This window comes from Homalodisca vitripennis, chromosome 5 (genome assembly GCF_021130785.1).
Source record: "Homalodisca vitripennis isolate AUS2020 chromosome 5, UT_GWSS_2.1, whole genome shotgun sequence".
NCBI lineage: Eukaryota > Metazoa > Arthropoda > Insecta > Hemiptera > Cicadellidae > Homalodisca > Homalodisca vitripennis.
This window is the reverse complement of record NC_060211.1, coordinates 56013230-56085318: the sequence shown is the minus strand read 5'-3', so window position 1 is coordinate 56085318 and position 72089 is coordinate 56013230. Positions and strand designations below refer to the sequence as shown.

The 72089-nt window shown below is 34.2% G+C and overlaps 1 protein-coding gene across 6 annotated transcripts; it reads right to left on the bottom strand.

Annotated features, from left to right (window-relative positions):
* Positions 1 to 31173: 31173 nt before the first annotated feature.
* On the bottom strand, positions 31174 to 39243 carry LOC124362233 (cytochrome P450 6a2-like). 6 transcript variants are annotated; one of them, XM_046816566.1, is made up of 7 exons: positions 39122 to 39243; positions 36964 to 37000; positions 34691 to 35652; positions 33857 to 34075; positions 32518 to 32624; positions 32178 to 32316; positions 31174 to 31650 (listed from the first exon to the last, which is right to left on the bottom strand). In XM_046816566.1, exons 3-7 carry the CDS (start codon positions 35640 to 35642, stop codon positions 31475 to 31477), a joined length of 1593 nt encoding a protein of 530 aa, XP_046672522.1. In that variant the 5' UTR covers positions 35643 to 35652; positions 36964 to 37000; positions 39122 to 39243; the 3' UTR covers positions 31174 to 31474. The 6 variants fall into 6 exon arrangements, with proteins under 6 accessions (XP_046672522.1, XP_046672521.1, XP_046672518.1 ...); XM_046816565.1 differs by lacking the exon at positions 32518 to 32624 and adding an exon at positions 36177 to 36339 and having other exon boundaries at positions 32178 to 32423; positions 39122 to 39218; XM_046816562.1 differs by lacking the exon at positions 32518 to 32624 and having other exon boundaries at positions 32178 to 32423.
* Between the last annotated feature and the right edge of the window lie 32846 nt (positions 39244 to 72089).

Below are 72089 nucleotides of genomic sequence, written 5' to 3'. Positions count from 1 at the left end.
TTTGTTACTGTTATTATTATCTATTCACCAATCGTAATTTGTGCTTCCAAATGAATTATTACGATCATATCAAAATCAAAATATCCATCTCACAACAACATATCATCAAGCGCTCTTGTTTGGCACTGAATAAGTGTAGCATAAACGCGAAACGTACGTGAATTAGACGACAACCTGTAAGTAATTGGATGGTTTTCATTTTGAAAAAGAAGCCAGTTCTTAAGTAAACCAAAACAAGTTAGTCTTTTTAACTTTAACGTTGGTGTAAAGGATAAAGAAATAGGTGTATGGATTTCAAATCCTCAAATCTAAACGTCTCGAAACCATTTCTTTCCTGAAACTTGCTAAGACTGTACTTGAAATTTCTATAGAAAACTTACCGTTATATATGCTGTTACGTATTTTTAAAGAATTTATGTTTGCTAAGCACAGAACAAGAATGTGCTTCATTGCTTTTTTCGACAATCTTCTCTTAAAAATTCTTTTACTTAAAGGGTAAAGAGTAATGTTTTTTTGAGGTCCGGTACGCCAGACGATATGTACCGTAGCCTTTCAGCCGTTGGTTCTCACAATAGCCTTTATTTGTATGTGGGTAAAAGAATTTACTGTGTAGTCAATGAACATTTTCTGGTTTTGTGAACCAAATTTGCTCAGCCTCCTCATGCAAACCTTTGAAAAACATTATATCGAACATTGATCGGACAGCGATAATTCATACTACAATCAAAGGCTTCCGAGTTACACCACGTGGCTAACATTGCTCACACAACTAACTTTATTAATCAACACCAATCAGTCTAATAGACAGTATTCCAGCTTTCCATATAAACAATTCTCTGTTTAGGTCACGTGCTTTGAAAAGACGTACAGAGCCATTGTAATGGAATTTAATGATGACTAATGACAGATAATTAACAGTCATCATCATTTGGTATGTAAAACAGTTTAATAAGTCATTAAAATCTCCAAATTTGCTTGTGCCTTGTCAGAAACCACGTACATGACTACACTAAAGTTGACATTCAGATTGTATGTAGTGGAGAAACAAGAGTGATCCAAAATCTTATAGGATACGCTAAATGAATCTTAACAGCGTCTTTTATAGACAATCTAGTTCACAATATTTCATTATATTCCACTTTCGGAATATGCAAAACCGTAATATACTTATACATATAACATATACCTAATATGTTATTAAGGTGACTCGTATAAATTCACGAAATTCTAAGTGAAAATAGTACTTAAATATAGTGATTAATGGATTAAATTTCTAACCATAATGATTTATTAGTGTGTATAATACCGAAATGGCTACCACACAGCTCTTTTATATCATATTCTCACGTATTTAACCCAAAAGCAGAATTAAAACTTAAAAATTGAATGTTATTAGTCTTTTATACTTAAAGATTACGTGGCTCAGAACATAACCCCCTTTCACAGTACACAAATATATTTGTATTTATATTCATTATGGAAGAATTTACGAGAAAATATCTCCGTTGTTGCGCAATACACGATATGCCACAAGCAGTCTCAGTACAACCTTATAACTTATATACAGGGTGATTCATAAAAGGTGTGCAATATTTCAGGAATTGATACAGGTCATCAAAACAAGGAAAAAACTCCATTGCACATGGGTCCGGAAACGTACCGTTTACTGTCTGTCTGTCTGTTTGTGTTTTTTGGGAAAAAAATTACTACTCAAAAACAACTTAAGATAGAATTCAAACTTAACAGTTATGTTAACCTAGTGTTGTTCCCTTTTCAGTGAAAAAAATAAAACAAATATCTCATTGCATTTCAAAATGGCGGCCGTTCAAAATTTTCAAATTGTATTAGCTTTGAAACAGTTACGTTGACAACAAATTTACCAGAATACCTTTTTTTAGCGTAATTTTATTACCAATTCAAAAATTTTTGTTTCAAAAAGATTAAATAACAAATAAATGAGTTACAGCACCAAACGTAAAAACAGGTTAAATCCATGCATTGCAAGTACATACAACAATGTAGTGGATTTTTACGAATAAACTTTTTAAGGTTCTTTATTAAAATAGTGAACAATATTATAACCTGAAATTTAATATTTATTTTTTAAATTTGTTTTAAGATAAATTTTAAAAAAGTTCTTAACCGATTGTGAATCCTGGTTTTTAAATCTTAAAAAACAAATGTTAATAGGGCTACGTTATGGTTGGGTATAGGGTTTTCTTACATGGCAATTGTGTGAAACAGCGTAATTAATTCAATGTGTTTGAAAAATTTTATTGAACATGATATTTTTTATTAAGAAATCAATACAGTACATGTTACTGTAAAACTTTCATAATCGTTGCTCAAAGTGGCGTCCTTGTAACTCGTTGCAGATTCTGAAGCGTCGTAAGCACGATTCTCTCACCCCTTCAAAAGGATTACTGTCTTGAATAACTGCAGCAGCCTCAACAACTCTAGCTACTAGATCCATTTCATTCTGTATGGGAGTGGTATACACTAATTGCTTCATGTGTCCCCACAAGTAAAAATCAATGGGTGTGAGGTCAGGTGACCGTGGAGGCCAAGGGACGGGACCTCCACGTCCAATCCAACGATCTCCATACACTTCATTCAAATGTTGTCTAGCAATCAGGGAAAAGTGGGCCGGTGCTCCATCGTGTTGGAACCACATTCTTTGTCTAGTTTCAATAGGAACATGTTCCAACAGCTCAGGTAAGATTTCCCTCAAAAAAACTTCATAAGTAGGTCCGTTCAGTCTGTTTGGTATAATGTGTGGCCCAATCAAATATCCGTCTACTATTCCAGCCCAGATATTGACAGAAAATTTGTACTGAAACTTACGTTGCACAATTTCATGAGGGTTCTCTTCAGCCCATAAATGGCTGTTTCGGCTATTAAATATGCCATCTCGAGTAAATGACGCTTGGTCAGTAAAGAGAACATACCTTAAAAAATCGGGTTCATCGACTAATTTGTGAAGGAACCAACGAGAGCAGTCTACCCTGAGAGGAGAATCTGCAGGTTCTAAGGCTTGTACTTTCTGATGTCTGTAAGGGCACAAACGTTCTTCATTTAACACTTTCCACACAGAACTTTTGCATACATCCAAATTATGAGCAATAGCGCGAACGCTAGTGGAGGGGTTTTCTTCTACGAATAATAAAACTTCGTCTTCAAAATCAACAGTCCGTACGGATTTTACCCGTTCTACAACATTATTTTTCAAATGTCCAGTTTCCCTAAGACGAATATGAACGGCACTGAAGACGCTATGAACTGGGTGCAGCCTTTCTGGAAAGCGCTCTCTGTACAATCTGCTAGCTAATCTGGCATTGCCTCCAGCAAGTCCGTGCACAAAGTGAATATCAGCATACTCTTCAAAAGTAAAACGGTTCATATCGTACAAGAAACAAAGTAATGAAAGAAATTTAAATTAACAGGAAAAAATAACAGGAATTACAAAGAAGAACAGAACATTCAAACAGTGACAATCACGTTCAAAACATAGACTTGCTCAACAATGTCTTGATAGTTTGTTTATTAGTTTTTCTTCATTTAAAAACACCTGATTTGGTTGCTGATTGTTGGTCAGCTGTTTTCATGTAATATTATGCTATTGTTTTTTTAAGAGCATTGTGAATAGTTTGTTTCTTTTTTATTTGTGTGTGTGTAACACATTGATTACTGTAAATGGAACAAAAATGATAGTAATAATTTTTTTAGGTTATAATAATTGTTCAGTATTTTAATAAAGAACCTTAAAAAGTTTATTCGTAAAAATCCACTACATTGTTGTATGTACTTGCAATGCATGGATTTAACCTGTTTTTACGTTTGGTGCTGTAACTCAGTTATTTGTCATTTAATCTTTTTGAAAAAAAAATTGTTGAATTGGTAATAAAATATGCTAAAAAAAGTTATCCTAGTGAATTTGTTGTCAAAGTAGCTGTTTCAAAGCTAATACAGTTTGAAAATTTTGAACGGCCGCCATTTTAAAATGCAATGAGATATTTGTTTTATTTTTTTCACTGAAAAGGACCAACACTAGGTTAACATAACTGTTAAGTTTGAATTCTGCATCTTAAGTGGTTTTTGAGTAGTAATTTTTTTCCCAAAAAACACAAACAGACAGACAGACAGTAAACGGTACGTTTCCGGACCCATGTGCAATGGAGTTTTTTCCTTGTTTTGATGACCTGTATCAAGTCCTGAAATATTGCACACCTTTTATAAATCACCCTGTATAGTGAGGCAAACGCAAATAAATATACGGTGACGGATTCACAAAGTTATAAGAATTTGACAAGGAAAGAGCTGCGTTTCAAAACAATTTAAACATTTACATGTGATTCTTAATTATCTGAAGAATTACACCTCATGATACGTCAAAATACAAGGACTCTACACAGATCAAACAATACACACCACAGGTGGCATAAGTTGTAAAAAAACACAACGCATGAAATACATCCGAAACAAAAGATCTAATGACAAAAGTCGGGAGAGGGGGGTTCCCTTCCTTTTTTTCTTGGTCTCAAAGTCATAGTGAGTGTCAAGCATATTGACTGACGTTTCTTAATCTATTTGGATTTCATAGTAAACTCCTTTTCTTATTTGTAACCAAAGTGGCTTAACTTTAACGGAAGGTTGATTTAGTGATGACTATACTTCACTATGCTTGTTTTTAGTTTTATGTACGTAGCGTGAATTATTTTATTACTTGGGATTTAAGACACTTGCATTAGAGTGCTTTGAGTTTTTAAACATGGTTTTAATGTTGTATATTATTTTGGTTCTTCTAGTTTTCTCCGATAATCCAGTCACATAAGGGATTGAAATGTACACACGAACAGCTAGATTAGTTGCAGTTATTTATGTACTGCGCTTCTTGGCTGAGCGTCAGCCACATTTATCATTAATGTGGTTGGAATAAATTTAATGGTGTCTGTTAGTCAACACGATATCTAAAAAACGAACTGACATGTATACTTGAAACTATGCACGAAGCTTCATTTCTATATGAGGAACACTTAGTTTACTTATGGTGCATGTCACTCCATGGGATTTGGCTGGGCGTAGAAAATATTTTTACATTGGCGTTATTGGTAACTACAATGGCAACGAGAAAAAAGTAGAATAAATAAATTTTCATGCAAACCCATTATACAGAGAGATTTTGTCCTGTGACATATTAAAAAATGGCCCCTAATTATCGAAACACATTCAGCATCATTTTAAGTCATTTTACGGTGACTAAGTGTATAGACATTTATTATGTAAATCATTTGACATGAAAATCAATTTAATTAATTATGATATGAAAGTACATGTGGCAAGATATGTCAAGTAACATTTACTCTATAGAGTTTCCTGTTACTTTATATCAACATAGACAATAATTAGTAGTCCAGCCAATTGCAAATACAATCATGGAATTTGTCTGTGTGTCGTTGAAGTCTATCACTCAGTAAGCTGACACATATTCTGTTTTTTCTGTCGACAAAATATAAAATGTCTTTGTCTTATAACTGTCCGTCGTTCCATCTGTCAATAATGAAAAGAGCCATGGATTTGAAATTTTGAATTGAGCCTCATCGAAGACGGTACGCTCACATGTTACGTACTCCTACGTTGTATTTGAATTCCATTCATGTATTGTATTTACATTCATTATGGAAGAATTTGAGAAAGAATTATCTTCGTTGTTGCACAATACACTATATATCACAAGCAGTCCCAATACAACCTTATAACTTATATCTAAGCAACATGACGCGTACACAACTACGCTTCGGTTACTACGCAGAGTAGAAACAGTGGTAACGCAATATGATTGATGGTCTTAGTATCTACGCCCAATGATTGATCTGGGTTCAAGACACGATAATGGATTACTCTCCGCCTTTACACGGTTTATCATGGATCTGGCCACAAAAGACACTCGTAGAAACAGTTTGTGACGTAATGTATAGTCGTCATGTGGGTGTCATCTCTAGACTATAAAGGCTTCCCATTTGTTGACTCGATCATTATCCAACTCTTTGTGATTCCTCGATGCTCAACTTAATTTCAGATACTATTCATCGATCTGTATTGGCACCATAAGGAAGTTTTAGGAGAATAAAACTTTATTTAAATTAGTTTTTTTGAGAAAAACGAAGCTAAATATTAAACTTTCTGGTAATAAAGTCCTCATTCCTGGTACATTGCTGTAGCTGGATTTCAATATGAATAGCTAATATATTTATAAATGTTTCCTCAAATGAAAAGTTCAAAGCTTTATCACAATATAACTGAGTCAGTCAATCAAGGAGGTGTTTGCTCCCATGTAAGTGGTTCATCTTTCCGGACATTGGTGGTTGATTGCAATAATTTGCTATCAATATGATATTCTCTAAGTAGAGTGCTTCTTAAATCTAGTCTCCTTAACTCAACGCTTCGACAAATAACAAACTTTACTTGTCGCGAAGACCCAACGCGACTGTTACTTCGTTACCAACTCAGAACCAAATGTGGTAACCTCATCGATGACAGCTGCTTAAACAGATCACGTCGAGGTTCGTCGAATAAGCCTTATGATTCGTTTAATTGTCTGAATTTCAAACAGAAATACAAAGAAAAAGTATGAAAACTAGAAAATTTACAATAGGTCATTTAGAGGGATAACAGGACATGTGCCACCGTTAAATCTACCAAGAATAGAACAGTAGGTTACAAAGACTGAAATGTATCCTTTTCTTCAGATGTCAAAAATGCCTAATCCATAGTGAGGCAAACAGAAATGACTATAAGGTGACGGATTCACAAAGTCAAACATTTGACAAGGAAAGAGCTGCGTTTCAAAACAATTGAAACATTTACATGTGATTCTCAATTATCTGAAGAATTACACCTCATGATACGTCAAAATACAAGGACTCTACACAGAACAAACAATACACACTACAGGTGGTAAGAGGTGTAAAACAACACAACGCATGAAATACATCCGAAACAAAAGATCTAATGACAAAAGTCGGGTGAGGGGGGTTCCCTTCCTTTTTTTTCTTGGTCTCAAAGTCATAGTGAGTGTCAAGCGTATTGGCTAACGTTTCTTAATCTGTTTGGATTTCATAGTAAACTCCTTTTCTTATTTGTAACCAAAGTGGCTTAACTTCAACGGAGGGTTGATTTAGTGATGACTATGCTTGTTTTAGTTTTTATATAGCGTGAATTATTTTATTACTTGGGTTTTAAGACACTTGCATTAGAGTGCTTTGGATTTTTTAAACTTGGTTTTAATGTTGTATATCATTTCGGTTCTTCTAGTTTTCTCCGATAATCCAGTCACATAAGGGATTGAAATGTACCTAGCTGACAGCTAGATTTTTTGCACTTATTTATGTACTGCGCCAGTTGGCTGAGCGTCAGCACCATTTATCTTTCGTGCGGCTGGAATAAATTTAATACTGTCAGTTAGTCAACAGGATAACTCAAAAAAGAATTAACGTATATAATTGAAACTATGCACGAGGCTACATTTCTATTTGAGGAAGACTTAGTTTACTTATTGTGCATGTCACTCCATGGGATTTGGCTAGGCGTAGAAAATATTTTTACATTGGCGTTATTGGTAACTACAATGGCAACGAGAAAAAAGTAGAATAAATAAATTTTCATCCAAACCTATACAAAGATATTTTGTCATGTGACATATTAAAACATGCTCCCTAATTATGCAAACACATTCAGCATCATTTTAAGTCATTTTACGATGACTAAGTGTATAGACTTTTATTATTTAATCATTGACATGAAAATCAATTTAATGAAATATGATATGAAAGTATATGTGGCAAGATATGTCAAGTAACATTTACTCTATAGAATTTCCTGTTACTTTATTACAACATAGACAATAATTAGTAGTCCAGCCAATTGCAAATACAACCATGGAATTTGGCTGTGCGTCGTTGAAGTCTATCACTCAGTAAGCTGAAACATATTCTGTTTTGTCTGTCGACAAATATAAAATGTCTTTGTCTTATGACTGTCTGTCGTTCCATCTGTCAATAATGAAATGAGCCATGGATTTGAAATTTTGAATTGAGCCTCATCGAAGCATGTTACGCTCACATGTTACGTACTCCTACGTTGTATTTGAATTCCTACGGTTGTAAATCTCCATACTGGTATTAAACTTTTTGCAGTTCTTGACGCACAAAAATTACTGTTGTCAAATGATTTATTTTGGGGCATATTGATTCGGGTTTCCTTTCTTGTTTATTTTTTACACCTGAGGGACATCTTAGATTTCAATTCTCAAAAAGTAGTGTTCTATTTTTGTAACTTCAAGTATGGTGGAGCGACCGATGGAAACCTTAAAATGATTAAGTTAAGACATGAAGCAGTCGGTAAATCAAATACAGGTAATATCCGGCCGGAGAGATGCAAGGTTATACAGAGAAGATACATTATCGAGTAGAAAATGTGCTCGAATTCAACTTCTATCAAACGTGCAATGTAGATTTAATAAAGATACGTTCATTAAAACATATACAGAAGATAAGATATATAGATGTAAGCAATACACAACTTTAATACAAGCCGTTCCGGTGTAATTAACCAATAATATTCTCCCAACAATTCATTAACTTTTAGTTTTAATTTGGAGGACTGAGTGACTTTTATATGTTGCCTAACCATTTTAAAAACTTGTATCCACTTCCATAAGAATTGAACTCGTGGCCTCTCTTTTATATACTTCATATCATTACGCTACGGTTAACAAGTATATTAACCTTAACATATTATCTCCTCATGGTTCGTTAAGTACAAAGAGTAAGCACAATTCTCTATAAGCGGTATTTCTTGTTTTTTATTTCTCTATAAAATTTATTAATTCATAAATTGTTTGCTATTGTGTCGGTTTATGAGAATAACAGTAAATACGAGTAATAAAAATATAACCGTTATTCGCAGTAGTACTTAATTTATATCCCATTACGACAGTTTGTAGAAATTTACTGGCTATGGGTGATATAAAAGTGAGTTGTCTCTATTACTTAACTGTTCATGGTTGTATATTCGTGTAAAGTGGTATTTTACCTTTGCTATATAATTTGCAATTATTTCGAGGATGGCATTTTATTGTTCTATAAATTACTTTAACCGAACACAGAAACTTTTCTATCTCCATCGCTATGGTTACTTATATACACATCAACAATTATTGTGGATTCCTTTTCATTCGCTGAGGTTTAGCGAAGCATATCACACGTGGTGCTGGCAAAATTTCGTTTCTGTTTTTCTATCTGGCGACACGATATCCTGAAAATAACTGCCTCTAGATTTGAAATTTTCCATGAAGCTTCATTTATATAAGTGATCACTGAGTCCGATATGGTGCATGTCACTCCATGAGATTTGGCTGAGCGTTAGTGAATCTTTTACATTGGTCGTATGTTGGCAATGACAAAATAGCAGAATATATACATTTATAACACACTAAATACCACCATAAGAGATTCAAACATGTGATATATTAATACATGTAACCTAATTATACCAACTCGTAAAATATCATTTTACTGTGACTTAGAGGGTAGACCTTTATTATTTAAAGAATGATATGACACCGAATTCAATGAACAAAAATGTGAATGTATAATGTAAACATATATCTTGACAAGATTTGATCTGCTGACTTGAAATTTTGCATGTAACTTTATTTATACATACACAAGAGCATTGTTGAAGCCCTCTCAAAAATGAAATGAACTATATACCGAGTATAAAAAATAAAAAGTGAATTTATAATGTCAATATATAAATTATCACAACAGAACTAAATATGTTGAAAGGTAAATCATTATGTGTAAAGACAAAAACATGATATTTATGCATGATTAGGAAAATGAGTGATCATTAAATACAGCTTATTATGGTATATTTGCATAATATTTCTGCATAAAGGTGCATCACCAGTCAAAAATGAACCAATTAATTAAAATATGATATGGAATATTATATTAAAACTATATTACACGGGATAAAAATTACATAGAGGATAGTCTTCGTGTTTTATATGAGCGTTTTATGTATTAAGAACACATTTAAGGTAGTAAATTCCTAACGCTTTCAATTATAACAAGTAAGTGTAAAACCGACATTTATGAACGAAATGTTTTCTATAATTTCTATTTCCTTTCACCAATAAAAAGGAGATGTGGGCTTAATTATATCTTTATTCTGTCCGTTCTCACGGTATTCAGCTATGTAGGAGGATCTGATCAAAAGAAAGAAGGTAAATTCCGTCCAGTAGTAGTGGCAAATGCTGCAGTCACAGATGTAAGAACATTCCAATCACCAAAAACCACAAAAGTGCATAACGAAAGAGGACTATGTTTCTAACATCCTAGGATTTACTGAAAAATAAGGTAGGATTTACAATATATGTATTAATAAGACGGTATTCAAGCTGGCTATAACATTGAAGAACTTTGAGACCAGCAACGGACACTACTCCTCTGTGTCTACCGAAAATCTACGAAATCCCGTGTAGACGTAGCTCGGACTATATTTGGGCAATAAAACTACTAAAATCTTCATGAGTTAGTGAACCATTAAGCACGCGAACTCTTTAAATGCGTAAAAATTGGCCTAAGTGGAACATGGATACAAAATCCGTCATGAAATAGGATTCCGACAAAACGTAAGTACTTGCTTGCACAACTTACATAATATTATCTAATAGCAATAATAATAATGCCATTAAATAATATAATGGAAGTTGTGTAAGTAATCTCTTATCTAACGATAGTAGGAGTAATGAAGAAAGAACATAACTTCAACAAAGAAGATCGGCTTTAAACATCAAAAAGCTGGCTATGAAAAGTTTCGATGTTGTTACGTATATCAGTTATTGGTTGTCTATCAGAATACACCTATGGTCCTTTCTACTAGTTAGTATAGTTGTATAAGAAATGTATCAGAAATGGGTGTCACATTAAGGAAATTCAGCCACAATCGAGTAACCGGTGACAGGTGTCACGTACCACAAATGTAATTTTAATTTGATATTCATCCATTATTTACTTAAAATTAAATTGTGTTTGTTATTAGATTATGACTGATGTTTTATTTCAACAATACAACTATTTTTAATTATTTCCTGCTGTAAAGAATATCGTATTATTATAATTAGGACGGAAAATTGAATTTGCTTTAACCCGATCTTTCCACTGTTAAAACCGGACACGCAAGACTCTGTGTGGGGGGGAGGGGGGAGTTCAGTTGACTCGCACGCCCTGTCCTCAGATAAGTCATTTATCTCATTTAAATGCGCATCAAGTACAAACAGGTTGTTGTGGGGATAAGGACATCAGGGTGGGGAACCACCGGCTGATTAATGACTCTGTACTAATTGATTCCACCGATGTGACGTGGCCTGGAACTGGGGGGCTCCTGCTCCTTAACATTCGTCCTCTGTCTCCACATCTGGGGCGCGGAGGACGCGCGGCGACGCGGGAATATTCCCGCCCTCATCAAGCTTTTAATCACCACATGAGGCGAATATTAACCGCATCATATTGCTTGTATGTGAGATCTTGAGGCATTCGACGAATTAAAGAAAACGGAGCTCATATTACTCCCGTTATACCCGGAATTTAATATCAAAGTTGTAAATGTGTCATAAGCGATAACTCATTCGGTGGCTTCTCCTCCGTCAAGCCCTGTAAATAAGTTATGGAAAGATCTATCCCTGTAATTACAACTCAATAACTGTTCATATAATTTCCTTAATGTGGTTGCAAAACTAAAATATAACTCTGAACGTTGTAAATTGCGCTACGTTACTGAGGCTCTGCTACGGGTTACCGACGATATAAGACTTTCCGAATATAGGGCACGATTTTACTTTTATTAAATTGAATAAATCACAAAATGTTACGGTAATTAATAAACTAAGAATAGAAGATTTTGGTCCAACCGATTCATTAGCTCAGATCCAATCTTAGAGATGTACTTGTGTGTAAGTTTAATGCATGATCTCAGCACAAGGAATGCGATTCGATGGGAGCGTCTCAAGGTTCACCGCTTGTTTCTCTACTTGTACTTTAAGTTGTCTACATTTGGTCGTCTATTCGAAATTACCATCAAAGTTACACAAACGACCTTGAAACCTTTCAAACTGATTATTCGGTGACTATATAGAAAGGTTAAATCGATATTTATGGCCATAATGTGTGAATATCTTGGGATATTTGTTAAGTAAACAAGCATAAAGTGCGTCATTATATAGCATCTTAACACTTTCACTGCCAAGGTATTTTCTTATGTTTTTCTGCTATCTGTTTATGTCAATAAAATATAATTTATGCTATTAGGCCAAGTGTACGGTATATATTTGATGCACACACAAATTTTCCATGCCCAGCCAAGTGCATAACTATTACGCACTGATTGTTTCATTGTTTGAAATTCAGTGTATAGAAACTATGCATAGCTACCATCTAATACGATGTAATATCATTTACTTCTGGCCTGGTGGAAACCTTTATGCACTTGGCCGGGACTGGAAATTATTCTGTGCATAAAATATATGCACATGGCAGGGAAAGTGTTAAGATACATAAACTCGTTTTGTAAGTCTTTTTAATTGCGTAATTCGAATTTGAGAGTTCATGATTAAATTATTTTACTTTACCATTTCAATAAAGGTTGACTATTCTTAGCTCTAGTTTCACCTAGTCAAATAAGAAATCCTTGACCTATTTTGCTTCCATGACAAGGTGTTGAATTAAGTTCAATTTTAATAGTCAAAACTTTGTTTAAGTCTATTACAAAGTCTTTGACTAAGTCAATTGTTAGTCTTCGCTTTATTCCCCGCAAGGTTGCGATAGTGATGACGACAGTAGCTTTTAGTTTTATATATATATATATATATATATATATATAATAACTATTCAAAATCATTCAAAGATAATAATACATCCGTCATACTTATAATATTAGAGTGCAGAAACCTTCTGCTACATTCGTTCAATAATTAAGAAACGAATAAAAATCATAACAATCTTAATTTGGTAAATTTAATACTTAAATCATGCTATCATCAATCAACTTAAGTCCTTCCTTACTGAGGTTCGTATGTATTGAGAATGTTTCAGAATAGAACTAAGTGATGACTTGCCAATTATAGTATTCCCACCATGAGTTCCATTAACAGCCACCCCTGTTTAGTGGCAACACTGAAGTACAACAATATATTGGAAGTGGTAAGCCGGTACAAGTCCAGCCCCTGATGCTGTGGGAGTGGTGACGTCAGATAGTTGAAATCATACATTAATATATGAATCCAATGTTAATAGTTGTTTTAGACCAAGGGTTTCAACATTATAGTTTAAGGCAGAATTTTATTAAATGGAGTTTAGTTTCAATGACCACTGGAAATATTTTTTTATTTTGTGTGTTTTTCAGTTCATTTAAATCGAACTATACGATTCATGATTTAATGAGTTTTAACTAAGAACCTAACAGTTTAATATGAAAATATTAATTAACAACTATTTTCGCTAATTTCAAAATGTAAAGTGTGACCTTTCAGTGGATCGATTGTTAAAACAGGATAAAAATTAGTAGGTATCTGATAGAACCAGAATCCAGTTATTCATACAGTTGCCTCATACCGCATTGGTCTTATATGGCAACATATGGGCTAGGGATATTAGGCTACACGAGACCTCCCCGTGTAGCCTGGGAGCTCTCGGTGATTGAGACTTTTCATAAGCCAAGAAATACTTATCCTCTGATACTAATTGTTTATAGGGAGACTGAAGTCCTACCTAGTATTAAGTTATAACTTCCGTTTTATTGTTAGACATAGATTTTATTTTTGTATAGAGAGAACTGAAGTCCTACCGAGTAATATTTATGGCTTCTGTTTCATTATTGGACATGGATGTTTATTTTTCTATAGAGACTGAAGTCCTTCCGAGTATCAAGTTATTTCTTCTGTTTGATTCTTAGATATAGATTTTTATTTTTGTATAGAGAGAGACTGAAGACCTACCGAGTAATATTTATGGCTTCTGTTTCATTGTTGGACATGGATGTTTATTTTTCTATAGAGACTGAAGTCCTTCCGAGTATCAAGTTATTACTTCTGTTTGATTCTTAGATATAGATTTTTATTTTTGTATAGAGAGAGACTGAAGTCCTACCGAGTAATATTTATGGCTTCTGTTTCATTGTTGGACATGGATGTTTATTTTTCTATAGAGACTGAAGTCCTTCCGAGTATCAAGTTATTACTTCTGTTTGATTCTTAGATATAGATTTTTATTTTTTATAGAGAGAGACTGAAGTGCTGCCGTGTAATATTTATGGCTTCTGTTTCGTTGTTGGACATGGATGTTTATTTTTCTATAGAGACTGAAGTCCTTCCGAGTATCAAGTTATTACTTCTGTTTGATTCTTAGATATAGATTTTTATTTTTTATAGAGAGAGACTGAAGTGCTGCCGTGTAATATTTATGGCTTCTGTTTCGTTGTTGGACATGGATGTTTATTTTTCTATAGAGACTGAAGTCCTTCCGAGTATCAAGTTATTACTTCTGTTTGATTCTTAGATATAGATTTTTATTTTTTATAGAGAGAGACTGAAGTGCTGCCGAGTAATATTTATGGCTTCTGTTTCATTGTTGGACATGGATGTTTATTTTTATATAGAGACTGAAGTCCTTCCGAGTATCAAGTTATTACTTCTGTTTGATTCTTAGATATAGATTTTTATTTTTGTATAGAGAGAGACTGAAGTCCTACCGAGTAATATTTATGGCTTCTGTTTCATTGTTGGACATGGATGTTTATTTTTCTATAGAGACTGAAGTCCTTCCGAGTATCGAGTTATTACTTCTGTTTGATTCTTAGATACAGTATAGATTTTTATTTTTTATAGAGAGAGACTGAAGTGCTGCCGTGTAATATTTATGGCTTCTGTTTCGTTGTTGGACATGGATGTTTATTTTTCTATAGAGACTGAAGTCCTTCCGAGTATCAAGTTATTACTTCTATTTTATTCTTAGATATAGATGTTTATGTCCTACCGTGTATTGAGTCCAGAATTCCGTTTGATTGTTGGACATGGATGCTAAGTTTTGTATAGAGAGACTGAATTCCTACCGAGTATTTAGTTATGAGTTCCCTTTGATTGTTGGACATGGATGCTAAGTTTTGTATAGAGAGACTGAATTCCTACCGAGTATTTAGTTATGAGTTCCGTTTGATTGTTGGACATGGATGCTAAGTTTTGTATAGAGAGACTGAATTCCTACCGAGTATTTAGTTATGAGTTCCGTTTGATTGTTGGACATGGATGCTAAGTTTTGTATAGAGAGACTGAATTCCTACCGAGTATTTAGTTATGAGTTCCGTTTGATTGTTGGACATGGATGCTAAGTTTTGTATAGAGAGACTGAATTCCTACCGAGTATTTAGTTATGAGTTCCGTTTGATTGTTGGACATGGATGCTAAGTTTTGTATAGAGAGACTGCATTCCTACCGAGTATTTAGTTATGAGTTCCGTTTGATTGTTGGACATGGATGCTAAGTTTTGTATAGAGAGACTGAATTCCTACCGAGTATTGAGTTATGAGTTCCGTTTGATTGCTGGACATGGATGCTAAGTTTTGTATAGAGAGACTGAATTCCTACCGAGTATTTAGTTACGAATTCCGTTTCACTGTTGAACATGAATGCTTAATTTTGTATAGAGAGAGGAGTTGAAGTCCTACCGAGTATATTTTATGTATAGAATGCTGTTTACAAGATTGCGATCTCTTTACAAAGGATGAGAAACGAAGAAAAATTACCTTTTCATTTACCGCTTTGCATCTGGTGACAACCGTAATTTTGTCTAATATAGGATAGACGCAGAGTGCGAGATGTGAATTCCCTCAGTCATTTACAAGTTTAATACTGTAAAGTTTTACTACGTTGTCGGGTTTGAACATGTTTCGCCAGAGAATTGGAAATCAGCTGTACACGTCAAATAAACAAAGTTAATTGCTTGCGGAACAGCCTGCTCATAAGCAATGGTACCAGACACGTCAGCGTGAGGAATGTGTAGTAGTACTAGAGGACACACGTTGCCGTAGTCCAGGAATTGCACCGTAATTACAAAGCCTTCAATTAAAAGAGATAAAGCGAAACAAGATGAAAGGTACAAGGAGAGGTGGCGGTGTACTACCGTGTTCTCCGGCGAGCGAGATGCGACTAGTAGTTGGTGGTCGCGGCCTGATGTCGACATAAATACCCGTATCCAGCTGTTTACTGCCGAACAGCGGCGAGCGGCAAGCGGCGTCAATTCTCAGCAAAGGTGACGGCTTAAGTCGTCGTAACTCGGGCTTAGCTTAGTATAAACTGGCTTTAATATGGAGGAGGATTACGCCAACTTATGCCCAGTGGCTCATCCTTATCGGGTGCTACACGATGCGGGGAGGACTTACCTACTGTACAAACAAACCAAGTAGGCGTTTCTAGCAGATATTTGTCCGCAAGAGGGAAGCCACTCCAGTATTAAGCTACAAATTAGTTGACCTGGACATACTCCAGGCAAAAGACAACGTCAGATTCATTGAACTAAACCTTGTTTTATGCATTTTCTTTTCTTTTATAAATGTAATAAAACATGGTTCTATTCACAGCGAAAATACAGATGATTTATTCATACATTTTTATGTTTTGAACACGCAAGAATCGTGTATGATATATACACACACAATCACATATAGATACCCAAATGCAACATATTCAGCTTTATAGATATACGTCAAATACGTAAGACTGACGATAAAGATAATTTCTTGTCAAATAGCGGAAGAAATACATTTGAAATACTGTTATCAGTCAGACATTTATTTCAGTTTGATCAAGCTCCCTGGAATGGAACGAAACAAAGAAAACTAATTCCAACATCAAACAAATAATTCCCACCAGTTTTAAAACCCGGAGAAATGTCTCTTGATGTCTGCAGCTTTGTACTTTGTCGTTGAATTCATGATGAGATGGTTGAAGAAGTCTTAAAATGATTTGCAAAAATCAAATTAAAAAGACAAGTTAAACTTGAGAACAAGTAAACTTAAATGAATAAAATACATTTGTGCCTAAAATTTATAAATTGGATTTGGAATTGATTCTTTTATTAAAATCGTATTACACTATTTATTTCTTGCAGAGAATTACCCATTTAAATTATACTTCAGGCCTGTTTTATAGCAAAAGAAAACAAATTTATATATAATCTATTCAACAACGTTTTGAACAAAAAAACGTCAAACACACATACACAACCAAAGCTAAAGACGAAAATGAAGAGCAAAATTAGTTGAACCTTACAATGTTAGTTATAAACAACTGTAAATTTTGATATGCCGAAAGTCCACCTATTGATACACTTAAGTTATGTTCCAATCAACAAAAAATATCAAACACGAAACAATAAATGAGCAATATTTTGCAACATTAAAACGATTTCAAGAGTTCAGGTGTGGCCAACTTATTTAAAATTAATTGTGGTAGTTGTCCAACACTTTACATAGATCAAAAAAGTCGCAGGACTCGGTTTCAAAACGGGATTCGAAGAATGTCTTTAAAAGAACTTTTTAATCTTCACATACATTTCTGGAAATTTGATTAAGGACAACTTTCCAGCAAGCATAAAACAATACTAGAAATATAATTCGCAAAAGGAGGAAACAGTACTTACAAGTTAATATGAACAATACAATCAAAACATATTTACAAAACAAATAACTACCAAAAAACTTTCTGAGTAATATTACCTTCGACATATTAATGTCGTTTAATGAACTCATAAGCTTTCATTACGAATATGTCACATCCAATTGATACATGAGAGTAAACGGGGGGGGGGGTTGTAAAGCATCATTGCATTTCAAATACAGTGGACAGCCTGCAGTGGTCGTCCATTACCAATAAATGCTTAGTTTTAATTCTCTTGGTAAGTTTAATTATTTTTGTTTGATCATTCAATGCGTATTTGAAAACACCTAGGATCCCAAACCGGGTAGAACAATTTAATAAAGTATTTCCCTATCGGGTTTTATTGAAGATGATTTGAATTAACCTTAATAGTATCAAAATTCTCTATGGGGTTAATAATGTCAAAAAATCGTTTCAGTATATGCTTCAAGCAAATTGTTAACTACTTGAACAGTTTAGATGCAAACGTTTAACAAAATGCGTCTGTGGAAGGGAGAGACTGCGAAATTGGTTTCTTAGTTTACCCGACTTGAAAGCAAAGATACTTCAAAGAGTAAAAGATAAGCGAGAATTCGGAGTGCAGAAGATAATAAATCACTGCAGAGGCTAGTCTGCGGGTGGGAGCTGCAGTAAATGCAGTACAGTAGTAATAAACATCAGCAGTGTTTAGTAACACATGTGTATTGAGTGGGAGTAACGATAGACAGGAATATGTGTTCCTCTCGCATCGTTCTCTCAACACCGGCACCTCCAGCAGTAACCAATCAAGCCCAGTAGCAGCTGTGAGAGTGGAGCAGAGTGGCTCAACACTCATTGTTAATCCCGGCACCGGAATTGTAGTTCATTGTTACACTGAAAGCAGCTCAAAATAATTAGACAGCCGTTTCACAGCGTGATGTAGCGGAAAGCCGGCGGAGGGTGTTGATTGGGCGACCATGATGCGGCGACATCTCTTTGTCGGCAGCACCGCGACAAATGATTATTTCTATGTTCACTGTTGGTCACGTCAGTTTTTGTGGCTACATGATGAGGAGGAAGTGCTCGTCAACGTCGACGGCGGCACGCGAGCTTTGTCGCTGGGTCGTGCCTCGCTGGGCCCGGGCCATGTGCCGCCGGCCTCGCCGCCCGGTCACGAGTCTCGTGGACATCGTCGCCGTCAACCTCCACTGCCTCCCCGAGTCTTTGGCTTCTTACTTATCCATCGTGTCACGATTGGGCTTGGGTGATGTGCCGCCGGCCTCGCCGCCTGGTCACGAGTCTCGTGGATATCGTCGCCATCAACCTCCACTGCCTCCCCCGAGTCTTTGGCTTTTTACTTATCCATCGTGTCACGACTGGGCTTGGTTGATGTGCCGCCGGCCTCACCGCCTGGTCACGAGCCTCGTGGACATCGTCGCCGTCAACCTCCACTACCTCCCCGAGTCTTTGGCTTCCTACTTATCCATCGTGTTACGATTGGACCTGGGCCATGTTTTGTGCCTCGCCGGCCTCGCCGCCTGATCACGAGTCTCGTGGATATCGCAGTCAACCTCCACTGCCTTCCCGAGTGTTTGGTTTCTTACTTATCCATCGTGTCACGATTCATCTGTGTATAATTTAATTGACATGTCCTATAATAGATCGCATTCAAATTCTAAGTCCGACCTTCGGGTCTATGCCTTGGACTAAACTTCCTTCTTGGAAGACACTTTTTTAATCAGACTTTAATTTACAGTGAGGATAGAGCTAATAAAACTTATACAAGCTAATACTGGCTCATCCAAAATGAACTCCAGTTACAAGCCTTCAGATGTAAACGCGTTCCATTAACTGTTATCGTAATTATGCCCACTAGCACAAAACTTTTCTTCCTACAATATATTTTATAATTTCAGACACAGCTCGTGATTGATTTAATAACGACAAGTAAAAGTGTTGTTTTACTGGATATCCTTTCTCAATGTCCTATTCCCCCGGTGTTGATTATGTAAGTTGTTCTACAATATCTGTTCTTAAAGACATTCAAGCTTATTTGCTCACATTTAGGGAACGTTTTATTGACAACTAAACATTGAACAAAGTGTAAAAAGACTTCAGCTCTGCTCTATTTTACACTCCATTCTACTGCAAAAATAATATTCTGCAAAAATAATACCGATACTAAAAAGTAGATATGTTAGTATTTAATCACAATGTAATATAATTTAGTACTTGACATGTATTAAAAAATTACAATTGTTCCATAGTGTTAATACATTTGATTTGATCACGTGGGAATTAAGGTGATATTGTTTGATAACCAGATATGACTTTACGTAAGCAGGTTATATGTTATGTGATGTTTTGCAGGGAATACATTTCTTAAATTGTTTCTGTTCAACACATTATGTGCTATACACTTTTGTCGAGAAATTGTTGCAGTGAAATATAAAGACAGTAAATATTTATTCTTAGGTACCACATAATTACAAAAAACCTCTGCATACTCATTGTCTGTTTTCAGAAGTTTTTTTAATCAACTCTGGGTTTTCGTAAAGAAGACTATACAATACATTAAAAACAGGCCATGTGCGCAGTTCCTTGCACAGGAAGCCCGCAGAGGTTTGCACAGGCGCGCCTTGACGTCCGTCAAGTAGCAAAGACAAACACTAGGAAAGTGAAGGTCCCAACTCAGAAGCCGTCATTTAGAATAGTTTTGAAGTTTCAATGGATTGTAAACAAATGGAAGCCCGTCCTGAACAAACAATATTCTGGTGACATGGGCGCTGTTTTGACAGAAGTAGCTTTGATCTCCGGCAGGCCACACAGCGCAGTCCCCGACAAGCTGGGAGACAGAACTCGTCTAGAATTTGTGAGCGTTTTGGTCATTAGCTCGGGACAAGGTAAAGACATTAGGTTTTAGTGCTCTAGACTCGTCCCATTCGTTGGCGTTGTTTTTCTTTCCCCAAGTGTTATTTTACTCCCTGTCAAAAACCTCAAAAGGTTTTGCGGTCGATGCAGTCGTAAACAAACTGTTTTGACTCTCAAAACAGATTATTTTGAGAAATATGTAAAACAATCTTGTAGATGTAAGGTCGTATTTTCGGTAGCAATAATGCTATTTTTCGGGTTATTTTGGTGCAGACTCTGTTACAGTGCGTAAAAGAAAGTCCTAGTTAAATGTTAGAATCCGAGATAGTTCTTTATTCAACATCAATAGTATTAGCAAATAGGGATTGCGGCTAAAGGATCAGGTAGTCAGTCGCCTCGCTCGCACGTATCCTTACACTCTTGAGCACAGAGAGGGTTAAGTGAACAGTGAATTATGTATTGCAGAGATAAAATACATTTGTGTAGCCCATGTCCAAATAATTTAAAATTTGGACATACATAACAGATCAAACTCCTATTTAGACATATTCCAGTTAGTATTCACTGTTTGGTTTCATTTATCTTGATATTATGTTTACAATGTAAATATACTAATAATGGTAGAGTAAAATTACAAATATTTGGTTCAGATTGGAAAATTGGACTAAGTAACTAACTAATAGGGTGGAGATGCGACTTTCTATTCCCTACACTTGTGTATGTGGTATGCGTGTATGTTGGTGTAAGCCGCTATCATTATTTGGTAATGCTATAGAACTAAGTTCTCTACTAAACGTTTAGTTATTAGAAATGTTTACGATTTCCAACTAATGTAAAAGAATAAATACATTCTTTATTTAGCTCAGTTATTTATAAGGTACATTATGGATCGCATTAAAGACAGACTACGCACGAAAATAAAATTTAAAATTTATCCTTTTTCTCTGTTTAGTTCCCAGAAAATTTGTAGCTCGTACTCCAGTGATCGCTCCTTTGTTCGGTTTAACAACGCCATAAAGTCCAATATTTAGAGTGTATCTTTATTGCCATCAACACTGTGTGTGTAGTCTGTCATTAAGCCTAGTTTATGGGGATCATCCATAAACCTGATGTCAGAGTTTGGCTATTTCGGTGTGCTCGGCATAAACTTTCATCAGCATGTGAGTAACAGTCGCACTAAGCGCTTTATGGCTGTTTGATGCTGTTAATCCGGCTGATTGTTTTACTGCCGCCTAAACGCTCGTAAATGGGTGTCAATTATTGTCAAATTAACTCATGACAACATTCCCAACCTCGGACACGTATCGTTCGATAAACCCGCCGGCTTATAGTCGAGTGCTTCAATTGATAATTTGTTGTGGGAAGCATCCCAATGTCACTAGCTAGATAATCGAACAGTTTTAAATTTACAACATTTATTTTTATGAATGGTTTTGTATGTTTGGCCGTTAAATGGGCAATGACGACAATTGTAAGGGTATATTAATAGATGTAATTGTTTAGGTTTGTCTTTTGAATACAGGTAGACTTATACCTTCACTTTTAAAATTAACACTTTTAGTGATAAAATTAAAAAAAAAAAAACGCCCGAATAAAATAAATAATCTAAATTAGGTAGCTTATTTTTCTATTTATATTTACTTGAATCAAATATAGTGTTTAAACAAAAATATTACTTAAAATTAACGAAAACTTAAGTTCAATTAATAAGCCACATTATGAATGTACCATATAAATGAGACTCAATAAGAATCAAATAAGACTCAGGCGATAAAATGTTTCTTAAAATTCAATACGTAAGACGTGTTTTAAAAAGCCAGTTTTGCTAACGGGCCAAAACCTGTAATATCTTAGAAACCTGAACTGACGGACAGGTAGACGCATCAATTGTATCTGTATTTTTAAGAGGAAGACGATTTCGTATATATTGTACACAATTTGTACCATCTAAAAAGTTTCATTAAAGGGGTTCCTACATTCTCTACATTAGTTTCCGAAATAAACTTGTGAACTTTGTACCACGATGTGGGTCCTGGAACAAATATTGCTTGCAATGCGAAGCATTTTTATATTCTTAAAAAGGTATTATTTCAAAACTTCCTTTGAAATTGCAAGAATGCTAAACGATGGCCGGTTGCCTTATGGTCTAATGCGTCGATCTAACGAGTCTGAGTTATAAAATGTGAAAGGATATAAAAATAGGAATTTTTATTGGCTGAGCATTAGAAAGCCTATCAATCGTGGGTCCGAAACAATTTCATTTCTGTCTGTCTTCTATCCGTACGATACTTCCTAAACGAACTGACCAATAGACCTAAAACTGTGCACGAAGCTTCATTTATGTATATAAGAAACACCGAGTCAGATGGTGGTACATGTCACTCCATGGTTTTTGGTTGAGCTTTAGCAAGTATTTTTATATTGGCCTTATGGGTAACCATGATAGCAACGAGAAAATATCAGAATAAAGTAATTAAAATTTGTAAAAAATAAACCGATAACAGATTGAAATACACAAGATATTAACAAATGTAGGCCAGCCATCCCAACATATACATCATTTTATAGAGATTTTTGTGTCGAATTTTATTATTTAAACAATGATATAAACCTAATAATGTAATGAACAAAAATGTAAGTGTATTATTTGAGACACATACATTAATATGTCGAGAAGGATGTCATGTGTAGACTTTAAATATCGCATGTAACTTCATTTCAACAAGAATTTGTTCTCTGATGCGTAAATTTTGTCTCAAACTTTCTTTATTTTTATATGATTGTATATCTGACTATCTGTCTGTAGGAGATCTCGAGAATGAAATGATGTGTATATTTGAAATTTTGCATGCAAGATCAGCAAAGCCCGTTGTGAAACGTAGTTACACCTTGTAAATAACTATACCTCGTATTGAACCAACTTACCTCTTTATACTATTGGTAAAGTCATCGTCTCTGCTTGTAATAGGTCTGAGGCTGCAATCCATGCCAGTGCTACATAGTTCATGTCAATACTGTTCTCTTGTTTTATTTATGGTTCGTATTAATGGTTTTAATCTGATACGAGATTTGAAGCCCTCTTGTAACTGAGAGCTAGGCTTGTTAATAGCGTTATTAAATCGGAAACGTAATCGAATTTCTAGAGACTAAATTGGCAGATCTAATAGTCACATGACTTAATATGATGGCGTACATAGCTTTTGTGCGTAGGTTTGATTTCGCCAGTACATTCGTAATATCATGTTCATGCCTCCTATTTTTTTTAATAGACGCTTATTTATCAGTTTAAAAGGAGAAAGACAAACAATGGTTAATCTCTTCTTGTGTTAGAAGTAAATTTAAAAAATATTACTGAATATAATGAAATTAATTACGTGTTAGTAACTAATAAAAAGTTTAAAATGATGTTACTCAGTGTTTGTATTGTAGAAACGAAATTGTAACAGAAAAAGCTATAAATCAGTATCTGGTGTTAGAGTGCATAAAAAAGGTTTTTCGATATGCACCTACAAAAACTCTAAACTTACCTTTAATTATTAACTTAAATAAATTTTCCGTTCTTTAGAGAAATTAGCGATAGGTCCAAATGTATTCTACTGCCTTTTAGCAAGATCTATTGACTACAGCAAAAAATTTATATCACTGTTGTATTACTACATGTATTCATTGACGTAACCAACGTTTCAAAAAGATAGTGCATTTTAAAAGAGTTTATGCAGAATCGTAACGGAACACTCGCAGCGAAATTCAATGGCTATGAGTTATAAGTATAAATATTTAATTGCCACCTATATCCTAGATTAACAATACTTCTTTTATAGTACAATTATAACTTAGTGTTCCCATTTGGGTCCTCCTCGTGTAACCGTTAGCTATTACGCTGTGTGTGTTATAATCGAAGAGTGTTACATCATATTTTAGTATACCATTGCACAATGTAAACTTCCAAGATTTCTTTATTTTCAGTCATCAGCGGTTTGCTCTGTTAGCAGAAGTATGTCGTGGTTTCATGTGTAGTGGGACGAAATTTGCTCTGTTGAAATGCTAATCTGTTGTTAAATGTAGCTTAGTCGAGTTCATCGCCTATGTAGTAATAGAATAACCTTATTTCTAATTATTATATTTTTTGTATATGAGGAAGAGGACTCCTGTCCTCAAAAACAGTGTTCTACTTATGTAACATACAAATGTGAAAATATCTAAGATTCTGATATATAAAATCATTCATCATCAATGAAACAGTTCTATGGAGACGTATTTTATTCTGTGCTATTTAGCAAAAATAAACACATTGTTTTACGTACAACTTTCCTTTCCACTATCCGTCTTTTCACATTTTTAACAGCTATTTCAATTTCAATTTAAATTGTACGTGTAATCTTTCTCTTGTTATCTCGACTTATGAAGTCCTGCTGCATTTCCAAAGTTCAAAATTACAACAGAAACTGCATCGTTACATCGGCACTGCTACTCGACATGACGTAATGTAGTATGAGAGCAAATTGGGCTCTGAATATAAATTAGTTGTGTGCACAGCGGCAGGACAGCAGGTGAAGTGCATGTGACAGGCAGTAGCAGGGTGCCAGCCGGGCGCGGTTCCTGCGCTTTGTCAGGGCTGTCCTGTTTATTTGACGTCCCCAGCCATTAGCACCTCCAGCTCGCCGACAAAGGGCCAGGAAGTAGACGTTTCATTGATTAAAACCCAGCATCACAAAGAAGTGTTCAAGGCGTCTCGACTGGCTGCTACCCATCAAGAGACTAACCACCACGTCACCCCCTCCCCCACACCACCACAGACCTCCTTACAACACGACAGCCAGCTTTGTACAGACAGAGATTCTAATTAATCATGGAGTACTGATAATAACGCTTTGAGTCCGACTGGTCTACAGCTGGGTACAGGCTGGTGGTGGCCTTTTGGATTTTACTCTCTTCGAACACACTATTTTACCTTATCCATATTGTCTTTGTCACCTCAAAGGTTCTGTCAGTTACTATTTGGGTGGACCATTATAACGTTTCTGTCTGTAATTCCTGCCAACCATGAGAAATAACCCATCTTACTGAGATGAAAGCGAGCATGTCTATTCTTTGTTCTTTTCCACTACGAAAATGTATAGCGTTCCATAACAATGGTTCTTCTGTGCTCGAAAAGGAAAGATAGATATCAACTGTGAGATACACATAACACATAAAGTGGAAAGGGTTGATTCAATGTGAATGCTGAGTTTCGCCCCAGTTCTTTCCTCTTAGTGCAACGTCTGGAATCTGACGCTGTCGCAGACTTGACTCCTGGAAAATCGAGTCATGTTCGTGACAAAAGATCCCAAAAAAGCTCAAAACGAACTTTTTTCATTGTTTCACTGCTCACCGTTTAACATCTGATCTGTAAGGTTTAGTACCTAAAATAATTCACATATCTTCTTCCCATTGCAACAAACCTGACTTCTAATACAGTTGTATAACCTTAAAATTAAAGTAATTCCGGTAAATTGTTATAACATCTACATTGCACAGTTAAGCAAACAAGTGAAAAGTTGAATTACAACACAAACTGAACTCTCTTGAATGCTTTGAAATATCTTCAGTTTGAAAACTATAAATAATCTAAATAATTTTAAAATATATTAAGAGATTTTATGAACTGACCAATTTAACAATTCTGCAATATTGTGTGGACTTAGCACATAGATATAGCCTGACATGTAATAATGAGTAATACATTTTAATATTTCGTAATGCAACTTTCAATTAAAACATGCATTTCTAAGGTAAGTCACTTATTGTATATAGTATGTTTATTTTTATTTTGTCTGTTTTACAAAGGAAATGAAATCAAATGCTGTATTTATTACAAGGACGTTTCTTAACATTCATTTCGTTTTTAAAATTGGACTTTCAATATTTATTATAATAAGAAAGGCGCATATAACATTGTTAATGTTCCCGATAAGGTGGTCTTTCCGTACAGTCCTAAAATTAACAGACATTACTTTTGGCATCCTGTAGTCTTAAAATAGTTCAAATAAAATATTTTATACGTCCGCTATACACATTGTATAATAAGATATCTAATCTATTTTTAACACTAATGGAGTATATATGTAAATCTGGAAGTAGATAAGAAATTATGGATATACCTAAATCTTTAAGTTCTTCGCACTTATTCTTGTTACCTGTTATTGAAACTTAGCTAACACGCTGAGATTTTAAATTGGATGTTCAAAGTACATAAATGTTCTGGATTAACATTTGGATATAATTTTTACAGTTTACAAAAAAAAAACATTGTCATGCAAAAAATAGTAGTTCCTATACAGTTGAAGTAGCTATGATGGGGTGGATAATGTGAACTGGAGCTAAACTCACATTTACATTGAATCAACCCTGCCCACCATAGATACGTTGCTTGTTTAAAACTACTCCTCTATGCTTTACGATCTTGTCTTAAACATCCTTTCACCTAGATTACACTGTCTAGGTGTTGAGACAATGTAAGTAGTTAAACATGAGCTTCTTCGTCGCCGAATTTTTTGGATCTCTTTAGACTAACATGATCCAGTTTCCAGGAGGCAAGACTGCGACAGTATCAGATTCCAGGCGCTGCACTAAGAGGAAGGTGAAATGGAACTAAACAACATTCACATTACAAAAGTTGTTACATAAAAAACATAAACGTCTTTATTTTTGTTATTTAAACAGGGATTTTGTAAGAAACACTTACACACGGCAAGAGCGTAGCCAGGAAAACCTTTTTGGGGTTCTAGACAACTGGTATTTTACCGTATTGGATTGAGTGTAGGGTCTCAATTTGTTCCTTAAAAAGTTCTTGATTCATTTCTTTGTTGAGAACGATCTTTCAGCAGTACATGTCAGTAATACGGAATTATATAAATAGTAATAATTGATTATTAAAAAAGTAATCGAAAATTTTAAAATTTGAGGGGTTTGGACCCCTTGGACCCTTTCTTTGGCTACGTCCTTGATATACAGTGGAGTAAATTTTTGTGTAATTTCTGAGAAACAAACCTAAATAGTGGCCCGACAGAGGTTCCCAGGTCATAAAACGTGTTTAAATTATCATCAACAGAGTTATATGTTTATATAAACACGGCCTGTGCTTACTGTTTTTGTGCCACTGTCCCAGTGACGGGGTTGGATGTTTATACCCTAGGTCGGGTTGTGACGGGTTGTTAATGCCCGTCTGACAGGGTGGTCTCCGCTGGCGCCGGAGATGGTCTCTAATTTGTACCGAGGCGGACGCTCAGTCATTCCGAGGTAATAGTGTTAGCACGTTAAGACCTCCCCCTTTCCTTTCCGCCTTTTAATGCCGTCTTCGCCCATTAAGAAAGAGTTTTCTTTTTCCTTTGAAATAAAACGCCAATTTAGACGTTTCTTTACCGAACGAAAACAAGATTGCTGAAATCATTAGTAAGTTGGCCAGCGCTCTCTGTCATGCTGCAGTAACAACTACGTCAAATACATGAAATACTATCTGACACGAATCAGCACTTTGAAAATTGATTGAATAGATTACAATAAATAAACGGTTTCTTGCTAATGCAATCACGTCTCACTTCGCATGTAATCTGAAATTAAACCTCACATAGTTCAAATGTATATGCAAACTTGTTTTATTTGAGTAACTGTTAAAAAATATATAGAGAAAAATGTTTCCCTATACCTGAAATTAAGAAACTTTTAGTTAAATGAATATAACATAATTGTTGTTATTTATTTAATAAAATGTTTTAACGATAGATGGTTAGAAGAGATTATAGGATTGTGTACATTTTTCATCGTTATATGTTACAAAATGTATAACAATAAGCTTCGAAAATTGAAATCCACCCTCTTCCTCAGGCGTACAAAACTTAATGCCTGCAGGCACTTAAACCCTACAACGTGCGGCTATTGACTACCCAAAAGCATTAAACAATCTTCGTTGAATAAAATAGTTACAAAACTTTGCTTCCATATGGCAATGAAGATATATGTATGTTTCAAAGTACAGCTCCCACGATTTCAGTAATACTTGAACTATAGAAACTAAGTGGAGAAAGTCCGTAGATATCTTAGTGAAAGCAATAGTGATGTAATACGATGGAACCCTATATTTTTAAAATGGAATTAGTCATATATTATGTCCCAGGTACACATTTTTCACCGTTAGTAGTTAAGAGGATTAGAGGTTATGCAAAATTGTGAATAATTTTATTTCAGGTTTTTGCAATTGTAGGAACATTTCCCGTTCCAATTAATTATATTTGTGACGTTAAATAGAGTTTGCTCTTTTGCATCGAAAAGCAATATATATATAAATTGTGGAAACAATAATATAATAATAGACTAAACAAATGGATATCATAAACAACATATTTTCATCAGCTGTCATGTAGAATATTTTTATGTCGTGAAAAAGAAATAACATTTTTGAGTTATAATAAGGAATGCAGATTTAGTTTTCTTTAGACAATCTGGTTGATTGCCTGGATTTTAAAATACGCTATGTACGCTTTCAAAAGTCTTTAAGTATGTTCTAATAGGGTTCTAAATTAAACACTCGTTGTAGCTTGAAACAATTTCGAAATGAATTTGGTTATATTGGTTCGAAGTGAAGAATATCAAACAAATGATTATTTATTCTTACTAATAAAAGAGTTATTGTTTTCCAGTATAATTTCTGGGGCATATTACAGGCATATATAAATTGTACATAATTTGGGACTGAGAAGCACACTACGACTAACATTTGTCCACTTACGCGCTTGTATTCCACTTCGAGTCTTAGAGGTAAAATGAAAAATCCGAACCTCAATAGACATAACTGGTCTCTACACTGTACAGCATTTGAGATAATGTGTGGACAAACCTATGTGGTCTACACATAGACATGAACTTTTCACACTGTTTTTTGGTCATGTATTCATTGCGACAGCTTTTTTCCTCAAATTGTAGTAACGGAGCGAATGATTTGTTGAGTCATGATAACCCAGTCCCACAGATTTGTTTCCTTCAGTTACTGTAGATATGCTGTCTCATAATGTCTAAGGAAACCAAATTCAAGTACCCTGCATGTACAAATTAGCAAAATATTTCAGTAAGTAAAATCTAGAACTAATTCGTCACCGCTGGCATATATAATAAAAGTTAGGTAATACCATGTGTCATTACTATATGTATCACACAACGACAGGTGATATTTATTCATGTAAATACAAAGTAATATAACATTGCGTGTGTGTGACTCTATCGGCTTTAAAAAATAATGCATATCTTTACAGTAAATACATATATATTTTTGTGAAGTCCTTCTTAATGATATTTCGTACAAAAAATATGCCTATGTTTTATTCTATTATTTAAGTAATGTACATGCCTAATTTCGTCCACTAGGTTTTGTGTAATTGAGTAACAAACGTCCAAACATCTAGACATCCAAACAACTTCACAGACTTTCTGATTAAAACAAGTATATAGCATAAATAGAAATAATTATATGAATGAAAATTAAAGAATATCCAAAATCACCTCCTGCCGAACTTGAACAAGATAATAACCTTCACATAACCATTATTGAATGAATACTTAATTTTTGACATTCTTCGTCATTTGATAGATTTTAGGTAAAATATTAGTAAGTTTAAACATTAACATTTAAATATTAGTATTTCAGAACTATTTTCTAAATCGAAATTGACAGAATGTATAGTAATTTATTATACGAGGCCCATACAGAAATATCATCGTTAAAACCTGAGATAACTGACACCTTTAATAAAGTCCTTTTTACTCATTACACAAAATTATATTGAATATGAAGAATACTAGATTGCACTAAAGGAGTTTCGGACATTTGACATCGTTTTATATTACAAAAACCATAGCTTTAAGTTAATTAACCATAGCTGGTAGTTTATTAAAAACTACCATCTTAAAATACCAAAAGGTCAAAAAATGCGGTAATAGACTGCCATTCAAAAGTATAGTTAAGTGATACCCGACTGTCTGTGTTAAGTTCAGCCTGGAGAGAATGAACTTATGCGATGGCACTGCACAGGAGCATAAATATTGTCTAACGAGCGAAGGTGAAGTAAATGAAGAAAAAGGACGTGTATATTAATAAATATGTTTAAAATTTTAGGATATGTGTCTTCTTAAATCTATTTTTTCTTAAATAAATAAACAAATAAATATCTGTTAAAATTATCTTTCTCGGTAATATTTAGAATTTCTCTATTGATATTTTGTTATGTGAATTTTTAAGCATGTTATCTTATCTATGACATTCGGTTTATTTATATTACTATTACAATATTTACAACATTTTTTCGCTAAAATGTGCTAAGATGAATTCCAATGTGAATTTTAACCTTGTATTTGAAATAATATTTGCTTACGAATTTGTTTTCAGTACCTAATATTTCTTTAAAATTATTTGAAGAAAATTTAGTTGCTATGCTTGTTGGTTCTATTCCTCAAGCGTGTTTTTTCTTTTTTAAATTTCTTCTACAGAGAACATAACACTATTATTAATCATGCGATTTCGAGACGTCATAATAAATACAAGCTGGCTCTATTAATTTCTTTATTTTTCATTTTTTAAACTTGTCATCCCATAAACTGGGATGAATCATGAGCAGTTAATAGATTTATTCATATTCACACCTTTCAAATTATTTTAGCTTATAATTAACTATCATTTTTAGAAATGAGAGTTGTATTTGTAATTCTTCACTTTAGCATATTATGTTGAGAAATGACTTTAAGATATTAATATTAGAAAATACAGTCTTCAAGTGGTCTATATAAGTACAAAGTTGTGTAATTAAATATTAAGTAAATGTAAAAAGAATCAACCACTTGAAAGATATTTTATTTGGAAGATTTTCTTTTTTCAAAGTTTAGCCAGATTCCGCCCTCAACTGTGGGTGTGAGAGTTCGGCGCTTCATCTGAAGTGGCAGTTTAGTCTTGGAGCTGAGCTTCACTGTGAACTCGGACATAATCTTCGCGATACAAGTCTTCACCTCCATCAGCGCAAACCTCATAGCTGAAACACGCAGGAATATATCGGTTCTTACATTCTCTTAGAATTATTAGCAACATCACAAAACATACTTAACCTTAGAAACCATGTGAGGTTGAAATCTGTTAGCTATAATTGAACTCAAAGTATTGATTTAATGATTACGTTGGGGCCCCCTCACACTTGGGCACTGAAGGGGTTGTACCAATTATTTGTTTGTTCCAAACCATACTTTCCCTTCTAGTCTTACTTTCAACAATGAATTTTTACTGAACATCGGTTTAAATTCCATTCATTATCATTCTTTTAAAATTTTACAATTTGAAAAATGGTTGTTTTTAATTTAACGCAATGCATCGAAATGCCTAAACAATATTACAACATTAAGAGACAACATAATTTAGATATCAATATCTTAATAACAAACTTGTAAGCTTAACACAGCATAACTATTTAAAAATTTTGCATTTAAAAATGTTTATACAAAATATGTAATGGCACCTTTAGATAAAAATTAAGATATTTCGCTTTCTTAGTAAGACTCATAGTACCTATACATATCCTAGGACCGTCACCGAAAGGCATGTACGTTGAGCTCGGCTTGAAGTTGTTGTCATCAAACCTCTCAGGCTTGAACAGCTCAGGGTCGGGATAGTACTGCGGATCCCTTTGCAGAGAATAGTGGGGGATGTACACCAACACATCCTTCTCTATGACCAGGTCGGAGTCTGGGACAATGTAGTCCTGGACGCACACTCGCTGCAAGTTTACGAAGTTTGGGTACAAGCGTTGTGCCTCTACAACATACAGAGAAGTTAGGTGGGATTGTACAGTTCAGGCTTAGTATACGACTGTATTCTATGCATCACTCTGTAGAGAATAGTGGGGGATGTACACCAACACATCCTTCTCTATGACCAGGTCGGAGTCTGGGACAATGTAGTCCTGGACGCACACTCGCTGCAAGTTTACGATGTTTGGGTACAAGCGTTGTGCCTCTACAACATACAAAGAAGTTAGGTGGGATTGTACAGTTCAGGCTTAGTATACGACTGTATTCTCTGGATCACTCTGTAGAGAATAGTGGGGGATGTACACCAACACACCCTTCTCTATGACCAGGTCAGAGTCTGGGACAATGTAGTCCTGGACACACACTCGCTGCAAGTTTACGATGTTTGGGTACAAGCGTTGTGCCTCTACAACATACAGACAAGTTAGGTGGGATTGTACAGTTCAGGCTTAGTATACGACTGTATTCTCTGGATCACTCTGTAGAGAATAGTGGAGGATGTATACCCACACATCCTTCTCTATGACCAGGTCGGAGTCTGGGACAATGTAGTCCTGGACACACACTCGCTGCAAGTTTACGAAGTTTGGGTACAAGCGTTGTGCCTCTACAACATACAGACAAGTTAGGTGGGATTGTACAGTTCAGGCTTAGTATACGACTGTATTCTCTGGATCACTCTGTAGAGAATAGTGGAGGATGTACACCAACACACCCTTCTCTATGACCAGGTCAGAGACTGGGACAATGTAGTCCTGGACACACACTCGCTGCAAGTTTACGAAGTTTGGGTACAAGCGTTGTGCTTCTACAACATACAGACAAGTCAGTCAAGCACTTAGCGGCCAAAGTAGATTCATTCTTAGTTGTAACATAAGTTTTGTAATGTTTCATATCCATACGTGAAGCCTAATATTAAGCAGCCATTATTTAAGTACAAAGCAATATTCTAGTTTGTAAATTAAAAGCAATTAAACCTAAATTGTACAATTCAGGATTACGAAGCTTGGGTACAAGCGTTGTGCCTCTACAACATACAGACAAGTTAGGTGGGATTGTACAGTTCAGGCTTAGTATACGACTGTATTCTCTGGATCACTCTGTAGAGAATAGTGGGGGATGTACACCAACACACCCTTCTGGATTCTACATACTTGTTCAATCTACGATTACACGATAGTATTAAACAATTTGTACTTACAAATAGATCAAAATGATGATATAAACTCTAAATTTAGAATTTCTTTTTGTAACGGAGATATTATTTCAAACAAATTTATGTTTTAATATTTATACATTCTTTACTAAACTTATATATGTCGTATATTGAAGTAAATTGTTATGAATTTATTTAAAAAACGTTATTTATTCTGCACTTCTTTACGTATATCTGTGTCTCTCAGAAATAAAACAAATGAATAAGGACAACTACCTCACCTTGGACAATCTGATCCAAGTATGTCATGTCCTTTATGGTCTGATAGCTCCAACCTCCTTGACTCTTCAGTGCAGAGTCAACCTCACGCTGCAGACGCTGCTGAATATCCTGGTGCTGACTCAGCTCATAAAGGATCATGCTGATGATGCTAGAAGTGGACTCAGTGCCGGCCGATAAGAAGACAAAGGTATTGGCACTGATAGCCACATCCGAGAACACTGTTCAGATACACACTAACAATATATAACTTGTATATTATGAAGTATTCAAAAAACAATGCCTCGATAGTATTTAAATTTTCGAAAAGAGTTAAGATATTTAGTACTTAGCTGGGTGTTTAACGCTATTTAATTAATACACATTAAGTAAGGTAATAAAGTCTTTTTTCGGTAGCATCGTTACAGTCGTTGCACATTGTACAAATCGTGTTTTTCTCAGATCTTAGATTAATTAAAAAGTGCTGTTAAAATAAATCTGAATAATTAATCAACCCTGAAAAGAATTTATCAAATATATGTACTGAGAATTAATTTCTCAGTTCACTATCGTATACATTTAAACTTTAGTCAATTGTCACTCTTTATTTTAATTTGTTCTTATTTTATTTGAAAAAATATCATAGTTAAAGTTCTAACAAAAATATTTGCTGACAGCAAGAATGATATTTGCCGACTATACACGAGTCCATCCCGTTAAAATAGAAATATTTCCAGTAATAAAATGTTATAACAAAAACTAACTAGACATTAAAGCATACAATTTTTAAATGCAAATAATCTTAATATACTCATAAAATGAGCTCAAATGGAAAGGATTTTCCAAACCATACTTACTTTTTGATTTTGACTGTGACGAGTCTTTACCAGTAAATTGCATTTGGTTTACAACTGTATCGTCTTCACTAGGATCTGTAGTTAAACCAACATCCTTCCCACTCTCTTCTTGCTCTTTCAAGGTCATCAGAAGTTGGAAGTAGTCGTTCCTCATGATGTTGTTCTCTTTTCGGTATCTCAAAGTAGATTGCGTCAGATTGATAAAGTAATCGCCAACCTCTTTGGGAAACGGTCTGGCGCCAATTAGTCCACTCAGCTTTGGAAATATATTCAAAAGTGCTATTTTTATGAATTTAAGGGGGGACTGATTTTTATGAATTCTGTTCACGGTCGATACGAAATCGTTAAACTCCGGACTGCCCGGTTTGAACTCAAGCCCAAAAGCGACACTTGCGATTACGTCCAGAGTGAATGAACCTAGGAACTGTTTACACTCCACGTCTTCATTTTCACGAGCAAGCGTTTTTATATTTTCAATCATGCCATCCCCACATTTACACAGTTGGTCGAACATGCCCTTCATCTTCCCAGCCGAAAATGTTGGAGTCAGTTTGTAGCGAAGAGATCTCCACTCTTGGCCTTTCAAACTGAAAAGACTAGAAGTGACAGGGTCGTTCGATCCACCGTGAAATCCTCTATCTTGGAAACTGGTGAAATCTTTCACCATAATTCTATGGATCAAATCCGGGTCTCGGACCATGAGTACGGGGCGCTTGGCGTGAAAAAATCCCCCGTACCTTTCACCCTTAAACGTGTAGTACAGTTCTTGGATAGCTTCATTTTGAGATTTTTTCCCTATTATTGATTGCATTAGTAAACCCCTCTTCACGTTGGGCACTCCCCTCTTGCTCCAATACTCGTTATTGTTTGTGGCGAACCAGTAGACGAGATATGCCAACCCAGCAAGTGCCAAGCAGATGTCCACAAGTGTGGAACTGGTGAAGAAGGACATCTTCGTTGATCTGTAACAGTACACAACATTTCCTACTAAAATCACACTTTTTCTTACTACAAATAATACTTTATTCAAAAAACACATAAATCAATAAGAAGAATATTATATTTTACTGTTTAAATGTAACAAACAGCTAAAATTAACAGTTTCTTCGATTAACCTCGAGGAAAATCAGCTAAAATTAACCTCTATTCATTTTCTTAAGTTAATTTAGTAAACAAACTCATTTAATATAACAAAAGGTCAAAAATAAAACAACTAAATTTATTTATTTCAGTGGTAATATTAGATTCAACCAAAAAAATATAAGTACTTTATGATAAATTATTTCTTTTATACGTTTAAATTAACTTTAATAAGACGTTAAACGTAGACTCAAATATTAAGGACGCAGGGACTGATTAGAGCTAGGTCCGAGATTAGGATTAGGACTAAAATAAGGTTACGCGTATAAATAAATAAAATGACACACGGACTGAGATAAGGATAAAGACTGATATTAAACTAGTATTAACTGAGAGTAGGACTAACCACCTGAACAGACTGCGCTACAATGATATTCTTGCACTACACCGATATGCAAAAAGAAAGCTTTCTCTCCATCGAGAGCTTCAGAGCCGCGCACCGATGCTGTAACCTCATTGCGAAGCGAAAAGACGGCAGTAAACAGCTGGTAAGTGTTGTGTCTTGTCTCCTGTAATACCAATAGTGCCCGGAAGTGAGATGGCAAAACAAACAAGGAATTAAAACAAGAGTAAATAAATAAAAACACTACCAGGAAGGAACATTTTAAGTCTTCATGGAAAAGTTACTCTTTATCTTTATATAACCTCAAAAAGTGTTAAAATGAGTGTATTTTACTCTTTTTCTAAATTAGTCGAAGGAAGCGTAGTATTTGCTCTCATTTCATTATCGCTTGGCTTACGTATATCTTTGTTCCGATACATTTTGATTAACTTATTATTTTATTCAACCAATAAAACGATATTTTATATAAAGGTAAAATGTTTATATAAGTTACATTCATCCTTATTAAATATAAAGACAACCTATCGCTTAATCTATTCTATAAAACCATAACTATGCTTAGCAATTAAAACCATAACGAGACCAAAAACTTCAATTTTATATATATGTAACTTCGGCTTTTGTGAACCCACTTAGAAAGATATGCAAACTTTAGATATAAAAAAACTGAATAAATGCACTAAAACCTTAACATTGATATTATTAACATTAATACGTATTTAGTATTGTATAATTTAATATAATAGAAGCATTTTGGTTCTAAGAATGTTGAAATATTTTGCAAACTTACATTTTTATATGGGCCTTTCAACACCTCCCCACCTCTCCTAAAATGTAAAAGATTGTTTAAAAAATCACAAAATATTTGTATTAAAACTAATTCAAAACACTGTTATTCCTATTTCAAAGTTTTAATTGAAAATACATACATCTTAATAATGCAATATACAACACTCCCACTATAAATAAATGGTCACTTACATCTAATGTATAAAAACTCCTTAAGAAATTAGTTATAGCAGATTCATACATAATATTGCCCTTTGTGTTTATATAGCTATTCAATGGGGTGAATATAATGCAGGACCTAAAAAATGCATGCTTTGCTGCAGCATGGAATATATAATAAATGAAATATTTTTTGGACTTTTTCCACGTTAAAAATGTTGATACAATGTTATCGTAAGAGACCACTTCTACCAGAATACGAAAACTGCGCAATTTTTTCTGATTAGCGATATCACTCTACCTTCTACTTTCAATTGACATTACTATCTATAACGGAAACAAGATAAAAAGACTTCTATCTTAATCCAAAACTGTACTGTATCAAGGCTATCAACTTTTCCACTTTTACGTGACATAAATAATTCACACATCAATATGTACATTTATTCAATATACCAATACTCACAGGTTTTACACAACACATATTTGGAAATACCATTGTGTTTTACAAGAGTGTCAATTCCAAAATACGTATTATGCTTATTTATGTTTTAATATAAAATTTTCCGTCAATCTCCTTTTACCGAATAGTATTTGATAGTTGTCCTATACAATTTAAGACTTCTAAGCCATAGATAGAGATAGGTTAGTTCCAGAGGCTGTGAGTAGCTAGTCAAAACTGGAGTATTCTTGACGACTGTAACATGTAGAGGGCTAACGAACCAACTAGTTGGAAGGAAAGTCCAGAAACCAGGTGATCTCGAAAATCACTCCACTCTATGACCACCTATGAACTTATTTTTTAAAATATATAAATATTCAATAAATATAGTAAAATATATCGAATAGGATTTAACGCTTCTCAGTTAATAGGAATATTTAACATTGTACCCATTTTTCTTGACGTATTCCGAATTTTTTTAACAAGATATTATACAAGATTATTAGATCTAATAACTCATTAGTGCTTTTTGTATTTTAGTATGTTTGGTATTTCAAAGATTCCTTGGTAAATAAATCTTTTAAAATATTTCTAGGTATAAATATTAATTGTTTAAATGCGTTTGCATATAAGGTAAGGGGGTACACGACTGGAAGGGCGTTATAGTTTTAAAGAGCTTCTCCAGTAGTCCTTGTGTGGGAGGGGAGGGTACTTTATCTTTTAGATGTACGTACCTGACTAGTAAATATAATCGTCGGTTTATGATAATAAATGTTACTTTTAGATAACTGGGTTTTCAGGTTGTAATGCTTGAAACCTTTAAAAATTCTTATGCTTCATTGTTTCAGGATATAGAAATTGTCAATTTTTGACTAAGTTCACTTTACCTTCCACCTTGCTTTTCTAAAATGTAAAAATGTTTCTAGCAATCTTACATACGTTATACATAAACGGACAGCCTTATTTGAGTTTATCAACCATCCTAGGTTACTATTTCTGTTATTTTGACAGTATAACGTAAAAATATTGATATTAATAACTTTGAAGCAGATTTGTAATCATAATTTTAATTTAGAAAACTATTTACATTTTCATTTTATATTATCCTTAAAAAAACATGTGTACACATTTTAGGAAGATCAGCTGAAATATTTAAATAATTTAAAATAACTTAAGGAATGTGACTATCTGCAAACATTTTGTGTCGAAAAGAGTTCTTGATTTTATATTGCCGAAAATAAAAATTAGAATGGCAGCCATTAAGAGAAAAGTCATACACGATAAAATAAAATAATACGATACAGTTAAAAAACATTAATGCTTAAGAAATATTAAGTGTTTATTTCAGTCTTTAGTACAACGCAAATACAATTTTTACTAATAAATTGTAACTTGCTTCTTTATATTGATATAGTACTAGTATTTTGTCTGCAAACTCTCACGAATAAAGAGTGTAACCATTTTATTGTATACTAATAATTTTCTATATAACGAGAAAACACAATATTACTTTGTTTTAAGTCTAGTATTAGTAATGTAAAATCATTTATTTACTCACCGGCTCGATTGTTTATATTATTAAACTTATAACATCAAAGCAACACTCAAAGTGACAAATCTCACAGACAAGTTGCCAAAGGCCCGCAGTAATCAGCTGTGATGTGTCAATGTAAACACTCCATATTTATAACTACTCTAGAGATACGACACATTTACCTCAGTGTCACAATACCTCAGATAACATTATTTTGATTGTCATTTTTCTCTGGACTTTAACTAAAATACACAATGCAATATCCTGTCACAAAAACAGCAAAATGTTCAAAATATAACACTTAGAACTTTTACATTTCTAGAATGTAACTCCTAATTAAAAAAAAGTATGTTATATTTTTTCCAAATTTTGTTAGCTGACTGTTGTTTCTGAACTATATGTGGTGTTAATTTACACCTTTATACAAGGATCTGAACACTATTTTTTTTTAAGTAGCGTCTATTTATTTTCAATGTTAAACACCAGAATTGATAACAAACTTTAGCAAAATACTCGCACATAATCAAAATGAGATTTAATTAAAAATGACTACCTTCTAGGGGTTTTGGTTCCCAATGGGACAAACGATTTCTAGCACTATTATATAAAAATATAAAATATAATATAAAAATAGTTATGATATATTGCAGCCTGCAAGCCATAATCAGTTAGACAGAAACGTGTAAAAATTCACAGAATATGAACTATGAACAGAATGAACCAATACAAAAACACAGTAATCAACCTAAATGTTCAAATAAATATAAATTTCAAAGATTTTGATTGTAATAAAAATCTGAAAAATATACAATGACCTAAACACTAGATTATATTCTGTAACCATAGAATATGTGATATATACTTAGACTGTATATGTATACACGCGCGAGTGTGTGTGTGTGTGTGTGTGTGTGTGTGTGTGTGTGTGTGTGTGTGTGTGTGTGTGTGTGTGTGTGTGTGTGTGTGAAATTTATATATTACCTAGTCATGGGGAAATCTGAAATGTTTAATTATAGAAAAAAACTGCCTAGACGGGCACAACAGAATGAAAACTGTTTATGAAAACTGTTCCGTATAATTAGTAACATTCAAATGTTAAAAAGTTCAGCGACAAAAACATTAAAAAAATTAAAAATGGTATTGGTTATTGTGGTTTAAAATGGTATTATTTTTTAAGGTATTTGGTATGGTGTATTAAAATGGTTTCGGGCTAAAGTTGCCGTTTAGTGAGTAAACTCAAGAAAGCCTGATTACAGTCGGTTCTGTAAATGTTGCGCCTGATTCTTCTCTTCCCACACTTAGTTGCGCGATGACAGCGCTACTCGCCAAGTCACCAGTGCGCAGGCGTGTTTATGAGTCCGCGCCGCTAACAAGTATTTACGGGGCGATATGCGCGAACCGTCAAGCATACATGAATGTATAATGGACCCAATTAGATTGAGTTATTGAGGCGGAAGTGTCGTGAGTTGGGGTGCGAACTGTTGTCTACAGTGCGGGGAACTGCGGGTCATGGAGCAACGAGCCGTGGGCGAACAAGGAGCACAGTACGTGTCCTGTTCAAGCATGACCCTTGTTAAAATTCATCACCTAGGAACGTTACTACTTTTCCTTGTTTGATGGTAATTTTAAAGTTGAAGGTAATTTTCAATCAACATTTTATGTAGCATACATGTTTTAATCATTCGTGTTACAGTGTACAACTTTGTGCTCGAAAATATATAGTTTCATCGAATTCGGTTTTATGTCAAAACTTTTCTGTACTTAGGAAATAAAAACTATTTTTACAACTTTAAACGATTAAGTAGGGTCTTTTTTGTCATGGCTTATTTCCTTTTTCGCTAAATGTTAAGACTTCAATTTAAAACTTGCTAGATAATACCGGGTTTAACAAATATTTTTCTAAATATTATAAAAAATGTTATAGTAAATAAGCAATAGTCATAAAAACGGGCGTGGAAGTAGGAGAACATAATTTTGGATTGTTTGAAAACAACAACATTATTTGATATTGTAAAATAAGTTTTTTGTGTAGATTACAAAGAAATCAATCACCATCATGACGGAATTTTCGGTCATTGTTTTTATTTTCTCTAATAACCCTCAGAATCAAAAACCATAAAAATTTGAAGATGTAAATATATATATACATAATTTAAACCAATACATTTATTTGTACAGTTATAACACAAAGTTAATCAAGCTTTAATACAGGAATGTGTATGCCTATATAAATGTTTTTGTTAGATTTCAAAATAATGCAGTCTAAATATTTAAAAGTGTTTTAAACAATTATATTCACGTACCTACATTAAGTGTTGCTGTTCCATAAGAGTTGTGCAAATCAAACGTATGAACTAACTATGCATCTTAATTTTGACATTTCCAGATAACAACTACTTGTAAAATCCACCTTTACTTCGACTAAGGCAGTACATTTGTACTATTAGTTATATTTCCTGGTTTAAGAACAATATTTAAAAATTCCCCACAAATATCAAATCTTTTTTAAATTGAATGTTTTTATGATACAACAAAAAGTTTTAAATTAATTGTATTAATTAATATAATTTACTTCAAAGATATCATTTAAAATGTAGAATTTATTTTTAAACTTTCGCTCATTCACTGTACTTTTAATAGTAAAATTATTTAAGATTTCTCATTTTAAAGCTATATTAATTTATCGTTACATATTCAAATTTGTTTTCATTAGTTAGTTATTCAGAAAACCCCCTTAAACCCTTTTTGTACTTCATCGTTTGAATATTTAAAACACATCAACTTTGCAATAAAAACTAAAAATATGTGGTATGTGTTTATAAGATCTTTAAATTTAAAATGTTGCATTTATTTTTAAACTTTCGCTCATACATGTAATTTAATGCTAAAATAAATTGATTTTTTATGATTCAAGAAAAGTAAAACTTTTAGTAGATGATGTTTACATATGTAACCAACTTGTATTATTTAGGATACGGATCTATAGGATAGTAATGCATATTCTAGCTCATAGTGTTCTCGAGATAAATGGAACAAATTATTGCTCTTATTTTGCTTTTGGTGTTAAAAATATTTGAGTTTGCTCAATGTAATAGCTAGACCAAGGCGTCAAAGCAAACCATTACTGAATTGGATACAGTAACTAAAAAATCTCCTTAAAAACATACTTTTCATATTTTGTTTAGTGTATCACTAAAGCAATACATGGTGTAGGCGCCAAATTGAAGGATATTTAACAAGACTTTTTTTTTCAAGTAAGTCTAGTGAAAATTCGATACGTAATATCGATAAATAGCGGTCCTTCAAAGGAGGAAGTTGCAAAACCATTAGTTACGTATGTATAATGAAGGAAAAATCTTTGTAAAATCGCATTCATTCAAAATGAGAGCGAGATCATAAAAGCCTGGGTCTGGGGCATTCCAGGCGACAGCGGAATCCACTTCTTCCACAGGCGGCAATGGTTATGACGGCGTCTGGCCTCCTGGTGTGTTAATTACTGCTTGATTACCATCTTTATGTATGTACGCTTCCAATTACGAAATTCATCCGCGGCTAATTAGGGCTATATTTTCATGTGAAAGAACCCTCAGGAGGAAGTGCCAATTACGCTCTTTAATTATGTTTATATTAAACTCTAATTTTTAATCTGTAATGACCGCCGGCCGTCGGCACTAACAAGCTGTCGTGTTGGCCAGCGATTTATATTTTGTTAACAAGTATTCTCAAAGTCTTAATTTGGCCGGTGTGGATTGACCTCGGCGGAGAACTGTTGAATCCTCTCTTGAATTCAAAACAGAGAAACAGAATTTTTCCCCGTCTCAATCAACTCAGACACACATTTATTGCTTGCTTTGTTCAAAACAGTTAATACTTACCTTTTCCTCCTAAATAAATTTATCCTATAATCCAAAGTTAATTTATTTATAGTTGATTGCATTTTTTTGGTCATAAAAGTTAATGACAAAATAGCATTTAGTATTTAATTGTAAATTCCAATATAATAAAACTTTCGATTTTATTTATTGAAACTTTTTCTCTGTAGAAATAACATAATCGCCCTTGTTTCCAAAGAAGATCCGTAGATAATAAAAATAACATTGGCGATCGTAATGGTGGTCATGTCGAAACAACTTAAATGAGTCTATGAAAAATGTAAAGTTTTTTAAACAAATAAAACGTAATGAATATTTAATATCCATTTAAATTCCATGATATTTGGGTTGTATAGGTGCTACAATTCAAGTAGAATTTTTTTAATTTAAAGACTAATGGGGTTAGGGCAGTGTTGTTGTGTAAAGAAACCATTAATGAGGTAACATGAGTGTCTATGTGAAATTCCATATATTTTGTTCGTTAGCTGCCATAATTTAAGTAACTTCATTAAATTTAAAGACTAATGGGGATAGAACAGTGTTAGTGTGTATATTATATAGAGAAACCTTTTATCAGTAAACAACGGTGAGGTAACATGAATATCTAGTAATTTAAATTAAAAAACAATTGCAATACTTAGAATTTCACTAATTTCCACGAACTTTAAGGGCCATGAGACAGAGCTGTGCAGTGACATGGCAAAATAGTTTATTCTTGAACAATGATGAGGTAACTGGATGATACTGCTCATTTTCAATCTACTGATTGCAATATTATTTCTCACGATTGTTTTATAAACAGGTTGTAGTGCTTTTATTAATGGTTTCAAATTTTTTCCAATTCCTCTGCATTTGATTGGATACAAATTATTGCATTATTGTGTGTTAATTATTAATATAATCACATTAGATTCACCGTTTTCATTAAGGTAAAATAGTTTCTGAACTATTTATGTAATACTGGGGGGCAGACCCAACTAAAATATTTGTGTATGAGTATTTTTAGTTTTTCGTTTATTATAAATTTAGGATTTCTGCTGACCTGATATATATACTCTGAGAGATATGCTAATATTGAATCTTTCGTATCAGTACTAGAGCCTTCCCATTCGGCTGGATACGGAGGAAAATTACTCAATACACTGTTCCCAAAAACATGTTTATCTCACTATCATGCACCAGATTTATAATGACTATCCCAAAATCCAACTACAACTGGACTCTATGACTTGTATAAGAGTACAAATATAGCAGTGTGTATAAAGCTCTAACACGGCAATCTTAATTCTCTGGTGTATACACATAACATAAAACTAACGCATACGCAAAAACTCATATCAGTGAATAAAATAATGTAAGCAATCCAGGTACCTTAGAAATAAGTATTTACTTTGTCATCATTTGGGGTAGTAAATATTTATAGTTAGTAATTGCAAAAAACGTATTACACATACATAACAACTCTAATAAGGGTTACAAATTGAAAGATTTATATCTCTTTTTTATACTTTATAAAATTTAATGATACTGCACCACAACAATTTAGACTTAAAATAGAAGTTTCAACATTCAAAAGTGATAAAACAAAATATGACTGGAAATGCAATATTTATATATAAATACAAGGTTCTGACTGACTCTGCTGTGCACTACTTTTGGTGACATTGCGCTTTTGGTCATGGTGGAAGGAAATGGAAAGAAATGCAATGAATATCTCTTAACAGGAATTTTATTTGGAAAGAGTTTGCCTAAGTACGATATCCTTTTTATACTGCGAAAATATGTTTCAGAAGCTGCAAGTAACAGTTAGTATCCATACGCTCCAGTCATGTTAGCACGTGTTACAAGACGAACTATTTTATGATGTTTTATAACTTACTAGTATTAAAGAAAGTGCAACTGTTTCTCAACTTTGTTATTAATGATCGTGGAATGGAGTGGTGAAGAAAGAGAGGTATCCAGAATGAAGTAATATCGAGTAATTGATGTCTATTTTTTCAAATTTGTCTTCTTTTTGGCAGTGCAAAGTGAGCATTAACATACCTGGTTCATAATTACTTTGTAATTTGCAAAATAAATGCTAATAAGGTGAGTTGGTGATTCCAGCAATTACTTCCTCACGATAAAATAACACGGCATCGCAGTTGATACTTGGTGTATATCTGTAAAACAGGAAATTACCAAAGCGGTTCAATAAGGTATTCAACAGAATAGTTGACGGGTGCGGTGTAAGTGTGGGGAGCCGTGATGAGACCGACTTGCCTGTAAAGGGGAAGTGATAAGGGTTATCTCTGGCACAATGTCATCAGCGTATCGAGCCGGTGCTGCTGATCTGCAACGTTACAACGTGTAATATCGCAGCCCCACCCTCACCTTTCCTTCGAGACTCTATTCCGTGCCTGCCTATAATTTCTCCTCAAACATGCAGTTTTCTTTCTTATTTATCAATGATACATACACAGCCACGTAACAAAGGAAAGCATAAATCTGAATGATAAATATGACCGAAAGACCATTACTTGTACCTGAAACCTTTAACCACTGAGATAAGTTGGTGGGGTATTTAAGGCTACGATGGTATCTATAAATGGGTTCTCGGTCTCACCGACGTTCGTGCCTGTTTATAGATTTGGCGGTCCCGTTGAACTGCGTTCCATAAAATCATAAGATCCATAACGTTTGATCGCATACTAAGCCATATGAAATAACTCAACAATTCCAGCTAAATCTTGGTCAAGTTATTTGTTGTCCGGGTGATACATTTAAATTACTCGTGATTTCGTAAAAGTGTATTTATTTATAAAACATTATTCCTATTTAAGTCCTTTCCAACTGTTTATAAAAAGCTCGTTTGAAGAATTTCAAATTAGGAGGCAGATAAACCTTATAATTCCAGGATATCTTTGGCTATTATTGTTTAAACGCACATGTCCGGCAGATTTACATATCTTCATCAGGAGAATTACTTGATATTGTGTAATATTTGTAACCTTCTTAATCTTGAATTCGGCTACTATTTGGAATATAACAAATTTTAATTCAATATTAATGTAATACGAATTTTGTTCTCTGTACGCAGGGTATTCATGGAGTGTGGAAACTGACTGGTTGCTCCACCGTGCTTTGGGATCGTGACAGTTAACATCGTAGTGCTCTCAATTGTACATCTGATGAGACAATAAGAATACTTCTTAATCTAGATTTCACTGCTTCGTATAGTCTGGGTATCTAACGATGCGTGGGAATTCGTTTTGAGCTCCTTCGCTCTTCGTTGTCGGCTGTTTTTTGGATCCCTTCAGACGAACATGACTCCAGATTTCATGGTTAAGTCTGCAACTACTTTCAGATTTCAGATGCTGCACGTAAGAGGATGGTGAGCTGGAGCTAAATTCAACATTCGCACAGGCTTAGTGATACTGATTACCAATAACAAAGAAGGACTAATTCGTTATTTTGAAATAAGTTACTATTAAAACTTTGATCACCATAAGGACCAGTTTAGACCATTACCAAATACAGAGTTAATAACATTTCATCCCATGGTTAATAACATTTCATCCCATGGTTAATATTTAATTGCTATCTGTATTCTCTATAGCATATAATCTAATCAACATTATGTGAAACTGCCTGAGGACCATCCAAAATATAGCATTAAATGATAATAACCTACTACACTGCTAATAGGCTTTGGGTATGCAATAGCCATTATACCAATAAATTTTAAAATAGTATCAATATATATATATATATAGTGTATATTAATGACATCAGTAGAACGATATATCGGACACGTAGACGATGCTAGGCTGTGGTACCAACGTCACACAATTAACACACTATAGCCTCAGCGGCATCGGTTAACAAATTATGTCATTATCCGCCCTTGTCGTAGGCCTACACCACACTTGAGCCAACACGTAGCAGACCCGCAGCGACAATAACTCATAACTCATCAGCCAGCCATTGTTAAACCAACAGACAAACGCGTAACCGCCACTTTCCAGGCGAGCCGCGAACCCTTTGTGTAAGATTAATAGTATTAATTATAATGTCATAGCCCGACAGAACGAGCCGTAAATAAGAGCGCAAAGGTCGGGCGGGTATCATTTGAATTTTAAATGACAATATTTCAGACCGCGGCGGTAATGGGTCGGAACGTTGATGGACGCGAGTATCAAATTGAAACCCGGTGCTGTCAGAATCACGTCGCCACAGCGCCCGACGTTTATATTACGCTGTTGATGGCAGTGTAATGTGGCCGCACTGAGATCATTGTCGGCGGCGAGATTGCGTGACAATTCCTTGTAGTCAACATAGAGTGTCAATAAATACCGCACATGTTTAACGACGTAACTACGTGCTGTTGTAAATTCTTGAAAGATATCAACAAGGAACAAGAAATTTGAATTTGTCTTGTTACATAAATACACTGGCAATCGGGAACATACTTTTTCTGACGATTGTTTTAGTCTCTAGGACAAGAAGTAAAGAAATTTCACTTACACCTAGGTCCAATAAGAACTTTGAGCTGCTTCCTGAGTGACAGGATATTCTGAATGGGTAATGTTTGAGGTAAGGACCGCCTTCTGTCGCGATCCACGAGGAAGGATTTTGGGCGCTAATTTCACTCATGTTTACTTCAAGGAAGGGGAGCCAACTCTGTGCCAGCCTCTACAGTCAAAGCAGGTACGCTCTTAAGTGTAGGCTAGCAACTACCTTTTCCACCTAGGGGCCGACCAACTCCAACACTCATCCCCCGCAGTAGCTACTGTAATTTATAACTGATGTTGGGATAAAGTACTTACACATGCATTCGATAAGTTCCTTAGTCAACTCAGTTTAATAAAAAGCTTTATTGTGGTAGGGGTTCATATTTGCGCAAAATACTTAGTTGTCGTCTATTGGACAGCACAAAAGTCTAACATGTTTTTTGTTTTAACTAAAATTAAATCAAAGGTAAAGTTGTGTTGTGAATGTAAAGTAGTTTAAAACGTGTATAATATTGATTGTTCTATGTGAATTAAGGTTTTAAAATGGAAGCCATCTATCTTTAAATTATAAAAAAACTTTTTTTAAATAAGTTAACAAATATTAATTTTAAAATTATTCAAATTTCGAGGTCATCTACAACATACTATACTATAAATGTTTTTTATATTTCGTAAGGATTTGAAATAATGGTATATAATATTTTCAGAAATATTACAATGATATACACAATGACAGAATGAACAAGAAACTTTATTGAAAGTCATAAGTTAAAATTTATCTTTTAAAAATTTACCTTGGCTTGTAAAAGAACACTTCAAACAACATTTCTAAGTAAAAAATTTCTGTTTGATTTATTTAGATAAGGTACCAACCTCAATCAAATAAAAATCTCAAATTGTCGGTTGTTTTTGTTCGCTTTTCAGCTCAATTTGCAATGGCTTTAAAGTTTTGAAGAAGGTGGTGATGGTTATTCAAAAGTTTAAAAGGAAACATAAATTTTCGACTTACACAATATTTTGATCTCGCTGAAGAAAGCCACCTCCAATCAGCAGATATTACACTGAAACTGCCATTTATACATATCCACCAGTACCAAATGAGAAAAGAGGTACTCGTATATAGTTGTAGTTTAAAAACCATCGACCAATACTACCAATAGTTATAGGAACCCAACCACGAAATTAATTGTTCAGTCAAACTGGCCCGTGATAAAGTAGCCATGTTGACCAGTATTTGATGGGGACATTTACTTGCATATTTATTATAAAGTAAACCAAAATTTGAGACCTAGTAGCTCCTAAAGATTTTTGTGCTCGATTTCTATTTCTTTCTCCTTATCATAGTTTCATATATCAGAAAAAATAGTTAGAAAAATTAAAATCGCTTGACCATCTCTTTTTTGGTCCAGGAGTTTTTCGTGATTGATGTGGTTGAATATCGACGAGAAAGTACCTACAGAAAGAGAACAGTTCACAGTTCAACATGCAGTTTACAGCAGAGGAAGACTGAGCTGTATAGGTGAATTTGCAATGATAGATTACAACAACGTAGAGATTAGAACTTCGTCCTTACAAGAACTTTTTATACGAAAAGAAGAAGTCATGTTAATTCCCATTTCAGACCCTGTTCTAATGTTCTCTGAGGCTGTTCCTCACGTCATCTGATGATGTCACGACACAATTAAATCACAATCGTCACATTAAACGTCACGAACCCGTGCGCAAGTGTGTAGTACGCAGTAATATGTGGCATGGAAGCAGTAACGAGTTCAACATTGATGAGGCGCGCTGAGCAACTGCTCCAGATTGGTCTACAAAAGAGGCGTTAATTTGTGTTCTATTGAGCCAGTCAAGAGTGGTTCAAACACGATATAAACAGTCTCAATAACAAAATATCTGGGCTAAAAATATCGTCTTTTCTTCTGCGCGATCATTTGGAGATCATGGGAGATGGCGATATCTTATAGAACTCTTGGTGGGTTTGGAATTGCGTCTTGTCACTTTTAAAATAGTCATGGCTGGGTTCTCACCTTTCAGGTAGTCATTATGAATATCAGTTGATATAATACATTCATTGCTAAGTGACAAAGACTACCTGACCTGACCTGATGAAAAAGTGTGTGTACGCGTGGCGAAAATCTTCACATTGATGTTATTGGCAAGGTAAAGTTCTATTAAATGACAAATTATAAGCAATATGATAAGTATAAGGAGGATTAACAAGGACGATTGCAGGATACCATAAACTCGACCTACCTTATTACGTACACAAGGTTTACAGGACGAATCTTTGTAATTAGTCAGGAGAGTTGTGTGCACTTAAGCAAGAAGCTGAGGAAATCTCTCATTGCTCATAGTACCATTGAGATTGCTTCCGGTGTAACAGGATGATAAGGATGGATATGGTAGGGGCTATATCGTGTCCTGTATCAGCTATTCCCTGCAGTAAACTATACCTATAGAGTAACACATGTATCCCAATATCTCGTCATTTTCAGTTAGTGATGTGCCTCTTCTGGGCATCCATGACGTCGGTGTTTGCTGTACCCAGTGTACCCATCTGTAGGGTATAAACCAGCCACAAGTGAACGCTGCAAGAGAATCAGGAGATTAGTAGTGTAATACAGAACGCATAAGCAATAGAATGAGGATCAGGAGCATTAGCATATATAGGATTGCAAGATACAATAAATACCAGGAATACATGACTAAGCATGGAAAGGACTGAGTCAGGAGATTAGGAGTAGGACAGCTGCCGGCAGTCATTAACAAAGGCGACTCATTGCTCATCTAGGCTTTGTGTGTTGCATGCAGTTGTCTATTATATTATGAAAGCTGTCACACTGCTAGATTTATAAGCCATGACATAATCGTTGTTTCACGGCTTGGTGGTTAACACCGTAGTAAATGCAGTCCGGGATAAGTGTAATTTATTCTAATAGACGGCAGGGTAGGCGCGGGATACGTAACCGGTAGTGATGCATCATGAGGGCCATATCAAGGAGGGAGACTGTCCCGGGTGATTTGTGATTATGTCTGATTGTATTATGCACATTGTGCCCAATACCGATGTGTCTTTTATGTTTATAGCCCGTTTGGAGGAGCAAGGCGCTCCTTCCTCCCTTCTATCGCCTTTTTACTGTCACTGAACAAACCATTATTGCTTTCGGAATTGAGTTGTATTCCATTTATTTATTTTATTCGGTCGTCACTTAACGGAACTGCATCGCAATTTCAACTGATCGTTCTCTTGTATCACTATTGACTGAAATTCTAAAACAACGTCAGTACAGTTTCTACTTAAAATGACGTGTGCAGTTGTTATAGATTGGGTATATTGTAGTCATATTGTATGATATTTGTAATCATAGATTACCTTATTTGAATAATAATCTATAACACCGGTAATTTAGAAAGTATAATATACAAATATTGTTTTACAATCCGGTAACAACGATCAACATATGGGTATTATAGTAAGTTTAGAGTTTACAATAAGAAGTTTGTAGCTTTTACGTATGACCTTTACTGAGAAAAATCACATTGAAGTTGCACTTATAGTTTTTTACGGTTAATTTAAATAACATAAATAGTATGATAACATCACGTGTCACATAAAAGGTTTCACTGAGGCTGCAAGCAAAGTTTCAAATCTATAGCCCATTTGACTCTACGAACTATCATACAGAAAATAATATTTTACATCCCTCGCCAAACATAAAAGAAATAGTGCCAGCCTAATGAGTGATAGCCTTCAATGACGCTCAGCCAAATTCAACAGTTGTTCATCACGAAACCCAATCGTGTGTATGTATAAATGAAATTGCATGTAAAATTTTTATGTTACAGATAGAAACCTTTTTAAGATATCTTGCCATACACAGTTACAAATTTATAGATCAATTAATTCTCGAGATATCACCGTGAGTTATGTAGGCTTGCCCGACGCTCAGCCAAATTTCTTTGGGGTGCATAAACCGTCATTGAACTATATTGTGTATATATAAAAACTGGGTAAGAATACGCCACACCACGTGTAGCGTAACAGACTTCACTGAGACTGCAAGATAAATTAATATTTATGGCTCATTTCACTCTCGAGATATTTTACAAACAGATACGCAGACAGAAAATCATACAAAAAAATGTGTTACATCCTTCAGGATACGAATTAGAAATTGTGCCAGCCTACTAAGTTATAAGCTTCAATGACATCATAGAACTCATTCGTGTCTATGTAGAAATGAAATGTCATGCAAAATTTATATGCTTCCAGATAAACATTTTCCTTTGGTGCCCTTACCATGTCACAGCTTATGTTCGGATTTTTGTTCATTAAATTAGGTTTCATAACAGTGTTCAAATAATAAAAGTTCCGGTGAGCTATGGATTGTACTACAAGGCAAGAGTACTCTGAAATAAAGTTTATTGCCTACTTTTAACACGCACCATTCCATTACTTTTCTTTTTATACTATAAATAAAAAGTCACATGTTAAATCTCACGAATCTACTCAATTTGTTTACAAATTTATCTATTATGCTATTTTCTTGTTGCCATCGTGGTTACCCACAAGACCAATAATTTAAAGATGTTCGCTAATGGTCAGCCTTATCCCATGTAGTGACATATATCACTGTCAAACTCAGTGTTCCTAGTATAAAAATTAAGCATCATACTAATTTAAAGTCTATATATCAGTTATTTTTCGAGACATTGTCCTGATAGACTAAAAGACAGAAATGCAATTTTTCAGCCCCTCAAGCCTTCGCTAACGCTAAGCCAATATACAGATACTAAGGAGTATGGAATGACCCAATAGCTTGTATATTCATGAGTTATAGATACGAATGCTACAAATATCACATATTAAATTTCATGTGACTGTACTCAGTTTTTTTACAAATTTAATTTCTCGTTGCAATCATAACTACCCACAAAACCAAATTTTATTATCAGTGTTTGCTAAATCTCAGCCAAATCCCATGGAGCGACATACACCGTTATAGAACTAGACGTTCCTCAGATAAAATGTTGACTTCATACAACATTTCAAGTCTAAACTTCAGTTCGTTTACAAGATATCATGCGGACAAGCAGATATTAAACAAATTTTTCAGTTTCGAGTTTGGCTACACTGACGCTTAGCCAAAATGAACTTAGTTAAAGTAATTATTTTAAATACTGTACACTTGGATGAACGCTGTGGTAAATCGTAACATTTTAAGCGTTCCCACTTTTGAATGGCAAATAAATGAAACATACAATGAAAATGCTCCAAACATAAATAAATAAGAAAATGAGCCTGTGTATTTTTGAAATTTTCTTAGGATGAAAACTTTGCTGGAACTAGTCGACACTTTTAAAATATCAAACATTCAGGTTGTTGATTTAGAGATCTTTTCGGTTACGGAATAAACATTGTTACTTATTTATTTGAGGAGAGACCGATGTCCTTATATCTTTTAAAACTTTTATTCTGCCTGTCCTCATAGGCCGCTGGTCTGGGTAAGAATCTTACCAAACAGAATAAGGGGTTCGATACAGTTCATAACTTTTACTAGAAACAGCGTAGAGGTGTTTTCTTAGTGTCGCTGTTTTTCTGTTAAATGGACCTTTTAAACGATGTGTCACAAGATAGAGGTTTCAACTTGAAAATTTAAAGTTACCTCCTCGCACCCTCCTCTGAAAAAGGGGGGGATCGAGATTTTGTATCATTTACAAAATCCAAAAAGTATGGTAAAGTTTGTACATCGATACCTCTTACATTATTCTACAATGTAATTCATAACAAATTATCTGAACATGTGCATATTACATCATGGAAGCTATAATACACATAATACTCAAAGAAAATACATATTTTTATTACTGACGTCCGTTAACGGACAATAATCCTTTTCGGTCTTTTCTATTTATTTCTCTAGCAGTTTACCAGAATTATAGTGTATATGATAAGTAACGAACAGACATTGTCACAACAGTGTGGTGACCAAAGTGGACAGGACGCCCACGACGTCTCACTCCGCTTGTAGACTCGGCCAGTACAGATGATATATAGAGACACGGTATAATAATACCTCACACCGCGTGGTCACAAATCATCTCAGCGCCTGCCACTTGTAATATGCTACGAGACCGGGCAAGATGGCCGACCGCGATGCTATAAACAGCAATTTATTGTTTTCCGATGTTTACGACGACTGTTTCCCTGTCATAACGACGGCGGGGAGCGTTTCCCCTGCGGTTTTATTATCGTTTTAATTTATCTAGCCGTTCATCAAGTCGTTCGGAGATTAGACGCGGCACGGCGGGAGGGCCGTATAACATCCGTACTCTTTTTGGGGGGATGATGCATGAGTGGCTGTATTGGCGGGCAGGACGCGGACTCGACAGCTGTTTTGTACTAAAAACACCCGAGGCTATCTCTTATTTGGTTAGGACCCTCTCTCGACAATCAAATTTGTTAGTGCGCCCCTAAAATAACAAAGCGGTCAGGCGGAATCGGGTTCTAGGGCGGCTGCAGCAGGAGGGCGAGTCACCTGGTCACATGTATTATTCAATCACTGCCCCGGTCCGGTCGGCGCTGATGGTGGGGTGTGATGGTAACAGCTGATTAACGTGATGTATCGTCCATTTCCTATTGTAATTGTACATTGTTGATACAGCTGATTTATAGTTTCACCTAATAATATGTCGCGTCTGTGAATAATAAGCTGCAGCCCCTCACTAGTCCTCGACGGAGACGGAGATTCTCATTCAAATATTTTATTTTTCATTGACGCAAGTAGTTTATGCTAAAATTAAGTTGAACTATTTTGATATTTATATACATTTGTATCATGGTCATATACTATAGGCTGGTTAAAAAAATTATTGGTACATGTCAGTGGAAGACTATACTGTATATTCACAACAGTTACAGTATGTGCAGTTTGACATGTCAGTGTTACCTTGTCCTGTGATAACACGATGTTTTACCAAATTTAAGTGTAACAAACTAGCCTCGGACGCCACTTTAATTTTTTTGAATCTTACAAAATTAATTATGTAAGTAGAAACAGCGGAAAACTAATAACAAAGTTACTTTTCAAAGACCAATCATTGTTAGATTAGCGACTCAATAGCTTGCTATTACAGAAGAATGATTGTCATTTCGAAATTAAAGGAATAATTAAAAATAAACATATTGTTTGAAGGATCATAATTCGCAAAAATTGCCTTAAATAATGCAACATTGATAGGAAATGTTACTTTGGTAGAGTCCTGTCCGTACCAACAGTCAAGGATAGGTTTTAAGGATTTTAAGGTGGTACTCTTACCGTGTAATAAATGTAAAAAGTAATAATGTTAATTTAGATCAATATAACGTGACCTTGCAGTTACGGTCTATAGCGTAATCAAAATAATCCAGATATTCAGTTATATCATTCAGCACTAGTCACACAAAACAACTGTGTTACTTTCTCGACTAAACTGACAGGAGTTGTTGTCTGGTCCGAACATTCAACACTATTTACTCATCACAACCATGTGGTACACGTTTTACGACAAAATTGACAAGGGTTGTGACCCGTTCCGAACATTTAGCACTTCGTCACCCACCACAACTGTGTTAGTTTTTTAAATAAACTGGAAGGTTTTGTGATCTGGTTCGATCATTCAGCACTCGTCACCCACCACAATATGCGGTAAGTTTCTCGAATAAACTGACAGGTTTGTGACTTGTTCTAAACTATTTAGCACTAGAGTCACCCACTATAACTGTGTAAGTTTCTCGACTAAACCGATAGGACTTGTGATCTGGTTCGATCATTCACCACTGTTTACCCACCACAACTATGTGGTACATTTCTCGACGAAACTGACAGGGGCTTGTGACCTGTTCCGATCATTAAACTCTAGTCACCCCCCATAACTCTTTAAGTTTTTGTGGGTAACTAAGCGTAAGATAATAATATGCAGACCAACTATTTAGCTCAACGTGGCAACTTTTATTGTCTTTATATAGCGTTGTAATTAAAGCAATTATTGATGTTTCTTGCTGTTAGTTTTAAGTGTAACAGGCTAAGAATAATAAGATCTTAGAAAAAAGTTATGATTCGATATTTTTATCCGTTTTGATAATACCTTCCCATTTAGAAAACGGATTCCTTGTGTCATCTGCCCGTATAGAAACAAGTAGTATTAGTATGCTGCAGCTTGAATTTCGTCAGTATTATAAACAAAAATGTCACCAAACAAAAAATGGTCTGACATTAGTAGGAAATAGACGACCATGGATAGACTATTTATAAGTGTTCTACGCATTGAAGTAGTCCATCGAAGAACGATCTAACAGTAGAAAATTGCTGACCTTGGAAAGAATATTTACTAGTGTCCTAGGGGCTGAGGTAGACCACAAGATGGAAGCTACTGTCACTCAGCTCAGGAAGCACTTGACAATTTAATTCCCATGTAATACAGTTTCCCATCCTTCAAGTCGTGAACATAACGGGTTTGAAGTAGCAACAGTGAGAGATGATTCATTCAGTCGTCAGTAACTCGAGTAGGGGTGGCAGGAACAGGTCTGGCACAATGGAAGTGTTTCTTCAGCTGCAGGGGGAGCCCCGTCAAATGGGAGTGTAATTGCCAAAAACGCTTTGGGCTACAGGCAATATTATTTTATTGGGTCCCAGATTAGAGTTGAGCCCTGCTCGAGGCCATTAAACGGCTACAACGGTAACTGATCCGTGACAACACATCGCACAGTTCACTCTTACCCCACCGCACTCCCCGTACTACAGGGTAGCCCCGGCATGTCGCTTCCAGGGCAGCACAGTAGGACCTTCTACTTGGCAACATATCGCACAGTTCACTCTTACCCCACCGCACTCCCTGTCAGACAGGGTAGCCCCGGCATGTCGCTTCCAGGGCAGCACAGTAGGACCTTCTACTTGGCAACATATCGCACAGTTCACTCTTACCCCACCGCACTCCCCGTACTACAGGGTAGCCCCGGCATGTCGCTTCCAGGGCAGCACAGTAGGACCTTCTACTTGGCAACATATCGCACAGTTCACTCTTACCCCACCGCACTCCCTGTCAGACAGGGTAGCCCCGGCATGTCGCTTCCAGGGCAGCACAGTAGGACCTTCTACTTGGCAACATATCGCACAGTTCACTCTTACCCCACCGCACTCCCTGTCAGACAGGGTAGCCCCGGCATGTCGCTTCCAGGGCAGCACAGTAGAACCGTCTACTTGGCATCACATCGCACAGTTCACTCTTACCCCACCGCACTCCCTGTCAGACAGGGTAGACCCGGCATGTCGCTTCTTGGGCAGCACAGTAGAACCATCTACTTGGCAACACATCGCACAGTTCACTCTTACCCCACCGCACTCCCCGTCAGACAGGGTAACCGCGCATTTCGCTTGTTGACAAGCAGAACAATTTTTTGAAACTGAGGGAAGTAGATATGTTTATATAATACAGTCTTCTACAGCATGATTCGTGCAAATAACTGCTGGAACGTCGTGGCCCGGTGCTAGATTAAATAATAGTTTATTAGCTCAGTTAGATTGACTAACTTAATGTTCCAGTATACTTTCAAAATTTAAATTCATATTAATCTAATACTTTGTCAGTTTTAAATAAGATATTTATTAAACTTAACCTCTGTCTCTATCAAAATCTTGATACATTAACGATTGTAAAATTTTGTTGATACATTGACATGCAGTAAATAAAAAATAACGTTTTTACCAGTAAAATTGGTAACTCAAAATTTAAATACATCGAAACTCATATATATATATATATATATATATATATATATATATATATATATATATATATATACATACGATACAACACTGCTCTCATGCAAAAAGGAACATATTCATATGTTCACTTAAAAAAACTATGCATTAGTCTAAAGCAATAAGAGAGTTTGTCCAGCTGAAGAAAATATAAACGACTAGCTGACCTACCACACTTCGCTGTGGCTTGATTCTTATCGATTAATATTATGAAAAAATTATGTATTATTATAGTATATTATATTAAATTAAAGTACAATAAATAATAAATAAGTAATATCAACATTCATTATTGCTTACATATACATGAATTTAATGTTATCAATCAGGTATGAAAAGATTAATTCTTCCTCCAAACAATTAAGTAATTCTAAGCTATAACTGTTACTTAAAATTCATTTAAGCGTTATTTGATGCACAATATTTTTTAGTTATTCTTCCTTTTGCTAATATAAATAAATTAGATGGTTTCCAACACGTGAGTTTGAAAATTTATAATAGACTACAAATTAACGTGGATTTTCTAAATCTAGGCCCCAAACGGACACTGTATGGCCTTGAAATTTGTTAATGGTTATCGCTAATGCTAATCGAACAGAAGTTGTATCCTTTTGAAGTATATTGTGGTATGTGACGGTGTCATTGGGATACATGGACAGGAAATTTCTCCTTTAAATTTTTCATTAAAATGGTTGCTTCAATGAAATATCCGGCGATCTTTTTGATGATCGTGCCAAACGTGCCATTGCAGTCTCGCAATGGTACTCGCAGTTATCGCAGCTTCGCCCGTAATTTTGTAGCTCTGCACGGGTATAAGAAGTATTGATTCGAGTGAATTATATTTCTGTCACCAATATTTAGTTTTCCTTTTGCTACGAACAATAAAATCTTCCAGAGTTTACATGTATAGCCATCGTAATTTACTCTGGTCTTTGCATTTTTTGTTCCATAGTTGATTTTGCCTGGTGTCTCGATTAAGAAAATACATAGGTCTATACCTACACATAAGATGGGTTTAATAACAGATTTTAAGTATATTGTAAAAGTTAGATAGCAATTTTGTCTTTTACATCAGCACTAAAGCACCAACCAAGCACTGCTTCTTAACTTTATCTCAAAGTATCGTTAAAACATTTTTTTTTTAATTTTCTTATCTGCATAATTTTTTACTCTACGCTAAACAATGGTTGCAGAAAAGGTTGATATAAAAATACTATCAAGCTTATTCTATGCTTTCAAGACTATAAATATAAACTAACAATTGCGGTTAAATGAACTACACATATGGTTTTACTGTCATAAGGCTATGTTTGCAATGTTCTGTTGCTATTTCGTTATTTAACAGGGTCTAGAATTGAATTCAACCCTTTATCTTTAAAAAAATCTAAAATTCGCTGTAAAAATTTGACATATTAATCGAGATAAAAAGTATTCTACCTTTTAAGTTTGACCAAATAATATGTAATAAGTATATATCTATCTAAATACATATATATATATATATATATATATATATATATAATTATTATATTATATTATATATATATATATATATATATATATATAATGTAATTGTAATTGGTTCGGTGGTAGCAAACATCGTGACAAGAGATTCTTATATACAGCCTGATTCCAGAAGAAAAGCAGAAACTCAGGGAGCTCATTTTGCATGTAAAAATAATGGAAAAGTTCGTGTAAACATAGGTATTTCACCTCGCTATGTAAAATGAGATCTTCATGAAATTCTGGTAAGGTAGATAGATTAAGGGTAACTATTGATTAACATAATTCAATAGTTTTAATGACTTTTAACTACAAGAATGGAATAAAACAGGTCCCAGAACAACAAGTTAAGTAGTTTTTGAGAAAACCAGTTTCAAATGCAAAAAATAGAGTGAAAACACATTTCTTCACTTTTGGGCGACAATGACTTTGTTATTTCACACACAAAAATCAACATTTTTTATAAAACTCGTATAAAGTTTTATGCTGGATACAAATATGAAAATAAAGTACACAGAAAGCGAACAGATGATTAATTAAATAAATTTGCATTCATATATAGAAGGTTTGATTTGTCTAGATTTTAATCCATTTATTTTCATATAATGGCAGTGGTTTCTGTTTGCACGTTTGGAATTGATGGAACCTTTTTTTCCTAATTCTGAAAAAACTGACCTCATCTGCTTAGAATAAAACCCTTTGCACCACTTATTAAGTTGTGGAGTACTAACAGTCTGTTCAAGTTCCTTACGTCTAAAATATACGATAAAAAGGTAATCTTTAGTTTTATAAAGTGTATGTATGATGGCCCTGTGAATGTATGAAACCACTTCTTCACAAACCTGCACGTACATAAGAGGGAATATATTTACTAACATTTACACGTAATACAAATATTACTACATAGTTGTTACGTATAACCTAAATACATATCAGTTCCTTAAAGTTGTTGTCCTTAAAGTGTGACTTTTGGTCTCTTTACTTTTATCTGATGGTAGTATAACTACTAGTTATGTTAAGTATATCAAGCTATGAAAAATTTAATTTGTGAAAAAAATCATTTCAAATTTTTAACCCTTATGATATTCTATTTGGATTTTCACAAGAACTATCGAGACTTTCTTTCTTTAAGATATAGATTTTTAACATTTATTGAAATTAATAAAACTGGTGTGTGCTTATCCAGTACAAAATGGATCTGGATTCCTAAACATGACACTGAATTATTTATTTGGTAGTGATAATTTATATAGACCATACAGAATATAGAAATGAAACAACCTAATATGCAACCTATTTTTTATTTTATGTTTAAACGATTAAAAACATGGATTTTAAATACGTCTAAAGAATTTAAAATTGTAATTGTTGCAAAAAATAAGGTTATAACAGTGATGGGAACAATATATAGTCATCTTAAGCAAAGATAAATGTGCCCAATAAAGATATCAAAATAAAATTCGAATTTAATGTTTTAAAAGTAATTCTCGATAATTTAATTTATACATACGATAAATGCTTTTATTTGGGCTACAAATAATGGGCGTTTGCTTCACAAAACAACGATTATAAACTAATAATTTATTTTTAAGGAATTTAAGTTATTGTAATAAATCTACACATACATTCTGGATAGTTAGGTGCTATTTAAAAGGTTATGTGTTAATACAACTTTGATTTCTTATGTTTAAAGTTCTTTATGATATTATTCGTTCGTTGGCAATGATGATTATATGCGCGTATGTCGGTACTTAAATATTTGTAAACTAGTTTATAAAACAATCGTCTTCACCGTAGAACTAGTTGATACAGCTTAGAAAAGCAGAAGTATAAGCCTAGTGGTTTTGTCCTCGTCTTCACTTTCGCTTACACGAATAGATATCCAGATTGGAATAGTGGATACCCACACCTTCGTTATTTATTACAACTGTAAATTTACTAGCGAACGTGTGTAATAGCGAACATAAATATCCTACCCCCTTCTCTATTACTCATGCATGGAACTGCCTACAGTAATAGCGAGACAAAGGAAATAAATTGACATTTCAATTATAACAACGAGTTATTTTGTCCCGAGGCAAAGTAGGCGTTTCCATTGTTTATATAATGAACTGTGAGCAATATGTTATACCCACCCTAACTAGCGTGCCCATTAACAGAATGGAATAGAGATTATTGACTGCAGTACCCCTATCAATATGTATAAGCCGGCTCCCGACCCTACCTCAGCGCTCTCTTGATGTGTGTGTTCATCTGCCGGGTTTACACGGGTCGATCCATCACCGAGAATAATGGAGGGTATTCTTTGTATCGTCTGACGGATCAAAGTCGGCGCTGAATGCCGCAGTCACGCTCGCGTTTCTCTTGTCATTGTTTTGATTTGTCGACATCAGCAGCTAAGCAGATTGCCCTAATCCGGATGGAACACACAGATGTGCTGGGTTTAGTAGTGATAACGTGGAGGAGGATTATATACTAGTTCATGGACTCGGCGTGTCACCGCGACTGGGGATCTTCCCTTTACATTCCGGACTAAGAGGAAAACAATTATAACCGCCAGTTGAATGCTCTTCATAATTGGTTCTTAACTCTTTATTAGTTCACAGTCTAGCCAATTAATTCCGTATTATAACTGAGTGAAAGGTCAATTATTTGCACGTCCCATATTTTTTAACTTTAGCAAACACAGAGTGATTTATCATGTAGGGTCATTTGTTTGCCCCATTACAGGACAGTGTCTTTTGTTTTCTCTCTATCTCAGATTACTTTATCATATTTGAGTAAATGATTAATTACTGCTTGAAAATAATATATAAATATATACAGAGAGTTTCAAAGTCCCACCCCTTTCAACTTTTCAACTTTTGATATTGCTCTAATTTTTTTCGGGATGTTATAGAAGTATAGAGGGAAGAGAAATAACGGAGTTTTCGCACAGACGTACTAACTGTTCTTTTACCTTTTGATCCCATAATCAATATGGTTCTTCCTTGGACTAAAAAGAATCTATGTACCAAAATTACAAATTTCCATCTACCAAGACTCCTTTATATCAAGAGTTATTGCACCGACAGACAGACGGACAATGACAGGATTTTAAGAAATCCCTAATGTGCGAACATGTTGTATGGGTTTCAAAATCAGGTCCTCTCTATCAAAACCAGGGATGGGAGGCAACTTAAATCTCTAAATGGATGATCCTTCGAGTAATTAACTGCATAGTTAAGGTCTTGATGAGGCAAACCAAAAGCCAAGAATTAAGTCTGTATCTGTTCATACATATAAAATCAGTACCTTTTAATTAAAGGTGAAATTCTATCCTCAGCTGGTCTCTTTGTTAAATCGAATCAACTTTGAGGTCTTTAGTTCTTAATTAAAGACACTATTCTTAATTTATCATCAGAATACATAAGAAACTTCCTCAGCTTCAGAAGTTAAGATGGTGGGGCTGGAACTATTGAGGAGCCAGTAATTTAACCATAACTGAGACTTTTTTAAAAGAGAACATGGATCTTATAGCCAGCAGTTTGGAGACTTTTCGAAATTGAAATCATAGAATTTTATCATGAAATACTTGACCTACCTTACGTGAGGGTTCCGTTTCTCCTAACGTAGGCGAAACTGAACTTCTATAGCTATCAAAAGGAATGGTTATTTATTTTTTAGCAAAATTAGTTCATTTTGCATCAATGTAGCAGTAGTTTGATTCCATTCAAATCTATAGGGTTGTCAATTCTCTAATTTACAATGATTATTTAATTCTATACCAGTAAAAAAACTTCAAAGGACACTCATGTACACATTATTCCCAAAAACCAAAATTTTTCTCTACATTTCTTTCCTTCATTTTCTACGGCTTATGCAGCAGTGACCTTTAGTGTCTAAGGCACAGACCTTTCCACCTGACCTTCCTCTGAAGAAGGCATTATCAGATTCTGCCGTGAGAATCCAACCTGACTATAAATGTTTTCCTTCTCAAGTATTAATCTTGTTGTCACATCCACCATTAGTCTACCCGTGGCACATGATCCTTCTCCTGTTATCTCTTGTTGACTGCTGCTGCTTTGTATCAGATCCTACCGTGAGAGACTTTTGACAGTTATAAAATACCTACCCATCAGATAAGAAGAGTTTTTAAGTGGCCGAAATGTCATTTGTGTGTATGATAAACAGATTTCACAAAACTAAAAACACTGAGAAAATCGTTAAATATTGACAAGAATCGTGTTCTCCTCTTTATGCACAAGTATTTTTGGCTGTTAAGTTTTCCTACTTAAATATTTATCAAGTACCTAATTCTGAATTGCGACAAGGCCACCAGTGGTATGTCTGACGAGTGCTAAATGTATCAGAGGAAAACGATTAGAGTTTTCTTATCTGAAACCGGATGTGCCGTAATTCAAATCTCAAAATTTTCAAATAAATATATATCACGCTGTAAATTACTTTAAAGATTTTATAAAAAGGAAAGTTTTGGTAAGATTAAAAAATTCAAATTGGTAAACCAAAACATAAAACATGATGAGACAATGGCAATACCTCTTCACGTAGATTAGGCTACGCTATATATGAAGTGTAAGGGTCTCTGATGTCAAAACGATGTAAATATTTCATTTGAGTTTCTTCGTCACCGAATTTTGTATTTTGTAATTTTGTACGGCACGTGACAAATTTACGTGGAGGCTCTGCCCCGGGTCATGATGGCGTTTCTGCACGGGTCCTCAAGGACAATTTTAAGCACTTTTATGAAACCACTGCTATACTTGATCAATTTAAGTATAACCCAGGGAATACTCCCTGACAATTTTAAGTTGGCTAAAGTGTACCCTTTGCACAAGTCAAACAGCTTTACTGACAAAAACAACTTCCGTCCGATATCCCTCTTGAGTGTCTTTGCTAAGGTACTGGAGAAGGTAGTTAAGGAACAGCTCGTACATTTTTCTCCAGGTAAATAATGTACTTTCTCAGTGTCAGTATGGGTTTAGGGACGACAGGAGTATTTCGGATGCATTGTTTGCAATCTCAGAAAACAAAAAATCAATGCTAATCTTTTTAGACCTCAAAAAAGCCTTTGACTCTGTTGATAGAAATAAGGTTAATGAATAAATTAGAACAATTAGGTGTTAGGGGCAATGCCCTTACCTGGTTTCAAAGTTATTTTACCAATAGAAAAACAATATTGTCTCAATTTGTAATGTTAGTAGCGATGCAATTAATGTAGACTACGGTGTAGTTCAAGGGAGTACACTTGGGCCAATTCTGTTCTTATTATATATAAATAATATTGCCAAGCTAAATTTAAAACGGAAAAATAAACATTATTTGCCGACGACACACTTATTTTTCTGAAAGGAAATACATGGGCGGATGTGAGACGAGAAGCATTAAGTGATTAAGTGATTTAATGTTATTGAAAAAGTGGTTTGATCAGAATGTCCTTTCCCTAAATATAACTAAAACAAAATTTATGCCAATTTCTTTGAATCCTCAGTCGGATTATGTCTTAGGAAATCTGATCATACATAATTGTGGAAATCACAGTAACAGTACCTGTATTTGTGAAGCAATCGAAAAAAATAAACTCGTATAAATATCTTGGCGTTATTTTAGATTTCCGTTTGAAATGGTCAGACCATATTGAATATCTCAAACAAAAGACCCGAAAGTATATCTTTGCCTTTAAGAACCTTAGGGATATTCTTACTGTTCAAGAAATGAAAATGGTTATATTATGGCATACGTGCAATCTCTTTTTGCATTTGGGATAATTTCTTGGGGGGCAGCTTATAAATGAAATCTTGATCCTCTTTTTACGGTTCAGAAAACAATTTTGAAAGTAGCTTTTAAAAAATGTCATAGGTTTTCAACATCCATTTGTATTTCAAGAAACTAAAATGTTTACAATAAGACAACTTTTATAAAATCTCTTTAAATACACATGTATAAAAAATTTAGATGATTTATTTGTAAGAACTCAACACCCATAACACACGTTATTCTAGATCAACAGGAATTCTACCATTGCAATTAACTAAATCTTATTCTAACACCAACTCATACTATCTTGCTCACGTGCTTTTTATAAATATGAGTAAACAGTTTCCAAATTTTAGTTTTTTCAGTGAAAATTTCTACAATTATTTTTAAAAGGAAGGTTAACCAGTGGTTATTATCATTGTCTATTGAGGAGGCCGAGGCAGTGCTGTCTACGAACTACAGACGGACAGTTTGACATGGAAACAGCCACCACTCCTATCCCATCATCATTCATTATCAATAACCTATTATAATCTGCGGGGGACCCTGCTTAATTACCATTGTTGCTAATATGTATATGTTTTAAAATTAATAATATTTAATGCTTTTAAAACAGGTACAAAGCAAAATTACGCGGTTTTTTCCTTTTAATATATTCATTGCATATCCGCATGTGTATGTGCATGCATATGTATATATGTATATATGTATGTGTGTGTGTATGTATGTGTGTGGTGTGTAATGGTGTATTATTTTGTACTATATTTTATATTCATTTTTTTTTATTAATCCAGTCCGTTATTTCTTCAGGCAGGTGAACAACTCGAGACTGCGCACAGGCATCATAGCCCATGCAGGCTCATTTCCCGAGGACAATGTTTTTATACATGATGCTATTTTTATGATGTTTATTTTATGTTGTTTATTCTATGATGATTATTTCTTATTCTTTCTTCACATTTCAAAATTGTTCGGTATTGTAGCAATCTAGAAATTAACTGTACAGATTGTATTATAATATTGTACATATTTTGGGAAATAAAAAAATCAATTCATTCATTCATTCATTCATTCATTCATCTTAAGATGAATATGATTCCAGGAGTCGAGTCTGTGACAGCGTCCAGATTCCAGAGCACTAAGAGGTAGGTGAACAGGAGCGAAACTTGACATTCACATTTTTAATCAACCGTTGCACTATAGCTACGTTATGTTTAAACAGATATAATAATAAAAGATTAAAAAATTTGATGTTTTGATCAACATTTAAGCATGTGCTTGTTTAATTCCAAAAAAGTTAAAGAGCATCCAAGAGTTCTTCAAATAATTCAGAACATTCAATATTTTATTTCTTTAAAATAATACCGTTGCTAAAACGGATATATAATACCACTGTATAGTTTATCATGATTTTACCAGTCCTTAGAAAAATTTACTAATTATTATACTATCGATTACTAGTCATTACGTGTGTAGTAGTGTAGTAGTACATAAATAGGCGTGTAGATACTTTGCTATTTATGACTCATTACATAGTATTTACAGTTTATGACTCATATGAAGGCTGTAATATTATTTTAAAGGGCTATAAAAAGTAATACGGGGACATAAAGCTCCCATAACCACTGTACTACCGCTTCCACATGATGGCGCGTCATTATCTTGGTTTCAGTTCTATTCTTTGATATCATGTGGGTCCTTTTATTAAAGTCATAAAATTAATCAGTCGTTACGACTCGCTTATGTGCACTTGCATCGTTTGACGTCGCTATGTAGCGAGTTGTATTCGTATAGTGACGTGCACTAGGTCTGATATAAGCTATAACTACAATTCACATAATGCTAACTGAGATTATTACAACATAAATATATTCCGCAAACTTTATCGTTCCAAAGAAAACAGAACTCACGTGCGTTGAGCTTCTATTGGCATTATTATTGTTTAGTTTTATATACAAAGATTTTAAAATTGTTATACAAATGTTCTTTTGTTAATTTTCTTTATTTTCCTATGAAGATCTTGGGGCATTGGAAAATAGTTTAATTGGAATAATAAATAAATGTTGGAAAATTTGTATTTATTTACCAGTCATAGTAAATCATTCTTGTTTTCATTGATTAATAATAATATTATTAATATAGTTTATTATTAATTACATTATTAAATATATATTATTAATTAAGATTATTAATAATATATATAATAATCCTTTAAGATATATTATATCTTAAAGGTTTGTCACCTAACAACTATATTACAACAGATTAAATATCAAATGTACTTCCAAATTCCTGTACAATACACTAGTAACAAAATATAATTTATACAATAAAATATAATACGTATTCAAATTGTCATAACATTATAAATAAGCTAATACGATATAATACGTTTTTACTAATATTTAGTAGAGATGATTATTTCCGAAGTTATTTGTCATATTCGCACTTAGCACTTTTGTAGGCTTTATATTCATGTCAACAACAATATTACTTATTGAATTTATTATGGCTCGGTTTTTTGTACATAAAATAGCAACATTCCGATATTATGTACCAAAATTAGTTATATCATATAAATAATCATAGTGATTCTTTGCATCCTCAGTCGCTAGGCGGCAGATGTTGTTATATAACGTGTTCATGCATGCATAGGTGTTAGTATACTGTACAAGTAAGTAACTTAAATACATTTAACCCCCCTCCCAATCGATGTAATTATAGCATTAAATACACAGTTCATGTTCAAAACGTATTAGAATTAATTGCTTTTCGTATCTTGTCGAATAATATGGGGCTTTATTTTTAAATAGCTTTTTTTATTATCACTTTGATTTTTTAATTGTTTTTTAATTATTATAAACTACACTTATTTATATTGGATCTTGATTAATTAACAAATTTTAGAATATTTAATTTGATGGTGCTTAACTGAAGGATTTTGCGGACTTTTTTTACTCTAATCCTTGTACCCGAAGTGGAATAAATGAATAAATGAATAAATGAATAAATGATTTATTTCCATCAATAAAATAATTTTTAAAGTAACACTTTTATAACCCAGGAAATAATGCTGGTCAGTATCAAGTAAGCGACCAGCATGAAAAAAATATACATCTATTTAAAAAGAAATTAACAAATTTGAGTCCAGTTCTACTTTAAAAACTAAGAACTAAGAGCTCTCCGCAGCGTCCAAATAACACCATGCATCTAATATAACTAAAAAAGAAAACAAACTAAATAAAAAATAAAAATACAAAGCATTTCTTCTTAAACTAAATAGGTCTTTTCCAAAGTATTATCTTCTTATACAAAATAATATATATGTGTATATTTGTAATGTTTTTAACATAAGACTTTGTAGTTGGTTATAATTAAAAAAAAAAGAGAGAATAAATAAATAATAAAATGAAACTATGAGGCCATAATAGCCTCTGGAGTAAAAAGTAATAAACGTAGCCATAATACAAGTGCGGAAGAAAACGTTTTTTACTGTAATAGGCTTTTCAGTCCAGCGTGTGTATCGTATGTACACATATCTATAAACATTGTCCTAAATACTATATTGTCAAACCAAGCATTCTTTTAAAAGTATAACTTGTCGTTGGTTTGATATTGTTTACTAAAGTTCTGAGAGACCACAATCTGCACATATAGACAATTTTTGTTTCTTTGTTGTCTTAGGGGGTTTTATAAACAATAGCAAATTGAAATGTTATTTTAGCACCAACCAAATTTTCTAGATTAAACACTGCGACAAAATCCGAGCAAAGCCTGCCATTACGAGAAGTTTGGAACGTCAGTTTAAGACGATTGAAAAGGTGCATGCTTATTTGCGAAGCTGGGTTTTATAAACGGTTTTAAAATTCAAAAATGGTGTGGTTATGATTACATACGTCTCACAAACAAGTCTAACTTTTAGTATTTAAAGTTATAATTTCTGACTTAAGTTAATTTCGCGCACTGCTACTAACGAAAATTTGAAGAAACTTATATCGTTCCATGAGATATCAAACTTCATTTCCAACCAAAATAAAAGAATTTTAGTACGATTTTAGAGATTGGGAGAAACAATAAATTACATTTTATAGTAATATTGTTAGCAAATGTATTTTATATACGATCTATTTATTGATCAACATCTCTTAGTATCGTACTGTGCGATTATCCACTCCCACTAGAACAATTGAGATGTCACTCGTCTGTAATATCCAGAGACAATGTACGCTGCAGGAGTGTCAAGAGTGGGAAAAGATGGCGCAAACCTCTACTATACATTAGCAACGCTATCTCGTGTTAATGCAGACTTCTCATGTAATTAGGAGTGCTGTTTTTTGCATGTTTATTGCGCTCGTGACTTCAGACTTCGTGCCCCGCGCCATGCTTGCCAACCTGTTTCAACATATTTACCTTTATCTTTTTACTCCATTGCAATCATTATACGGTCTTTATCTCTTTTCCTGCAAAAGTTTACTTCTTTGACTGTTTTTTGGGTGATTAACAGAATACTTTGCTTCAGACAATGTATTTGTACGTCCATCAATGTGTATCTATTTTTGTATAACGTAAATATGGTTCCAGCCGGCCCTGTTGGATAAAATCTAGATTCATCTTGATTATTTTTAATGCCATTATCATCAAACTTTGAAGGTGAGAAACTCGCTAAAAACAAAAATTAATTCGTTTCTACTAAATTTATTGACATTAATTTATTCTAGCTCAACAAATTCATATATTTACTATGAAACCATAAAGGTTTTATTAATTAAAATATAAACGCTTACGAGATGTAAGGAAACGAACTAACCAGAATTGTTGGATTTTTATAATAATATAATCTAGTTTATATTTTCTTCTTTGATGGAATATAGCTAAGTTGCGAATATTTAAAAATAACGCCAAAATAAAAAAGCTAATGGGTACGAATAGTCAAATGGTTACGGAGACATACAGTACACAGGTTACTGTATTTTAATAAAATCCGTGATAATATTTATTACTTGAATTAAATTTTAAAAAGTAATGGTTCCTTCCTTTTTGTATGTGTTGTATGGCAAACAGTAGGCGTTATTCCTTAACTGAAATTCCTTAGAAATATTGGAAGGCCAATTTTAAAAATACAGTACAGAACAAAATATTTTAAATAGTGTGTGAAACATCAGATCGTATTCAAAATTGTGATTGCTACTACCATCATTAACGGAATTTAGTGTGAAAATTGGATGAATGGATGGGGAAACAAAATGCCCAGTCTGAGTGCATATAAACGCATAACACTTATATTATGTTAATTGTTCGTCCCTTTGCAATACGTGTATTTAGCCTTAGTAACTGCGTAGGGCTTCTAATAGACGAGCACCTTGTAAGTAAGTTGAGAACGGGTAATTATCCTTCTTAACATATGATAATCTATTGGTTATCAATAACATTCAATGAAGTTAAACTAATAACATTGCAATTACATCAAAATAATATAATGTCTTTCTGAACCAACTATAATATGTTTACTGAGATGAACAAATGTATGTAATTAATCTATGCTTACTCGGTCGGCAATCTTCAACAGTGGCCAACCGGTCATGCAGTGGAAAAGTATCTTTTCCTCCAGTACTGTGTGTTCTTGCTACAAGGTAATTAATCTGAATGTGAACAAGTCAAAACAATATATGGCTTTAATTTCAGTGAGAGTGGCGTCTATGTATGTTATTAGGGACAGTTATATCTTGACGTCTTAATTTCTCTTAACTGACAAAAGAATCTGCTTTAGCTTACCATTCTCTCATAGTTCATTTCCTACAGCATAAATATCTTGTAATCATGAGATAAATTGTGTGTTAGAATTGAGAAATTTAGATTATAGGACAAATTTAAAATATCTTCAAGTCATCTTATACCAAGATAGACTATGTGAGAGAGTTAACCCTCCTCACAGGAGAATCTAATATTGTCATACAGGTATTTTATAAGTCATCATTACAGGATCCATCGTCTAGGGCAGATTTCGACAGCCCCTGCATGAAATTGGATTCAATTCTTATAACAGTTGGTCCATATAAACACAAGTTTGTCTTAATAACTCTTTTAACATTGTAACAAAAATATAAATATAAATATTGGTAATCTTTTTACACAATTTCTCGTCTTTCTCATGAAGGTTAGTTATCTAAACGTATATGGGGAACCAACATAAGTTTTTGCGATACCTAATTTAATAGTTTAGCTTAGATTTGATGGTTTATATAATTGAATGCTTATCTCCAACTAAAAAAAATTGTCGGTTCCCTAAACATCTTTAACAAGTTACCGACATAGTTAAGAATTTAAGGGATATATTATTCAATTTCATATTGTATGTAAATGTTAATTTTTTGCAATAAATATACTGCAATAATTTCTTAACCATTTACAGTCTCAGAAACACAATTAAGCTTCAGGGGTTTGCACAACAATAATAATCAATACAATAAAGCCATCAGTCATTTCACCACTGAAGTACAGTTATTTAATATTTTCACGATCCATTGTTTATAAACAAACGTATAATGTAAGAAATGCACCACTCTAAACATCTCTAAGATTTCAGCTCTAAAACAATTCTACCTTACGACAGGATTGAGATTGGTAAGGAAGTATATTTGTCTAAGCTGAGTAGTCTATTTTGCTAAACGTCTTGCGTGATGAGTTGACGTCTATCAAGTTCGATAAACAAAGACTTGCACTGGTGTTATGGTGAGGTGTGCGACGCCTGGTACCATGTGTGTCAAGATTGTTGCAGGCTTGTTGTACTCCTGGAGCACGAAGTAGCAGTGCAGACCTGACCGGCCGGACCGCCGTGCCGTGACGAATCACTACAACATTCCCTGCTCTTTGTCCAACATGGCCGCCGACCTTAATTTATGGAAATCAACTGGTGGATCTCACATTAATGTCATTATTCACAAAAACATGTCAAATAACTCGGGACGTTCCGCGATGCTAAGCGGGCAAAGAATGTCGAGAATACCAGCAAAAACCTGTCGGTTCCGCTGCACAAGTAGTAAACCGCAGGTATTTTGCATAGTGCTAATTTTTGCAGTGTAGCTCGTAACTCTGTGTGGATATTTGTATTAATTTACCGCGTGTTTAAATAAAGTGGCCGGCTTTTGATAATTATTCACAAACACATACATAAAATGTCATCGATGTTTAAAGGCGCTCTCTTGCAAATAATGTACAGATAGAGTCAAAGGATCATCTCTATAATTCGTGATTTTGGACTATTAATTATTAAAACACATAATTAATACTATATTACGAAATATTTTCAGTCCATAACATTTCCGGTGCTATTTTAGTTACCATACTACTCAAATTTTCTATGATTTTGAAATGGGCCAAAAATCTTCCTAGAATTCTTATGGCGATTTTTATTTCAAAGTAACTTTAAATCAATGATGGAATAAACATGATTCCTCTTCAAGTTTATCTGGTTCACAAAATTGAGGGACTGGCAAAATACGTTTATGTTCCTTACCTCCAAAGCTTTCGTCCTGTGTACACTCCAGGTCTTAAAATTATCTGGGAT

Excerpts from the sequence above, each read along its gene's own strand:
- LOC124362233 (XM_046816566.1), bottom strand. The coding sequence starts at position 35,642 with ATGTCCTTCTTCACCAGTTCCACACTTGTGGACATCTGCTTGGCACTT. Across the intron at positions 34,076-34,690 it reads GTCACAGTCAAAATCAAAAA|TGTTCTCGGATGTGGCTATC; the intron begins GTAAGTATGGTT and ends GTATCTGAACAG. Across the intron at positions 32,317-32,517 it reads AGAAGGATGTGTTGGTGTAC|ATCCCCCACTATTCTCTGCA; the intron begins ATCCCCCACTAT and ends GTGTTGGTGTAC.